The sequence below is a fragment of the Cuculus canorus genome, chromosome 9 (assembly GCF_017976375.1).
Source record: "Cuculus canorus isolate bCucCan1 chromosome 9, bCucCan1.pri, whole genome shotgun sequence".
Taxonomy (NCBI): Eukaryota; Metazoa; Chordata; class Aves; order Cuculiformes; family Cuculidae; genus Cuculus; species Cuculus canorus.
In genome coordinates this window covers 10,889,059-10,958,577 of record NC_071409.1, presented here as the reverse complement: position 1 = coordinate 10,958,577, position 69,519 = coordinate 10,889,059, and the positions used below count along the sequence as shown (strand labels likewise).

Genomic DNA, 69,519 nt, shown 5'->3' with positions numbered 1-69,519 from the left:
TTTGTCTTTTAATACCTCTAATTAAATTTGGTGAGAATATCTAGGTGACATGTAGATGATAAATATAACTTGGTATGGATCAACAGCAGAAGTTCCAACACCCAATTTTGAGAAACATATGTTCTCTTGAGCAGATATATGTCTGTTATCATTGGCATAGCTATAAATAAATATTAAATCCTCATAGGTCAGAATAAGGAGTATTCTAAGGTTTTGCTTTCATCACATAACAATAACACCTCTGGAAAAATATTAAGTCTAGATGATAGCATATTTATTATTTGACAAAAAGTATCTCAAAAAATATTTTGTTTTAATTCCCAGATGATTTACATAATAGATTATAACAGCTGCTATAACAATTCCAAAGTTGTTTTTTTTTCTGAGAACTCTTTGAATCGTCCAACACCACAAGTGTTTTTTGAGGTCTTATTTTTTTAAATTAGCATGCCATGAGAAAATACGTGCGTGTATTTTCCTAGAACCACACTAGCTATTGATCTCAGCTCGACAAAAGTGGAAGAATTCATAGGTCATTTCAAAGTAACCTGTTGAACTAAGGTTCAGGGAAGAAATCTTTCTCCTTCACCAGCCTAGAACAGAGCAGAGGGCAGTACAAAGGCTTTGCAGGGCATGTACGGTTGCGGTGCGGAGCCAGACCAGAGCCTCCTGGCAGATATCACTGTATTTCAGCATTCTAATCTGAGCCCTGAAAGAGCTGGTTCTATGCTGAGTTCCTTCTCAGGCAAAACTCCTCCTGAAGCAGTGGTGAGCCTTTTGTTTAATTCTAGCCACGTGCAAATTTATTTTGGGATGAGCGAATAATTAATCTATTAAAAGGTTCCATGGGACATTCTGAAAGTTGCCGTGAAAAATTATTGTCAGTGCAGAGCTGAGATGCTGCTTTATAGAATTAGCTCATAAAATAGTATCATGTGTAATTGCATTCCTGTTGCCACTGTGTCTTTGTAAATCTCCAGAGATTTACAGCACCACACACTGGAGCAAGACTATCTAATATTTATAATGTTTCATTATTTTCATCTACTTGGAACTAAACCTATAGACTTACAGAAAATCCAGCACGATGTGTCAGAAATAGCAGTGTCCACTTGCAGGATTTATAGCGGTACACAAAACGCAGGCAGACACAATACCACAGTAATTGCAAGCTACCAAACAGCTGCATGGCATTTACCCAAAATACTTTATGCATTTAACACACTTATTGAGCGGAACTTGAAATAGGCTCATTGTTTATTTGGGCATGTCAGAGGGTAAATTTTGTTTCTTTACTAGACCCACAGAGTATAAACAGATCCGGAGTGTAAAACCCTTTCATCGTGCTTCTACAGGTAAAAATAATATTTTAACTAATGACAGCTTTGGCTGGGGAAAAGTTAAAAGGCTTCAGAACTTTTCCTATAGTTTAACTCAAAGTCCTGCTTGGAAGAGGACAGCCAAATCGCTCCTGCTTAGCTTTCGTATCAGAAGCGAGTTGTTTACAGCTTTTTGAAACATTTAGGATTTCATCTTGAAGTTTCCTAATTTATGACCAGAAAAGCTAGGAGCATGCAGCTATTTGATTGCTACTGTCAGCCAGCAGACAAACACTGCAACAAGAGTAAAACAATTTCCTTGTAATTGGTGGGGTCTTAAAATACACATCCAAGCTTCGTAAAGAGCGCAGTACTGATGTCAATGGGAATTTTGACAGATTAAGAAAGGAAGAATTTGGCCCTTTCTCTGCAACTACTGACAACACTGCACAATTTTATGTTGTTAGGAATTTTTAATTAAATGTGTTATTCTTCAGTACACAATGGAACTTAAAAGGAGAGAGTATCTAACTAAATATGAAGCTAAGTTTGTAAAGGAGTCTCTAAGTCCTTTGCAAATGAAAGAAGAAAGTCAAAATTTCAGCAATACTCAGATATCCTATATGAATAAGTCCATATATTTTTAAGGGGTAGGTTTTTTTTAAATAGCTGTGCCTTTTGCTACAGCCACTAAGTATCATGAGAAGGAGAAATATGATATTAAGCAGGATCTGATCCTAAACTTATGGCTCCAGTGGGAACAGACTAAAATCCATTTATAGCATATCCCAACAGAAACACTCCATTTGCTGTAGCGGAGTTTTTCCTGCATCTGAATTCTGATAGAAAACAGCATTTTCACAGTCAAGTTCCAATACTAGCGGAGAATTGATTATTAAGTGGTATCCGTAGAAAAGTGCTGAAGTTGGGGCAACAGAGGGGTAGGGGGGGGATCCTCGTCGCTGTAACTCCTTGGCAAAGAAGAATACAGATTCGGTAATCTAGTCAATTTTCGACTTGTAGTCGTGTGGCTGAAAATAATGTTTTACTGGAAAGGACTTGACCAAACCTTTTAGGTACTTGCCGCACGCGCTCAAAAATACATCTTTGTCTAAAAGAACAATAGTTTAAGAAATATCCTAAAAGCAATCATTGTTCAGATAAGGTGAACCTTGCAAATCATTTCCATCGGCTCTGCAATACCAGTCCAGCCTTACACTAGCGCTTACAAGCACGGATCTCTTTATACCAGACATGAATCAATCAGTTTTCATCTACCTCAAGAATGTTATCTGTAAATAATATGTTGTAAACCAAGGCAAAACTGGAAGGAGATGAAAAGTGCTGTACCTGTACAGTCATTTAGACTGTGCCTGAAGCCTATTACAACTCAACAGGAGTCTCCCATTGATTTCAATGTGTTCGGCTCACTCCTTTATTTCAGCCCTCGTGTATTTCGCCAGTTTAATGTACTTACACTTCCTGGTAGCCTTTGTCCGTTGCTCCTTGTAGGAACATTCAACAATTTGCTATATGATTAAAAACATTTGTGGAAGCCTGAACCACATCATATATTGATCAAACATACAGACTAAACAACTCCTACAAAAATCAGCAGAAAATTAATCCAGCATTTAAGGACGTATTTTTATTTTAGTTTTTAAAAAAATATCCCAGGTGGGTTAAATAAACTAGCCAGACAACTCTAAATGCTCATATTAGCATGTTCACCTCAGTGACTGACCTGCTGCAAGCGATAATGGTAAACAAAAATAAATACCTAAATCCAAACTGATCAAAAAAAAAAGACTGAAACTAAAATTGCTATAAGCAAATAACCTGCTTCACTTACTTGTATGAAAGATAATGATTTTGATTAAAACACAGACACTCGCATTAGGTGTGCAACTGACTGTATTATAACCCCACTTCCTAGATCAAACATGCCAGAAATCAAAAGTCTAAGGGTTCGACAGCTTCCAATAAAGCATAAAGTTAAGGCAAGGAAAACCCAAACTTGAAAAATTAAAGACTTATTTGAATATTAAAAACAGGAAAAAACATCTTGAGTGTTGTGGTGCTGGCATTGCATTCAGAAATTGTACATTTATCAGTCATATGATATTTACAGTGTTTCTTTATTTGTATTGCAGAGCTGGTGGAAATATTTCTATTCACCACTCGCATTATCAAGCAGATGAATATTTTGGGGGTATTTCCCAGCTTATAGTTCTTTCATATATCAACCAGAATCTACACTTGCTCTAACGGGATTTTTTTTTTTTCCTAATGTGCAATACCTTAAAACGTAGTATTCCACTGCAATGACCCTCCGTTGGAAGGCTTCATGCTGGCTTGGGTGTAAATTTTCACCATTCAAAAAAGTTAAAGAAAGGTCAAATGTTAAGTGCAAAACAATATCTATTTGCAGGGGTAAAAAATGTTCTTTCAGAAATATTACACTTAGTCCAGGTTTGTTTCTAACACGCACACTGTTTGAGCTTGCTTGGCCTGCAAAGGTATCCTGTCGCTTTTTTTGCTATTAATTGTTAGTAAAATCTACTTGAAATAAAATGGAGAAAGGATATACGGTAACATCTGCATAGGGTTTTTATCAACTTTCTGACTGCAAAATGTGCACAGAAAATGGGCCTGAGAAAGAATTCCAAACCTTACAGCATTTGGTTTATATTTTTTTTTACTAGAAGTGAAGTGTCTGGTACATCATTCATTTCCTCGTGGAAGGTGCAGATTTGAGGACATGTTTAACCCTGATCTAAGTTTAGAAAGTTTCAGAATAAAAGGGAACTATTCCCAAAGTCCCTGCCCTCTAGGTCTGTCTTTTAGATAATGAAGTTTCTGAAGACGTTGCTCAACACAGACCAACTGAGCAGGAAAGAAAAAAAAAAAGGGGGGGAGGTGGGGGAGAAAATAATAGAAAAGCATATGTTTTTGCATTTCTTCTGAGTTTATTCAGAATTGTATCCATCTGGGTAAAACAGCGAGCGTACCAGCAAATTAATGGTATGGCGATTGAGGCTAACGTGAAGCTGGGATCTCAGTTGTAAAAAGCATGTAAATAAAGAAAGGGGAGCTTGGAGGTGGGTGTAGTTTGGCAGGACAGGCATTTTTCATAGTTTAAATATTAATTTGGAAACAGTAACTCCCTAATAAAATGCCAACGTAACAGCAGCTTTATTAAAACGTATCTTCAACTAAAGGATCAGATCCTCTCAGCCTCAGCTGCAGAGCGCTGAGGAACCTGAGCGGAGCCATCAGCTATGGGCAGAGGCGACTCCTTAGAGAGGGGGAAACCGCTGCCGGCCGGGAACGCGGCTCTTCTCCAGCTGGAAGTTTTGCCTAAGGAGCTGAGGATCGGCCCCTGGCCGTGCCCCTTCCCGGCCGCCGCGGGGAGGGAGCGGTTCTCACCTCTCCCAGTGAGGAAAAAAAGGACATTATCTTGCGCTTGGGAAACGCTCCGTTGTCTCTAAAACAGCCATCCCCTGCGTGAGCAGAGCAGCAGTGTCCGCAGATGCTCAACAAATGATCGGTTAAAACCCGAAATACCATTTCCTTCTCTTTTTTTTTTTTTTCCTCTTTTTTTTTTTTTTTTTTTTTGACAGCAACTTCTGGGGATTAAATCCCTCTCCAGAGCTTTGCCCTTCCCTCGTCATGTGAGTAACATCCTGCACAACTTAACGAGATAAAGCCCGACAAGCTATTGCGGCGGGGCTGGCATCGCTCCCCGCGGCTCGGTGCGCACCCGCGGCCCCTGCGCGGCCGCGGAGCGGGGACCGCGGGGTTCTCAGCGTGCGGTTAGCGGGCTCCTTTCTCAGTGGCTCTGCGGGAGAGGCTTCGGACAGAGGGGACGAGCCCTGAACTTGGCGGTGCCCGGCGGCTCTCCGCGCCCCTCCGCCGGGACGCGCTGCCCTGCGCCGGCTCCTTTCCGCGGGAGCCCAGCGCTGGGGATCGCTTTATCCTGAGAACTACAGGGTCTAATTTAGCCGGTTCTCATTTGCCAGCCGTCTGCTCCTAAATTATGTCGGCCAAAGGGCAGCCGGACTCAGCGGTTCTCTTCGTTCTCTTAATTTTTAAAACAAAAAAAAAAAAAAAAAAAAAAAGGAGGGGGGGGGGGGGGGGGGAGGGCGGGGGAGAGAAACCAGCAAGTTATTCAAATTCAGCCTCATCTGAATAATCGTGAATTTGATCCAGTCAGAGCGAGAGACTGTACATTAAAAATAAATGTCCAGGAGGCATTTACTGTAGTTGATTTTTTTTTTTCTTTTAAATATAGAAGTTTTAAAAATGCAACGCCTCTTCAACCCCTCCCCCCAAATATGGAGTGAGTTTTCAGGTATTGCGGAGTGGTATCAGTGTGTCTGCAACATTTAGGTCGAATGCATGACCCCCCCAATCATACTTGTATGCTCACAAAGCACATATGGCAGCTGCATTCTTTGTATAGTTTGTTATGGTCTGGTGTGTAATGTAAATATAAAGATCAGACCCAAAACACAAGCTCGCTCTCCCCCTTAAAAAAAAAAAAAAAATTCCAAACGAAGAAAAAAAAAAGAAGTTGTTTTGCAAACTTAAAAAGAATGACACTAGTGCCATGCTACTGTCTGAGCCAGCAATGATTATTTGGTCTGTTTGTTCCCATTCAGAGTTAATACACGACAATAGTTTTACTCTGCTGCTTGACGTGAAAACACTGGGGTTGGGCAATTCTGTTCCAAACAAATACAACTTCTACACCCATCCCTGGGACAGCGAGCCGAGAGCTGAGCGAGTTTTGCAATGGAGAAAAGCATCACTTACCACGGCGGGGATCTAGATCTCGGCAAAGGCTGCCAGTAGGTCTGAGAAGTGGAAAAAAAAAAAAAAAAAACCAAAAAACTGGAAGGGAAGCGCAAAAGGCAGAAAGTTGGAAAGGAGGATTTGTGTGTGTGCGCGCGCGCGCGCGTGTGTGTGTGTAAAAGCCAGAGGGAAATGCGAGCACAGCGCTCCCCGCTCTCCCTGGTCGCCACCAAAACAAAGATCCAGGAGTTAAGGGAGCAAAGCTGTGCTAGATCTACAGACACAGCTCCTCAGGGCCAAACCTCAGCTTCTCACTCACTCCAGCTAGCGACAAGGGTTAATGCTCCGGAGGGACAGGCTAGCCGGGCCCCACACCATTGGCTAGGAAAGCAATCAGGTTTAAGGTAAATTTACAGGCGCTTCGCAAGTTACAAAGGGATCATTGAAAATTGAATATAACAATAATAATAGGAACAATAACAGATCCCATCCTGGTCCAGTTGGCTAAAGAGTGAGGGCACGTCCCCCTCGCCCACCCCGCAGCAGCCCCTCCGCGTCCCGTCCAGAAGCAGGAGCCCCGTCGTGCTCCTGTCCTGCCGGGCGGAGGGCTGGGAACCTCTGGAAATACAAAATAGGACGAACCCCGGTCAAAAAAAAAAAAGGGGAAGGGACGAAGCGACGCAGCCATGAGCACTAAATGCGAAGGTTCGGTCTCACACTTGGAGGAGATCAACAGTTTTCTTGATAGTGCAGTGATGCGACGGGTTCTGGAGCGAGGGCGGGGGCGTGTGGCTCAGGTGTGCCCGGGTGTCACCGTCCCCTTGAACGCCCTCTGCGCCCCTAAATACCGGAGAGCTTCCCCTTCGGCTAATGGGGGGATGGAAGAAAAGGAAAAGCCTGGTTGGAAGGGGAAAAAAACGTACACATCTGCGTAAGGTTGGAGTAAAGGGGTGCCCACAGTGCGATCCCAAAACAAGCTTCCACTTGAGGAACTGAGGTCAGGATCTGCCCTTTCTGAAATGAACAGGCGACGTGATAGACACGGGCTTTATTGTCGCCTCTTGTAGCCGGCTGGGGCGCGCAGGGAGCCTCAGCCGGGCGGGGAGGGGGCACGGGCGCTCCAGGTGCCGGTCAGAGGGGCTGGAGCAGCCCCGGCCTCTGCGCGCACAGCGGCGGGGGCGCGTTCGTCTGCAGCGCCGGGAGAGGGGGAGAGAGGGGGCGATGGAGGGGGGTGGGCTGCCACGGAAGGGGGAGAAAGAAGGAGAGACGGGCTGCGCAGAGGGAACGGTCGCTGGGAGTTTTCCAGCCACGCAGGGCCCTTCGGGGAAGAGCCGGGGCGAAGCGCCCAGGTGTGCCCTGCGGCTCCGGCCTCCGTCCTGCCCCCTCCCCGCCGGGCTCTGGAGGGAAAGAAAAACCCACCTCATTAGCAAGATTGAGAAGCACATTTCTCATAACACGGGAGGTAATTTTGCCATTGTACAAAAAGGCTTTAAAATCACTTTGTGCCCCTGAACACTGAGTGCTGGGAATTATTACTATTTGTTTAAAAAAAAAAAAAAACACCAAAAACCTGCACCCTACAAACAGAATAAATGCCGAGACGGCGCGTTTGTTCCTCGGATCTATCGTGCGATGTCGATACATCAGCAATAAAATACGACGGGCCGTACAGCGTAATGAGATTTTACTAAGAGGAGCAAGGCGAAAAGGAATCCATTACGGAACCTTTATCCCTGTACTTTTCTGGCCACTGCGCCCGTTGCGTTTCTCCACTTAAGCCCACGAAAAGCCACTCGGCTGGAGGACACGGGAGCCGAGAATTGCTCTGTGGAGGAACCCGGTGATTTGCTAAAGTACCCGTTAAATGAAGGAGGTCGCGTTTTGCCCAACGCGCAGCGGAGAGAAGGGAAGGGGGACGGTGCCTCCCCGGGAGCACCAGTGCGCGCAAGGGGGGGGCAGCGGGGAGGAAGCGGCCCCGTTCGGGCCGGGATGGGCGGCGGGCGGGCAGCACGTGCGGCGGCGGCGCTGCGCGGGCGCGGAGGCGGGCACCGCTCCCTTGCGCGGGAGGCGGGGAAGGGCCATCAATATTCAGCGGCACGTGGAGCGGCGCGGCGGGCACGCATGCGCGGCAGAGGCCGCCGCCGGGGCGCGCAGGGGACGCGCGCTCCCAGCGCCCCCGCGCACCGCCGCGACTCCTGGAACCGGGCAGCCCCGCTGCTCCCCGGGCTTCCCCTGCAACGGGCGATATCATACACCAAACACGCGTCCCGGCGGGTGGGGGGCCGGGGGTGCTCGCTGATATAGGTTTGGGTTTTTCCCCTTCTTTTATGTTTTCTCCAGCCTTTGGCCCTCTTCCTCGCGGGATTTTTGGAAGTGAGAAAGGATCTTGAAGTCCTGACCCGTGCCAATACACAACTTTCGGGGGTTTTGCCCACGTCTCCACGTGGATCGCGGATCATGCGCCGTGCCTGGCTCCGCTGCCCCCAGACAGCAGCTCCGTGTTTGGGTCCTGAGATGTAAACACACGCACTATCACAGATGCACACACGCAGAGTTTTCTTTAACAGCAGTTTCATAGAGAGGTAGTGTGATCGTATATATCTAAAAGGTAATTAATTTGATTTATCGTACTTGAAAAATCCTGTCTGCAGTACGGGCGTCATCTGGAAACTTCATGCTATTTTACACTATCGTTCTAAAGCCGAAATAAATGTTACGAATTGATGACAGCTTCCAGCTGCATGATAAAAATAGCCCCTTCGCTTCACAGGATCGTGTTACTTGTTATCGAAGATGAACCAAATCTGACCCATAGAATTCAGCAGCGAAAAAAACCAATTTGATACAATATAAAAAACTTGGCCATTTTGAATAAACAATGCACCCTAAAACGCAGCCTCTTTGCCGTGGAACGGAGCCCACCTTAGTACCTTCAGCAAGTTGAAGGAATCTGTCCTGCACCTCGTTCAAAATTAGGATTCTCGGTTATTAATCTCTCCGGGAGTATTTGGAAAACGCACCCATTTTGTTACAAATGCTACCCATTGCATACAGATACGCATTAAACAGAAGTTACGTGAGCCTTCAAAAATATACCTCCATGTAAACACATGAATGCGTATTTTTCTGGAGACACTGCTCTTTCTTTCCGCACAAATACAGGTAGGGAGCTGTGCAGCTATTTACGGATACCTATATATTTGCAGTAAAATCAACCAGGCGAAAGGGGATTCCGGTGAGCATGTGTGCATCTGCGGCGATGGCCCCGTGTCCCGTGGATTCCACCCACGGAAGAGGCGCTCGGGACCCCCGCGGGAGCACGGCTGCGACGGAGCCGCTCGGCGGGCCCGGCCTCTTCCCGGCAGCAAAGCCCTGCGCAGGAGAGGGTCGACACGTTTTTTTGAGGAAAGCGTGCTGATTCCCCGCGGAAACGCCGCGCTGCACCGCGGGGCTCTGTCCCTTATTTCGAGAGGCGCAGCGCGCATTTCTGCGCGGACACGGGCACGCTCAGGCGTGTGCGGGTGTGAACGGGACGCGTGTGCGTGCCTGTGCACATGTATATTTTATAATGGGGACACGCAACGCGTCCAGCAAACGGAACAGCCTCCTTCGAGGGGCTTTCGCTGGCAAATTCCTCTCCCTCTCGGCTCCAGAGGGAAAACGCACACCCGCTCTGCAAAGCACCGGGTCACTTAAAATACTCTGCCCCGTGCCAGCAGGCTTTTCCAGAGGGGATCTCCTTCCCCGTCCTGCCCGCTGGAGGCTCGGGCTCCGCGGCGGGGCTCCTGCCGCCCCGGGCGCTGCGGGGCTCCTGCGCGGCCCCGGCCCCGCCGCCGGCCTCGCCGCCTGCTCCGAGCAAAAGTTGTCCCGAAAGAGGCGAGCGCTCTGGACGTGGGAAAACTTACAAAGTCGGAGCCAGCTCGGGCAGAAAAGCAGTAAATAAAAGTCCCGATGTTACGTGCATTAGTCCACGGACTGCTCCTTCCTTTACTGCTAAAACAAGGGCGAGAAGCAGTCGAGGCCAGCGCGGAGCGTGTGTCCCCATTTCAAGCAGTGTCTGCTTTAAAGAAGCGAACTTTATCTTATGAAAGCCGGACTCGCCTTTTTAAAAATTCAAGCGGTCATTCACAAGCCATTAAAGCGACCTGAAAGGCCAGTCTTTCCGAGGGGGCGGAGGGGGGGAAGGGATGGGGGGTGGGGGGGAAATGGAAGTATCCGATTATTCTTTCGCGTTTAACTTTCTGTGTGCAAACAGCAGCAGCACTGCCGGGGGCTGCTGAGTGCGCCCCGCGGGCTCATCGCCCCGAGAGAGGACACGGGTGGACCCCACGTACACCCCCTGAACAGCCTCCTGCACCCTCCCGCCGTCACTGCCGCGCTGCTGTGGGTGTCTCCGAACGGTCCTCAACTGCGGCGGAGCCTCCGCGGGCGCGGGAGGCTGCGGAGGGCGACCGTCGGGCCCCGGCTGCCCCGAAAGAAGCGGCTGCCGGCACGGCCTGCCGTGGGCTCGCAGGCAGCCCCCGCCTACTTCGAAACCTGATCACCCACGCAGGAAAAGCACCCCAGGAGCCCCTCGAGAGCCAAGCATTAGAAAGAAAACCACGGCCCCCGTCGGTGCTGGAGAGCTGGGGTTCGTGTTTCTCCTCGCCAGCCTTCGGGAGCAAATCCGCGAAGGGCGCCTTGCTAGAGGAAAGTTGGCTTGAGCGACTGAAACAGCGCAGAAACCGCCGCGAGACGCCTCACAACCTCTCTGCCTGCGAAAATACCCCTCTCCGTGCCGGGGATTTCAAAGCACTGCTCCTCTCTCCAGAGCCAAGCGAACAGCACAACCGTGGCGTGAACTTGAATTCAGCATTAGCAATCCCGGCCCCAGAGATCGTCGCTAATTCAGAACATACACGGGATGGCGATCAGCCCGGATTGCACCGTTCCCCACCACCCCGGATAAAAAAAAAAAAAACAAACAAAAAAACACAACAGCAGCACTAAAAACACTCTTTCTGCTGTAGGACGCTCACAGAAGCCTCAGACCAGAAGTTTAAAAGAATACGCGTTAACCGAACGCTCCACAACACACAAAAGTAACAGATCTGTTCTAAGCGACCACTAGGGTCTCTACACAAGTTCAAAGTAGCTCGCAATACGCATCTCTAAAATATATCAACCCCACCACGTTTCTCCGGGTTTATTTTACCGGGGGGTGGCTCAGGCTAGCTCTGCTATTCTATTTCTTTTTTTTTTTAAGCTTCACTCAGGTTGCTTTTTTAAAGCCAGATGAACGGTTAACCTGAAAGAGCCGCAGAGAGCAACATTTTCGGCGCGTGAAACACTTTTTTCCCCCGGCTTTTTCGCCCAGTGGGGCTGTATTGCCACAAGTCCCAAAACTTTCTGCCCGGGTCCCACCGGGCTCCAACTTTTCCTATCTCTCCGAACCCTGCAAGGTGGCGCTCTTTTCATTGAAAACCTGTATTAGCCTTATAATAATAACATTTTGTAGAAAGTAAAGTAAAGTTAAAGGGAAGCCTTCCCACAGGTGCTGCGGGGAGCAGGCGGCGGTGCCGAGAGGGCAGGAGCGGGGCTTTATCTCAGCAAAGCAAACTTTTCTTTTTTTTTCCTTCTTTTTTTTTTTTTTTTTTTTTTTATTTGGATAGAGTGTGCTTTGGGGCGGTGAAAAATCTCCGAGAGAGAGATCCCAAAACGTTACGGACAAAGAAAAAGACTTGCGGGGTTTTGTTGAGAGGTAGGCGGGCTGTGCTCTGGATGGGCTACAGCCAGGGCTAGGGAAAGCCTGCACGGAGGCGAGCGGAGAGCGCCTTTCCCGGCACCCCCTCCCCCCCCCGAGCGGTTAATATGGCTATTGACTCGCTGTACACATAATATTTCTTTAAAGAAGCTGTTAAAGTGTCATCTTGGTCTACTGGAAGGTCAGTTTGTGCAATTCACTCTATGACATATCACAAGCCCTCGCAGCTTTAGCCAACCTCATGATTTGTGTTGTCTGTTGATATGTTGTCTGCTTAATGGGGCGATCATGCAAGCTACAACCAGGAACAAAGCCCAACAGTTCCAACAACCGTAGCTAAGTTAGTGGAAGCAGTACAGCTTGCAAATCTATCAAACTAAACTGCAAGGAAGACAATCTGATTTAGAGAAAAGGCGTTCTGCTACAGTCATTAAGCACAAGTAATTTAGATTTTTTATATTGTCTTCTCATTTACAAATTTACTGTATCAACGCCAGCCAATGGAACGAATTTCTTAAGTAAATGAGAAATAAATAAAAGAGATAGAAAGATAATCAAATTACATAAAATAATTCTTATGCCCTAGATTTATTTTTCTAGAAAGCTATTAACACTGGCAAAATTATAGTAATAATAATAACCTAACACAAGAAGTAATTGATTTAAATTAACATCACGTTTTAAGGAATATCAGAAGAAAAGGAAAAAAAAAAGGAAGGGGAAAAAAAAAGAAAATGAAAAAAAAACCAAACCTAACCAAAAAATACACCCAACCACAACAACAACAATAACAACAGCCTTCGTGAAACAGTGCTGTACTTCTCGGAGTAAAAGGCCCAAGGAAAGTCATGAATCCACTGACTGAGAATTAGTTATGGTCATAAATGCCTTAAATTAAAACAGCAACCGAAATCTCCTCTGTTTTAAATCTCCTAATATATGTTATCTGAATTAATTTAATTTAGGGACCCAGTCTATGCAGATTCATGGGCAGTGTTGGAGTGGAGTGCAGCACTTCTCATGTAACAATTCCCCACATTAATATTTATGTAGTCTATGCAATCTATTTCTGTTATTTTTATGGTTGTTATTCTATGTCTGCAAAGGTCATTTAAATTATACTGCGGCCGAAAATTTGTTTCATAAATTTTGATATAAATACTAATTACACACTATAGTAATGCCAGCAGGGATCCTTTCATTTATCACATTTATATCACCTTCACTGCTTTAGTGATGACATAATGGAAAGCAGTGAAAAACTAGGACAGTTTTATTCTAATATCCTAAAGCTAGTTGAAGTTGCAGCAGGTTGACTTAGCGAATAAGAATTCCTACCACAATTCATGGGATTTAAGAATCTTTAATAAGGTACGAAATATTACCAAACAGTTCTGTAAACTAAATTTTACATACCAATCCTTCTAGCCATAAATATTGAATATCTTGTAACATGTATAACCGGACCTTTACATGCGGATAAATATGGAAATTAGGATTTATATACATTATGTTCTTGTATTTGCCAAAAGCAACGGACAGATATAGTTTATATCTTTTTTTTTTTTTTTAATATCACTTTACATAAACAAATGTAACAGTTTGACACGCAGATCCAGGCTTTCACTATACGAATTTCTTGACAGGACGTGTAACAACAGTTTACTGCACTACTTAGACTGGACTTTGGGACGAAATGTTGCACTTTATACAAAAAAGCACATTAATACCAATAATATTCTGTTAGATCGACGTTTAGACTGTGATAATACAAAGTAATTCACATTTTGGTACACATTTACTAGAACATTCTTGCCATTCAGTACAAATAGTTGAATTTCTACCTCTTCCCTCTGCCCCCCCCACCTTTGCCCCCCCCCGCCGCCGCGCCCCCCCCCCCCGCCCTCCCCTCCCCCCACATATATGCAAAGACCACAAATCCACATATCCCCCTTATTCAACTTGCGATATAACTATTTACAAAATCAAACAGTACATTTTTTTGTTGTTTTGTTTTTGAAGCTAATAATTCTGTATTTACAAGAGGGGATGGAGGGGAAGGCCGCTGCCCAAGCAGACATGCAGTTGGAGATGTCTAATCAGTGGTTTCCAGTAAAGCCCTACACAGTTGGCATTTGCCCTGGTAACCTTGTCTTCTTATGCATTCTACTACCCCCTTCGCCTACCAAGCCTTGGAACAGAGCAGAACATTCAAAAAAAAAAAATAATAAAAAAAAAAGGAAAGAAAAAAATGAAAGAAATAAAAATGGGGTGAAAAAGAAAAACAAAAAGAGAAATAAAAAAAGAGGGGAAAGAAAAGAAGAAAAAAAAATAAGTCTTCATTTTACTCGGTCCTGGGTCTACTGGCAGCATTTTATTTTTCTTTGCCCATTTAAATTTTGATTTCAAAGTGTTCATTATTTTTTGAGTCTTTAAATAGGGTATTTGTTTTCTCCCTTGGGCCCTTTTTTGTTTTGTTTCGGTTTGTGTGTTTTTGCTGTTTTTGTTTTAGCGTTTTAGACGTACCATTCGTTAAAATTTGATGTAAGCGTGCTGTGGCTGGACGTGTGGTGGACTGCGGAGGAGGAAGGGGATAAGGAGCTGGCGGTCTGGTTTTCTGTGGACGGAGACACGATGGTTGGAGGAGTGGAGGACTCGTAGCCCGAGCTGGCGGCGGGAGAAGGCTGGGACCCCTGCGAGGACGATTCATGGACCTGCAAGAGAAAACCCGGGCAGAAATAGAGAGCGGCAGAGGACGGGAGGCCCCGGCGGCCCTCGCCTGCGGCTGGGGATGCGCCAGACAGCGGGACCCGGCGCCGAGCCCCGGGCTCGGGCATCCCCGCCGGCCCCAGCCCCGCAGCCGCCCTCCCAGCCCCGCTCCCCGCCCGGCGGGGAAGGCCGCGCCGCTCCGGCTGCCTCCTCGCTCTGCCCCCCCTCCCCGGGTAAAAAGCACCGACAAAGGCCCGAGGGGCCGGGGCCGGGCGGTGGCAGCGCGGAGCCCCGCAGCCCCGCGGCTCCGTCCCGCGGCCAGGCCCGAGGCGGCGCCCCAGCCCCGCACCTCAGCCGCCCTCCATTTACCTTCATGTGCTTTCTGAGGGAGCTGGGGTGCGTGTAGGACTTGTCGCACATTTTGCAGAGATAGGGCTTGTCGGAAGTGTGCACATGCATGTGCTTTTTGCGGTCGCTGCTGTTTGCAAAGCGCCTGTCACAGCCCTCGAATTCACACTTAAATGGTTTTTCACCTATTGCAGAGGGAAGGGGTGGGGGGAAAACGGATCTGATTAAGCAGCACCGGCTGGATCTCTCATTGTCCCCGTCGCCCCGCAGGATGGAAGCCCAGGGCTCCATCTCAAACACTCGCAACTTTCTAACTTCAACGACGCTCAAATCCCCAAACCTTGCTTCTCCTCTCCGTCCTTTCCGCACCTCCCGCCCCTGCCCAGCGCCCATTTCGGGCGGGGGGAGGGGAGCTAAGTAACTTTCCTTTATTTTTCCCTCCCCTTTGGAGGGGTGAGTTTTCTTTGCAGCCCCATCCCTGGGCATCTCTCCCTCCTCGCAGCGCTCCAAGTGATAGACCAGGCGCAGTGGTTATTTACACAGGATCCTCAGTGCCTACTTCCCCTTTTTATAGCTCGTTCTCGTGATATTTTACTCTCCCATCCACCCCAGCCCCCTCTCCAGTATTTTCTTGCAATATTGAAAATTATCTGGCCGGGGAAGGCAACGCGAGGACAGCCCCACAGACCCGCTGGAGAAGAGCTCGGGAAAGCGGCGCTGGCTTTCGGGGCTCGGGGGTGGGAGCGGAGCGAGAGAGCTCTCCCAGCCAGGGGCTGCTGCATTTCCACCTCCCACACCGGGAAAAGTTCTCAGGGATCCCGGCGCCTGCCCTCCACACAACAATAACACACTAACGCGCCGGGCTCGGTTTATTTAAAATCGTTCCTCGGAATTAAATATTTACCAAGCCCTGAATTGCAGAGGGGAGATGGATGAGCTGCCTGAGATATTTAGTACAATTTCTCATCGTGCTGCAGTCAAAACTGCCGAACGACAATTAATTAAAACCTATAAATTTAAACAGGACAGGTTGCTGCGATTCCCCCAACTCGCCCCCGCCCCACCGATCCCGGCAGTAAACCCTTCCTTTCTCCCCCTCTGCCTCGACAGGGATAATTTTCTTTTTGTTGCTGCTGCTGGCGTGGCTATGACCGAGCTCGTTTCTCAGCGGAGCTCCGAGCCTGACACTCCCGGAAAAATCGGTGGCCCCGGACCACCACATCTTGCCCCCCCGCCCCCCCATCCCGACTCTCGGCCGAGCAGCGCCCCAGCCCCCCCATCCCTGCATCCCGCCCCGGCGCTCGGCGCTTCCACTCGCAGAGAGAAAAGCTACAGAGAAGGTTACCGTACCTGTATGAGTTCTTTTGTGTATTTTGAGATTCTCTGATCTGGCAAACACTTTGCCACAGCCTGGGAAAGGGCAGGGGAAAGGTTTTTCACCTGTGTGGACTCTGATGTGATTTACAAGTTTATATTTGGCCTTGAAAGGTTTCCCTTCTCTTGGACACTCTTCCCAGAAACATATGTGATTGGACTGCTCGGGTCCTCCAACGTGCTCCACCGTGACATGAGTCACCAGCTCGTGCATCGTGCTGAAAGTTTTGTTGCAGGACTTTTTTGGGTTTGACAATTGCTCGGGCTCAATCCACTTACAGATGAGTTCCTGTTTGATGGGCTGTCTCATGTAACGAAAGAAGGCCCCTGCCCCGTGGTGGGCTGCCATGTTCATGTTCATGTGGCCGTAGCCGTGCAGTTGGGTGGAGGCGTAGTGCTCGGAGCGGGGGCTGGTGACCTGCCCGTACTGGTCGGGTCTGCCGTACATGTCTCCGGAGAAGCCCAGGCGCATCTGCCCGTTCACCACGTTCGGTGAAGCGTGGCTGGTGGCTTGTTCGTGCAGCCCAGGGAAAAGTATATGTCCCGCGGCATCGGTGTGTCCGTGGGGTCCGGCGAAGCTGCCCGCGGCGGAGGCGAAGAGGCTGTGCTGGGCGCTGGCTGCCGCCGCCTCCCCGAAGCCGCGGTTGCGGAACAGAAAGTCCCGGGTGGAGTTGAAAGCGGCGCTGGAGTAGGAGCTGACGTGGGTCGGGTGGTGGTGGTGGCCCAGGGCCGCCGCGGCGTAGCCGGGAGCCTGCGAGGTGAAGGCGGTCTGGCCGGCCGAGGCCAGCTCGTGGGTGCTGGGGTTGATCTTGAAGGCGCCCATGCCGTCGGCGAAGGGGTTGATCCCCAGCCCCACTTCTCTGTCCGTGACATCGGCCGTGGAGTGGTGGCGAGAGGATCCGAAGGTAGTGACTCCTATGGCGGGATACTGCGGTCCAGCATCCAGAAGCATCTTCCCAGCGTCGATGCAGCAACCAAGAAAAAAACACGCGCGCACACACACAAGGCGGAGAGAAGCGGCGGCGGCAGCAGCAGCGGCGAAAACACCCTCTCTGGAAAGTCAGCGGCGATCACCACCAAAGCAACCACATCAAAAACACCCCCTTCGGCATCAGCGCAGAGGGAAGGGAAAGAGAAAAAAAAAAAAAAAAAAAGGGGGGGGGAAAGAAGGGAAAGGGGGGGAAAAAAAAAGAGGCTGGTGCGGAAGGGGGGAAGAGATCTTCGCCGTTGCAAATAATAATAAAAATGTGCCCAAAAAAATATGCACTGTCTCTCTCTGCTTTGACTTTTCAGGAAGGTTTAAAGTGGGGAGGGGTGGTGGGGGGGCTAAAAAATAAACCGGCTGCAAATAACAATAACGGAGAGAGATCAACAAGGGCAGCAAAAAAAAAAAAAAAAAAAAAGAAAAAAAAAGAAAAAATAAAAAGAAAAGAAAAAAAAACCAAACCAAAACAAAAAAGAAACTTCCTTCAGTGATTTTTTTGGCTATAGGAATGTTGCGAAGTGGCCGAGAGCTTGTTTCTCTCTTCTCTTCGAGCTTCCCCACACTCTCCCCGATTTTTTTTTTTGGGGGGGGGGGCTTTTTTTTTTTTCGCTTTGCAAAAAAAGGCGCAAATCATGCACAATATTGTCTTTTGCGGTTTATCTTCCTGGGGAGAAACTTTCACCTCCTCAGCCGGGCGGTGAACGCGAGACTGATAGCGGCAATCATTCCTGCAGATAAATGAATTGAAAAGACGACACCGTCCCCCCCCTTGATGAATGGGAGCCGGGGGCGGAGCGACGTGCGGGAAGACGTGGGCGCTCATTGGCCGCTGGCGGCTCCCCCTTCCTCGCGTAACTCCCCGCGGCCCCGCCAACGAGGGGCGCGCACGGCCGCCTCCCGCCGCTGATTGGCCCCTCCGCCTCATCCATCGCAGGTAGTGCGGGCGCCCCGACAGCCCCTCGGACGAACTGGGCTGCAGCACCAACAACTTTTTTTTTTTTTTTTTAACATATAAAACCTTCTTTTTTTTTTTTTTTTTTTCCCCCACGAAAATATTTCCAGCGCATCTTCTTGTGTGTATGTGTGCTAAGGAAAAAAAAAATATATATCTTTGCTTATCATTAGGGTTATTTTCTTCCCTGCTCTCTCACTCTCTGACCCTCTCTCTCCCCAGCACTCTGATAGTGATGGTAATGATGATTTCTTGGTGATCCAGAATTTTTAAGATCGCTGAGCAACTTCTTAGGCTTTGTAAAGAGAACTCCTGTAGGGACTCGCATCTTTTGAAGTTGCTGGCTCCTGCTTGTTTAAAACCGAAGCTCTCCGAGAGTAGGTGCTGGGTGCCTTTGGTTTTATTTTTAAATACCAGGCGTGATTTCTCTGGGTAGCTGCCTCTCTATCCCTCCATCAGGTTTCTGAAATAAATCTTGTTTTCTGCACCCATCAAAACGCAGGTGGGTGAGAACTCTTAACTTTCTACTTTTGTTGTTGTTGTTTCGCCTCTTTTTTTTTGTTATTTTCTTTCTCCTTTCTCTCTCGCTCCCCCTTTCTCTCGCTCTCTCTTTTTACGGAGTCTCTTTCATTCAGGTAAAACTGTAAATTTCCCAAACCTACATTGTCTCTCCTTCTGCTGCATGAAACTCCCGGACACTTCTCCTCCCCCACCTCCCCTTTTTTTTTCTTTTTTTTTTTTTTTCTTCCCCACTTCTTTTTGTCTTTTTTTTTTTTTTTTTTTTTTGTAAAAAATGTTTAAAATCTTCGATAGGAGCAATGTAAATTTTCTGACATTCAAACCTTTTCTAGTTCACAAATCAGTCACCCTTGTCACAGTTATTGAAATTCCTCAACTTGCCACACCAGGACGGTGGAAAAAGCAGGCGGTGTCTTTGTTGCTGACCAGGCTTTTGATCGCCAGAGAAAATTTACTTACCTTCAGATGAGTGAGCAGAAAAAGAAATAACACTCCCTTTGATTTAGTTAGAAAAATGCAGACATTTGGATTCAGTGCAAACATACAACACTTGGTTGTTTTCTAGATGCAACCCTCGATTAACCTGTCTTTCCCCAGCTCAAAGTCTATTGAAAAACTGCGGATAGGTCTTTTTTGTTCTCCTTACAAAGAGCCATTGACTATATATTAAAATGATTGTTGAAAGGTATAAGTATGTATTTAAAAGCAGAAAACCTTTGTGGCTTAATCAATTAAGCTGAGCAACATTTGTACAATATTTTAAACGATGCTTCGGCACTAGAAGAAAAAAAAAGGCATCTAGTGGAACTTTAAAATATAGAGGTCTCTGTGCGTGTATGCACTCTTGCATGTGTGCCCGTTTGTGTGTGTGCATAGATAAAACTGGCAAATTATTTATTTACTCAGTCGCCTGCATATTCATTAGCTCTAATTATTTTCTGGTAACGAAAACACCAAAAGCTCGCTAAGAATCGGACTCCTTCCGTTTCGCCTTTGTTCAAGCCTTCACTTGCCTCCTTCGCAGCTCAATCCGAGCCCCTCCAATTCCTAATGCCAAACAAAGAAACTTTAAACTCATCCCCTGTAATTAAAGGCGCTGGTAAGCAATACGCAGCGCAGGTAGTGGGGAATCAGATCAGCAGCGCTGCTGCGCGAACACCTCTCGGGTGAGAACTGCCTCTTTTCCAGAGGTAGAAAAATGGCCATTGCGCCTAGAAAACAAACAAACAAACAACAACAAATAAACTTCCATGCGCCTGGAAGGAATGTTTCGCTGCAGTTCATCTGCAGATGCAGTTTGCCTGTGCTCGGAGATCGCTTTCAAAGGAGATGTATTGTGCAATTTCCCTTGGATCTTGGGAAGCTTTACAGGGTTGGGTTTTTTTTTTCAGAATAATGCCTGGCTGAATATACACGGTTGCATTTATTCTGCCAAATCTCTTCGTAGGGATTGCAATAGTTTATAGCAACAGGTATACCCGCTCTAGGAGAGCGCCTGTGTGTGGACGTGGTCTTTAGGCTGGTGTTTCATTACTTTCTGTGTTTGGTGCTAAAATTAAGCTAGAGACAGTGTTGTCAGTGTTATTGTGGCATTAGGAGATCCAGAAAGTGAGGTAGTCCAGTGCTAGCCTGCCTCCCAGTGCAGGGGGAATCCAGTGATCATTCCAGGTCAGTGCAAAATATACGAGAAAGCAGAGGAGAAGGTATTTTTAGGAACCGTATCTAAATATACAGTGCAAGAGTGAATGTAAAAAAAAAAAAAAAAAAAAAAAAAAATGTTGTGGGTTGTAGAAGTTATCAAGTGGGATTTGCGGCGCGCTCTCTGCAGGAAACGAAAGCTGCTCCAGTTCAAAGCCACATGCACCAACGTGACATATAAGCCATTAAAATATCATCCTGACGGCTCATTTCTGCTTCATCATACATTCCCTAACTGCTTCCAGAAAGCAAGAAAAGAAGAAATGAAGGATGACCGCCTCGATGGAAGCGCCAAAGAGGTGGTGGGTTCCTGGGGGGGGGGGTATTGTTTTCTTCTTTCATTCTTTCTTTCTTTCTTTTCCCTTCCACCCCCCACCCCCACTTTTATTTTTGCCAGTTCAGAAATGAGGGGAAACCTTCAACAGGTCGCAGGGGTAAGTGCCTGGGAGCAGGGAATGCCTGGGCAGCTGCCTAGACCCCAAAGGCTGGATGGAGGCTCCCTGCCCGCGGGGGGGGGGGGGGCGGCAGGAGGAGGCTTGGCCACCCCGGGGGAGCAGAGCTGTCACCCCGCTGCGCGGGGGGCAGAGCCTCGGCTGCCCCTCTCCCACGTGGGGCCGTCCCCCGGCAGCACCTCACCATGAGGGGGAGGGCGGAGGGACGAACGCCCGGGAGCCGTCGAGGGGGGCTCGGCAGCCTCCGGGTCCGAGGGGGGTCCCGGCCCGGTGAGGCAGCGGGGGCCCCGACAGCGGCCTGGCGCCGTGGGGATGGGCAGCCGGCGTGTCCGGTGGGGTCCTGTGGCCTCCCAGGCTGGGGGGGGACACGGACCCGGGGCTGCGGGCGGAGGCTGAGGAGGGCCGACAGCGGCGAATCCCGCGGGGAGGCGTCCCGGGGCGCGCGGTCCCCGTCCAACGCCTCAGCGGCCGCCGCCTCGCCCGGTCCCGGGGGGACGCGCCGGGGGACCCAACCCCCCAGCACCGCGCGCCCTTCTTTATAGGCCGGTTCGGGAGGGACGGAGCCCGGCCAGCCCCCCTCCAACCCCGCCCGCCCCCCCGCGGGCAGGGCCGGGGGCGCTGCCAAAGGAGCCGGGTGCCTCGCCAGCTTCACGCCGAGCCCGCGGAGGGGCCGCTCCCGGGGCTGGCCGGGGACGGAGAGGCGCTCCCAAACCTCCTCCGAGGGTGATGCCCTCGAGGATGACCTCTGACCCGAGCCAGGCGCCAGGTGCCACCCCCGGGCACCGGCACAGCGCCGGCACAGACCTCTGGGTCCCCCGCCCCGCCGCTTCTTTGTCCCGCACGGTGCCCCGGGAGCCAGGGCTAGGCTAGGGGCTCGCTCCACCCGGAGGCGAGGAACTTTATATCTGCACCGAGCCCTTCCCGGCTAGCGCTCCCTTCAGCTTGCGCGGCCGCGGAAAGCACGGGCTGCGTGAGAAGCGGCCGGCGGCGAGGCGCGCACCGCTCCCGCACCCCGGGGCCGCGGGGGCTGCGGGCGGCGCTGCTCCTGGCCCCGCACCTTTGGCTGGGGGAGAAGTGAGGGTCCGGGGAAAGGGGACCCCGAGCACCAGAGTGGCACCTGGATCGGGAGGGACTGGTATCCCTTATCAGAGCCCCAAGGTTGGATTCGGCTGAGACCCGTCCAGCTCGGGCAATGGGGCATTCTCACCCTCCTGTTCCGGCAGTGGCGTTGCGTAGATAAGAAAGGAGTGCGAGGTCGAGCCAGAGTTCTAGCCAATATTTACTCTGAAATCCACAACTGTTTTGCCTTGGCTTTTCTTTTTTTTTTTTTTTTCCCTCTGTCATCTGGCAACCATTTGAAATATTAAATGCAGCGATTTTTTTCTTTTTGTCCAGTTTCGAAGTTTTGGCGAACGCTTGGGAAGTGAGCACTCCTCCAGTCTCCCATCCTAACCAATAAAGCACGGCTCCTGCAAATCTCTTGCTAGCGGGGCAGTGTTTGCTGGTCTCACTTGATAAAAGTGTGAGGATGAATGGAAGTTGACTAGAAAATACAATTCCTAAGGGTTTCCTCTAGTTCTTTTTATTTCGGCAGTAATTTTCATCTCAGCGGTGAAAATAATGAGGACATCAAATTATTTGTGATAGACTATGACTGTGATACGCTGATGAAGTTTCATAATTAATATCATCAATTATTTGTGCCAATACAGATTTTTTATTTAACAGCCCTAGAGTCCCTACAACAATAGCAGCAAGAGCAATAATAATAATAATAATGTCCTTTTAAGAGACTGATTCCAGATTCCCGTCTGCTTCTCTGTATTAGGGAAAAAAAAAATAAATCAGCCAAGCACCCTGCAAATTTCAAAGCTATATGCAAAAATTCAGACTCAGACACTACATCAAGCCCCAGATCTGTTCTCAGCGTTATCACTGCCGCTCAAAGAAAGCTGTGCAAAGTTCTGCCCGCAGTAGTGGCAGTGCTCTGCCTTGCAGAGTGCAAAGAGCAAGCTGAAAATTACAGGCAGGGAGAAGTGCCAGGGTGGTACTATACTAATCCTTCCTGAGACAACAACTTGCGCTGGAGGCTCGCAGAGAGTCCGAAATTTAATTTCTGGAGGGAAGGATCTATAAACAATACAGTCTAGTTGGTAAAAACCTGCCCTACAATAGCCTGCCAGAAGGTGAATGTCAGATCAAAGGAGAATTGAAAGGATGTCCTTTCATATTTTTTTCCCCCTAAATCAGCCATGGAAACTTCATGACTCCATAAAACATGTGCTACTTTGCTGGACGACAGCCTCCAGATTCCCCTCGGAGAAAGCCTGCCTCCCTCAACCCTCGCCCCTTAACTCTTCTGTTTTGTTTTTCTTTTTCTTTTCTTTTTGAATTCATGATGCCCGAGTCATATAGCGCCTCACTCATTCCATATCACACACAAATGGTTTTGCTCTTAACTTTCCACCTCTTTCCCCAAACAGGAACAAAGTCAGGAAACGAGGCACAAGACTCCTCTTGTAATGAGGAAAAGAAAACGACTTTACAGAAACATCCTGGAAAAGTCAAGTAAGTTGAAATACTTTTTTGGTTTTTTTTTTTTTTCAGTTCAAATGAGACTATATTTTTTTCAGCTTAGTGTTTAACATACTTGCATAAACACAAATCAGACACAAGTCCCCACCAGCAGCTGCCTAATCCTGCTCAACGCCTATTCATTTGGAGGTTCTAGAATTAATATTTGACGACTCTCTCATTGAAACAACAACCCCTGACCCCTTGTGATTGCACTGTCCCATTATTCTATGACATATTCATCTTGAATTCATTTACGGACGATTTGATTGGAATGAGGTTTGACATGTATTGGATCCTATTAAAGAAGAAGACTTTGATCTTGTTGATGGGGTTTACATGATATGTATCATCTTTACCAGGGATACCAGGCTTCCACAATGCGGTGTCTAAGTAGTTAGTGATTGACAGCTTATCTGACAGGAATACCTTAATCTTGAGGTACTGAATGAAATATTCTATTTAAAATAAACATATGATTTGCTTGTTTTCGGGTAGCTTTAGGTCACAAAAAGTGAGAGGCAAACCTAGGCACAAGCCGTTGCTCGTCTGGTAGGTGAGTTCCTGTTATCCGGAAACCCTGAAATAAAGGAGTCCCCATAAGGGGGAACGGGGCGAGGGGTTGGGAACAAAGGCAGGATGCGCTCCCAAGTCACTCCGCACCCTCTCCTCTTCTCCCGGAGGAGATGCTGGGATTACTGAAAGGCTTCTTTGAGCCACCTCTTCCCAAACAGCAATGCCTTCTGCCGGGGCAGCCAGGGAGTCGGGCTCGAGTCCTGCGCCCTGCCCGTGTCTCTCGCTCCAGCCCTCATCTCTCCCTTCTCAATGCGAGTTTGAGGGGTAAGGAGTGGTACAGGGTGACTTCTTGGTCCTCTCTGTCTCTATTCTTTGGCTCTTTTTTCCCCCTTTCTGACAGTAAATATTAGGATTTGCAGATTATTCAGTTCCCTGCCTCTCGTTCGGGAGCTGAAGCCTGAAGGTAACCCCTGGAAACCGCTGTCTGGGAAGTTCAGAGCATCCTAGCCCAGCTCAGCTCTCGGGCACTGGCTGTGAAGTTTCTAGCTGGGTCGTCGGGAAGGAAAATTGCTGCAGAGGCAGCAGTGGGAGAGCACGGGGTGGGGGTGAATGTAAGACTTTGCTCTCCCCAGTGCTTCCCGGGGCAGGAGCTGTTCCTTGCTCTGAACACGATTCTAAGGTTGAGCAGGATTTGGCCCCAAGTTAAAGAGCACAACAGGAGCAGCCTCTGATTTTCTGTGGCTTTGCACCTCAACTTCACAACAAGCCCTTTTCTCTGGCAAAGGTAGAAATACGGATGAGCGCCTTGCTCTGTAGGTAGATTCCTACCCAAAACAAGGCAACGGGGGGTGGATCTGTGAAGCCGTTCAGCAGCTGGAGCTCCCGGGCGTTGCCACAAATGGGTGTGTGGCTTCCATCCCACAGGCCCCGGCAGCCGCCCGGTGCGGGGCAGGGGTGCAGGCAGGGGCCAGAGGGTTAGGGGTGCCCTGGGCTCCGCACCCCCGAGGCGTGGGCAGGCGGAGATCTGGAGGCAGGGAGGCAGCTGTTCCCTCCCGCCCGGGGCAGAGCCTCGACGTGCCGGGCTCCTGCCTTCTCCCAGCGCTGCCTCGGCCAAATCGTGTCTTCCCCGAGAGCAGGTCTGGTCTGGGGCAGGGTCGGACGGGGAGGAGAGAGGAGGAAAAGTGCTTGTGTCTCGTCTTTGCAGGGTGTCACCTGTGCAGGGCGGCCCGCCAGCACGGGCTTTGGGGCCAGGGGCTGCAGACAGGGTCACAGAAGCAGAGCAGTCACTAGAAAATTTGTACACAAGATCAAGCTGTCCGTCCGTTCGTGTTGATCTGTCATTCGAGAGAGCACAGTGGTCCCTCTAAACTTCACTTCCCTTCTAATAAGATCCATCTTATAGATCCTATACAAATGTTATCCTATGGACCTGTCTTGATGTTTGATTTTCAGGTTCAGGTCAGCATATTTCTCTTCTGCTGCTTGAAGAATCTTGGTTTCTCCTTGGAAAGGCTCCTTCTCTCCCAGCTCATGAGTCCCGAGGCAGTTTAGAAGGGGGTGTCCTTACCGTAGCCGGGCGGATTGGAAAAGAAATAACAATAATTAACTAAAAAAATTGCCCTCCACCAGCTGACGTTGACACATTTGAGAGTTTGCCGAGAGCCCGGCTTATCTGGTCACACACGGCTCAGTCGGTGCCAAGAAGCAGGAGACCTCGGTCACCCGAGTGGCAGCCGTACGAGCTCAAGCTGCCAAAGAGCTGCACAAACAGGCATTCAAGTTTTCCAAACACCCTGGGAGATGCGCGGAGCCGGGCCGGGTCTGGCCTCGCTCTCCTCCTCTTCCCCGTTTCTCCGCCTCCCCGCAGCCGTGGCGGCCCCCGCCTGCCACCGGGTCTCACATCGGCTTCACCTAACAGGGAGGGACACCGAGGGCCAGGTTCTCCTGCGCTGCCTGGAAAGGGGGTGAGAGAGAGTCCTGAGTGAGGGGACATCTGAGAGCCATGAGTGCCTGACGAGAAACCATCACAACATTTTAAATAAGCTTAGGGCAGACCGGTTATGACATTTTTTGTAATTGATAAACTGTTCCAGATGTTTTCTCCCTTGACTGAGATTTCAAAATTGATGGATAAGAAGCATGTAGAGATGCAGTGTTTTAAGGAGGTATGAGGAAAGCAGCTTTATTTGGAATTCACACTCAGTACATTTGTAAGTAACAGATTCATGCTTCCTAACGTTTGTCTCTTCTGTGCACTCCTGTTGAGATGGTCATGAATAGGACTGTCAAATCCATTTCGCAGAGCAAGTAGACTTGAAAGTTGAGATATTGTGAGGATGATGTGTGGTTTAAAATGTCTTGGTAAACTTGTTATGTAAGGATGGAGAGCTAATTGCGTCATTTGTCACTTTCCATCATCTCTGCTCAGAAAGATGTACACAAAAATATATCTACCTAAAATGTATCCACACACAAAAAAAAATCTACCTAAATATTAGTCTCGTGTTACAAGGGGAATATGGTGAAAGCCAAGCAGAACTGCAGCCAGCCCAGGGAACACGCAGCTAAGATAAGAATGTCCTCTGCGTGATCATGTACGTTCTACACTCCAATCTTAGGGTTTCCAGTCAATGGCTGGTAGCCTCTCTTATGGGAGTAGCTGGGATGACACTGCTAAGCAGTTTCTTGGTTTACAATCTGACACAAAACATATTGATCACCGATACAGTTAATTTTTTATGGAGACACAAAACTCCACGCTGGGAGCTTTACCTGGCATGTGTGCGGTAAAGTATGCGCTGCCAAGTTAACAGCAAGTCAGCGTATTAAAATGCTGAGAGTTTGACACGATGGACGGATAATTAACTGTTACTTTATTTCATAGAACAGTACATTTATTGGTGGAGTCATTTTTATGTCAGGACCCGAGTTCCATGGTAATACCGTGGGCAGAAACTTGCAGCTGTATTTTCCTTTCTTGAAGCAGAAGCCCTGTTTCCTCCCTCTTTTCTCATGTTTCGCTTACTTTTTTCTAAGTTCACAATCTCCTTCCTAAAGACTGAAGCAGGCGCTTCGTTCTGTGCTGAAGCCGTAGGCTTTCCTAAACCGGTAAGGCCTCAGCGCGTGAAGCTGAAGCCCTAACCTACACTTTGATCACTAGCGACGCAAACCCTGCAGACCATGTTCCTTCCTCCAGGTGAGAAGCATCAGAACGGAGTCGGTTATGACCGTTTTGCATTGCTTCAAGCCAAGGATAGGGGGTTTACAAGGACCTACCCTGGAACTGTGTGTGCGAGAGAGAGGGAAAGGGAGAGAGACTCCCTCTTCTGGGTTAAACACTCAGATTCAGGCTAAACATCACGATTTCTCTCATTGCTCCGGCAGCCGGGAACCAGATAACCGCTCAAACTCGGAGAAGGGGACTCGGAGCCTTCCAGGAATCCTTTGTCAGGGCGGAGGCAGCGGAGCAGCCCCGGGCCGAGAGCCAGGCCCGGCGGGCGACCTGGCGGAGCGGGCTCAGCCCCGGCTCCCTGCGCTGCCAACAAGTGTCAGCGACCCGCAGCCCGCCCGGGGCCGCCTCGCCTCCCGCTGCACCGCCGGGGACGGCGGGGCTCTCCGGGGATGCTCTCCGCCCCGGGGCAGGGCAGCGGGGGGAGGCTCCGCGCTCCTGCCTCGGTCATAGCCCGGCGGCGAGACCGAAGACCCCGGGGGGAACCGCGCCGTGGGCTCCGCCGTGCCCGGGACGAGGGGCTCCGCGGGGCGGCGGCGGCGGCGCATGCGCGGTCCCTCCTCCGCGCACCCCCCGCCGCACGGAGCGGTCAGCGCCGGGACCTGTCATCGGTGACGTCGCGGCGGCGGCAGCCAATGGGGGGGGGGCGGCGATTGTTGGGCCGGCGGGGCCCGTTCCGTCCCGTCCCGCCGCCCGGGGCCGCCCGCCGGCTCCGAGGGAGGCAGGACCTCCCGGCGCTCGTCGAGCCTGCCCCGCTGGCAGCGCCTCCCGCCGCCGGGGCAGCGGCACCGGGAAACTTTTTGTCGGGATAAATAAACAAAATAAAAAAAAAAAAAACACAAAAAAAAAAAAAAAGAAAAAAAAAGAAAAAAAAGTTTGTTTCTGCTCCCCCTTCCCCCGCCCTTCTCCGTGTCTCTCTCCTCCCGCTGTCAGGTGACTTGGTAGCGCTAGGAGCTAAGGAGCGCGGATGCTCCGGGGATCCCGGGGATGGACCCCGCCGCTTTCTCCGGGCGGCACGCGGCACCGAGATCGGTGGGTGTGGCGGGGGCTCCTGGCCACCGGCCCCCCCCGAGCGTGACAGCCTGCCCGGGGTTCGGCGGGCACCCCCGCGCCACGGCGCCCGCACAGCCGGGGGAGCACGCCGCCGGGTCGCGCCTCGGGCCAGGACACATGGGGCACCGCCACCATCCTCATCCTCCTCCTCAGCATCACCCCGCGGCCCTTAAGCTCAGCCCTGCCCCTCATCCCCACCACCAGCTTCACCACCACCACCATCATCATCATCATCATCACATGGCAGGCCAAGCCGAGGTGGTCTCTAGTCACACGGGAGCGTTTGGCCCGGCGCAGTCACCAGCAGCCCCGTACCCCGTCTCTCACCCAGCCCAGGCGCTGGCAGCAGGTAGGGACTTCTTCATACGCAGAGACCTGCCGGCCCCGTTCATGCCAGGGCTGACCGAGCAGCACCCCGCTGCAAGTTCTCACCACGGACTGTTTGTCTCGACAACAGGTAGCTACCCCGGACATCATGGTCACCACCACCACCACCACTCAGAAGCTGGGAATCCCTCTCTGTTCACTGGACTCCATGAGCAGCCTCCTCATGCAGCTCCAGGTGGCCGTCTAAACGGACAGATAAGACTGGGGTTACCTGGAGAAATGTACGCCAGGTCTGAACATTTCACTCAAGTACCAGCCTCCAGGACAGATCCTTTTGCTGCTTCTTCGCTTCATAGCTACGGTGGCATGAATCTGAACGTGAATCTGTCTCCTCACCACGGCCCGGGTGCCTTCTTTCGTTACATGAGGCAGCCCATCAAACAGGAACTCATCTGTAAGTGGATTGAGTTGGACCAGACTCCCAAAAAATTATGCTCGAAAACTTTCAGCACGATGCACGAGCTGGTGACTCATGTCACGGTGGAGCACGTTGGAGGACCCGAGCAGTCCAATCACATATGTTTCTGGGAAGAATGTCCAAGAGAAGGGAAACCTTTCAAGGCCAAATATAAACTTGTAAATCACATCAGAGTCCACACAGGTGAAAAACCTTTCCCCTGCCCTTTCCCAGGCTGTGGCAAAGTGTTTGCCAGATCAGAGAACCTCAAAATACACAAAAGAACTCATACAGGTCAGTATGTAAAGTTCTCTTTACTCTGTGTGTGTGTTTTTCAGAATACTGTTTTGCTTTATTTTGGTTTTAATTTATTCTTTGCGTTGTTATTGAATGCACGTGAAGTACTTTTGGAAAATAAATTCTCAGATTTGTTTGCTTCTTTACCTTTTGGAGGAGGGAGGAGAAAGGGAGGGGAGGGAAAAGGGAGAGAGAGAACAAATCTCAGAATTCTCGTCCATTTTTTTTTTTCTGGTTGTGCAGAGAGGCTGCTCTAATGTTTACGCAGGTAGATCTATGTAAATATACAGTGATATAGCGACTATTTCTGCTTACAGGCGAGGATTTTTTTTTTCTTTTCAATTTAAAGTAGTTGGGGGAAAAATGAAATCATCGTGCAAGCTCACAAATTAGAAGTGAACAATAGAAGTTACAACTTGTCTAGTCAGTTTTGACTGATGTCGCTGAGATGCTGCTGCTCGAACATTGTGAGAATAACACAGCTGCGACCTTTTCGTTCAACAGTCTTGTTTTGGGCAGAGGGAGTTTCAAATGTTTGATCTGAATAACACTGACATTTTTAATGAGCATTGCCTTCCAACTACTCTCTACATTCGCAAATATGGGGAGCTGCAAGTTCTCATTCTCGGGGGGCGGGGGGGGAGAGAGGAAGAAGAAAACCCGGTATTGTTTCGGCCTGTACATTTTGAAATGTCATTTGCAGATCTGTTAAGCGAAACTGGGACATGTGTCAGAAACATCTGCTAGTTCTAGTTAACAGAAAATAAAGTAACTCGGTGGACGATCTTGCAAAACTACGTTTGAACTCTTCCGGCCAGGAAAGCATTTATAATTAATGAAATTACACGTAGAAAGTTTTCACACTTCTAGGAGCAGCTTGTGAAGTTGTATTAATTAGTTTAGCAGCCGGTGTTTGTAGTCTGCAGCACTGGCTTTTTTTTTTTTTGGGGGGGGGGGCTTTTTTTTTTTTTTTTTTCCCCTCTGAAGAAGAAGATAAGAAATAAGCCCTTTTCGGAAAATCTAATCTGTTCCAGTGTAGGGTTTTCCACCTCCCACCCCCTTCCGTACAGCCTCATGCACTGCGAGGGAAACCACATAATCCTATTGTAAGATCTGCTTACAGCCGAACGATTTTTTTCGCCTTCCAGTTCATAAAACTCCCCTTCCCCCATGCTCGGCGCAGGGCTTGGCCTTCCAGGAGTTGCATTTTCATGATACAACTCGACGTGATATTATATGCAGAAAGTATACTGATTTCGTATCGCTATCGCCTAAACAGAGCACAAAGGCTTTAAGGCGACCGTCACTATAGTCACCTAATTATTTTTCCATCGCTCTATGAATAGCTCTACTGTGTGCAGGGGGGGAGAGGCAGCAAAGTTGTGTTCCTCTCAGCCCCCTTTTTTTTGAGGAGAAAAGAGTATTCCCGGGTCACATAACTTACATCCTAGCCAGCTCTTTGTCGGATCATCACAGGTACAGCTATTAACCGGGAGAGCTCATCCCTTAATGACAGTGTTTTTCTTAAGTAAACAAACTTTTACTGCTCTTTAACGGCCTCACTGTTTGAAGTCTCTGAAGCAGAAAATGGTTAAATTCTTGGGAAAACTGACCTACATCGGAGAGGCAGGTTCAGGGCAAACCCGAGATCGGAGGTTTGCGTTTATTAAACATCATTCCACGCGTCTGTACTTTTCGCTTTAACTTTCCCGGTGATTAATTGCTGTATTGTGAAAACTCCTGCAGGGCCTTTACGGTTCCACCGCTTCTATTAAACACCCAGAAGTTGTCAAAACCGCAATGTTTCTGAAACCAACGCGATGTTTCTGAAACCCTAATAGAACTCGCTACGAATTATTCATGAAGACAGTCCTAGATTCAACAGGAAAATTATTGCCTCCTCAAATATTAATGACTTCTGATTTCTCCGAGGCTGGGGAGCGGGCAGGGGGATTTCTGGCAACGCGTGGATTTGCCAGGTTGGAGGATAAGGCCATTAAGGCAGCGGGACGGGCAGGGATCACTTCACCGCCTTCCCGGCGGGCCAGGAACAATAGTGCGAGGCTCGGACCGAGCCCCTCTCCCCGCCGGCGCCCCCCCTCCTCCCCCCCCCCGCCCCCGCGCCTCTCCCGCAGCCCGGGGGCCGCTTCCTCAACCCCCACCTCCCCCGCCCCGGCCCCACCACCCCCCCCGGAGAAGTTGGTAAATACCTTAATCCACTCCCGGAGACGGGGGATTATGCCACAATTTTTCCAAGCTGAATTTCACTGAACACTTTTGCCCAGCTACAAAAATATAGGGGTAAAATGGCGGTTGGGATCCTGCGCTTCTCCATCGGCCGGGGAACTTTCTGCGCGGCTGCACCTCCTTGTAAAATGTCCTCTCCCTGCCGGGTAGGGATTTCCACGTAAGAAAACCTGCTCTCGCGAAAGGAATACTCGCAAACGGCTCGGATGGCTCCTCTTTATCGAGGCGTTCAGAGAATGCAAACCGGGCAGCTGAGAAAATGCTGCCCTCTTCCCACTTGAAACCTGACTGTACGGAGGGACTTTTCAGTGGCTCTTTCAGGGGGGTTAAAGCCAAGTTGAACATTTTTCAACTCTCGGGGAAGCGGAATGCGCCGCAGCCCGCTTTTACCTGAATGTAACTCACTTTGCACAACCACAGTGCTTATGAGGATGGCTTTCCCTGGGGTCTCCTAACTTACTGCTTGCTTGTACTACACTAATATCCTTGATTTGTTGTCTCAACTTGGATGCTGAAGGTCAAATTGTTTCCTTACGTGAAACTGTAATTAGATTATATGCGTGCGTGTGCCTACGCGTATGCAGCGCTGTACGCCGGCGGTATTTGGTTACAGGACCCGCATCGTTTTCTGAGACCTCATTTTTAACCTCTTCCCCTCTTCCCTCTCCCGCCAGGTATTTACCCGTCCTCTGTGCAAATGTTAGCCGTGCAGGATGTGAGAGCTCCTCATTGATTATTACGGTGCAGAAGGGACACGGAAGGGACATACTTTAAAAGCGGAGCCACAAGGTTTTTTCCCACCCACCTTGCATAAAGTGCATTCATGTGAAGTATTTGGAATGCCTTCCTTTATGTGGCTCTGCTTGCAGCCGAGCACGAGGTGGGCTGCGTCCCTCCGAAATTTAACTGTGACGAACTGAGGGGAAAATAAACCCCAACAAATTCGTGGGGGGAAAAAAATCCCCAAACCTGGAAGCTTTTACAAACATTGAAAGTCCTTTCAACCACATACGCCACGATGGCGAACAGAGTGGCTTTGTTTGCACCTCACGTTTAAGGTTTGCTGTATATTTTTATGGTGTTCTCTGCGCCCTGATACTTTTTGGTTTTTGATGGATAAGGGTGTTGTTTCCATACTCGGTTGGTGCAGGACTTGGGCACTCCATGGTGAGCAGGGTTTTGCAGTTTGCTATTATCAGTGACAATAATGTAGTCATCATTACATCTCGAAGCTGTCAGTGGCGTATTTCCTTGAAAAACTCCTATATGTCGTGTATCATGCCTGGTCCACACGGTGCGAGGTTGAACTTCCACACGATTATATTTCTATTATGCTTAACGTCACTTATCACATTACCAGGCAAATTAATCCCGATTGCAATTCCTTCCATGACTGAGTAGGCTCAAATGAAAAGGGAATCCTACCCTCACGACGGTGCCGTGCACCGGCCTAGTCATCCTCCTGCTGAATCTCTATCTTTTTGTCCTCCCACAATCAATGCTTTTTGAAAGATTTCGTGCCTTAAGACACGGTATCAGCGAGCCGGGGAGAAGGGAAAGGAGGAGGGATGCCGAGCTTCCACGGGACCGTAATCAGGGCAAGAATGGGATGGACGAGATGTGATCTAGCCAGGTTATGAATGATATTTACACACGCACCTGGGGGAGTGTGAGAAACGTATTTAACGTTAAATCTTCCTAGGGAACACTGACCGTTCTTTCTGCAGGACGCCGGAGTCCGCGGGAACAACGCATGGGTTTGGTTTTTTTGCCCGGAAAGAGCACTTGGCCTCTAAGTTTTCCTTATCTCGGGGCTTCGTCTTTCGCACGAAACCCCGCAGCGACACGGAGGGCAGGAGAAGGGGGAGGAGAGGCGGCGGAGCGGGGCGGCGGCGCCGGGGGAGCGCGGCGGGGCGGAGGGGAGGCAGGGCCGGGGCCGGGGGGGGCTGCCCCGGGGAGAAGGGCCGTGGCAGGGCCCGGGGAGCCCGGGGGGCTCGGGGCCGCCGGGACGCGCTGCTAACGGCTGTGCTGGCCCGTTGCCTCCTGCAGGGGAGAAGCCGTTCAAATGCGAATTCGAGGGCTGCGACAGACGCTTCGCCAACAGCAGCGACAGGAAGAAGCACTCGCACGTCCACACCAGCGACAAGCCCTACAACTGCAAAGTGAGAGGATGCGACAAGTCCTACACCCACCCCAGCTCCCTGCGGAAACACATGAAAGTGCACTGCAAATCCCCACCTCCCAGCTCCGGCTACGAGTCCTCCACTCCCTCCCTGCTGTCCCCCTCCTCGGACTCCGGCCGGGAGCCCCCCGCCTCCTGCTCCCACGCCGAGCCCTCCGCGCCCGCCGCCAACCTGAGCGAATGGTACGTGTGTCAGGGCGCGGGGCTCCGCGGCGCCCCCGCTGCCCCCCCGCCGCGGCCCCGCTGCTAGGGCCGGGCCGGCCCCGGGAGCGCAGCTGCGGCCGCCGAGCGGGAGGGGCGGGGAGAGCCGCTCGGCCGAGCCCAGGCGATGGCCTGCGGCTCCGGCCCCGCTCTCTCCGTCCCGCACACGCACCCTCCCTCTGACCGTGTCACTCCACTCTGTTTACAAGCCCACCGAGTCGCATCCTTTTTCCTTTCCTTTCCTTTCCTTTCCTTTCCTTTCCTTTCCTTTCCTTTCCTTTCCTTTCCTTTCCTTTCCTTTCCTTTCCTTTCCTTTCCTTTCCTTTCCTTTCCTTTCCTTTCCTTTCCTTTCCTTTCCTTTCCTTTCCTTTCCTTTCCTTTCCTTTCCTTTCCTTTCCTTTCCTTTCCTTTCCTTTCCTTTCCTTTCCTTTCCTTTCCTTTCCTTTCCTTTCCTTTCCTTTCCTTTCCTTTCCTTTCCTTTCCTTTCCTTTCCTTTCCTTTCCTTTCCTTTCCTTTCCTTTCCTTTCCTTTCCTTTCCTTTCCTTTCCTTTCCTTTCCTTTCCTTTCCTTTCCCTTTTCCTCTTTCCCCTTTTCCCCTTTTCCCCTTCCTCCTTTCCACTTTCCTTTACCCTTTCCCTTTTTTCCTGTTTCCTTTTCCCATTTTCCCTTTTTCACTTTTCCTTTGCCCTTCCTCCCTTCCCCTTCTCTTCCCTTCCTCTTCCTTTTTCCTTCCCTTCCCCTCCCACCCCAAAGGACCAAAGTGGTTTCACGCAGATCTTGCCTGTACAGATTTTCTCTTGTTACCGTGTGCTGCAGTGTTCTTTTCGCCCACGATTTTCTGCGAGAGTGTGGTTTTTTTTTTTTTTAAGAAATATATATTTATAAACTATTCTTTGTTACGGAGTTGTACAAAAAGGATCCATTAAATTCTTTGATTAATTAACCCATTCGATGGACGTTTCTGTAAAGAATCTCCTCGCTTTTCCCTCTAGCTGTTTATCAATGCGTGTCTGTATTGCCCTCCCCCGCAGTCGTTAATAAAGGCAGGCCCGGGGGGATGGGATGATTGACTGTCCATTTTAGCTCCCACTGGTAATGACTTCTAATACCCAAACACGCCCGTCCCCACCCAGAGTGGGCGCTGGGGCTCCCGGGGAGGCGGGGGGGGGGGGGGGGGGGGGGGGGGGGGGGGGGGGGCAGATCCCGCTCGGTGACGTCACGCAAAGGTCGGGGCTGTGCCGCCCCCCCCCCCCGCCGGGATCCGGGTCTGCTGCTCCAAGGCCTCTGCCCTGCGAATGGTCCCGATCATAAACCTTTGGATTGGTCCAGCAACGCGGCTTTAGCATCTCCATCCCGACCCAGAGCCTCGAATCAGGCACCGCACAAACACACAGAGTTCACTGCTGCCACTCAGGGAAAGAAAGAAGGGGGAAAACACAGAACAAATAAACAAACCCTTGCACTGGGGTAGCTTGAAACTGCCGAATCGTGCCAGTTTAATTACTTTAATGATGTTTAAGAATACCAGATAGTATAGGCAAATAAATAGCACGGGCTGCTGGAAGAGGTTTCCGCGGCTTGCTGAGCACAGACAGAAGGCTGCGGTAACCGCATCCTCTCGTCTCTGATCCATCACCTCCGCACCCAGGTGGCTGTGTCCCGTGTGTGTGTACAGATGCACGCACACGCACGAACACACGGACACGTAAATGTGTGTAAATATAAAAGCTGCAGGAAAAAGCATAGCTGGTAGGTGACTAAAACCACCCCCATGTCCAGGGCCTCCTCTACTGATGCACCTTTATTTTCCTCCCAGGGCATCAAGTCGGGGTTCCCCTGCTTCACCCCCCTGAACTAGATAACTTTTGTATTTAAACCCTCGAATGGTGACAACGGCACGTCGCTACCGGGAGTTGCACGTAGGGAGTTACCTAGGCGAGGTAAATGTGCAGGAGAGGAGCCTAAACCAGGGGAGAATTGTGCCCTTCTGCAGCCCCCAAAACTTGTGTGAAGGAAATCTAGAGGTATAGAAGCCAGCTGCGGGCAGGGAGGATGCTTCTGTCTTGTCCTGAGATCTGTTTATTTCTCTATTTACAGAAATGTTTGGATGTGCAGGCTAATCACCTTTAATTTTTCATTTGCTTGTTACAGATGTCTGCCCCGTTGCTCTCAAGGTAATCTAGACAGACGCAGCTGAAAGCCTGAATCTTATGCCTTAGACATCAAAGCAAGCTCGCACAAAGAAGTATTCCTTCACAACGGTGAATCTTCATGGTAAGTTAGGATTTCTATGGCAATAGGCAAGTCATACTTAAATAGTGAAAGGCGAAGTCTGGAGCCCGTCCAGTCTTTTCATTAAGGACATAATATTTACGTCTAACAGGCCCTTTTTCTTGTGTATACAAGTATATATTTTTGTTTGACGCGAACTAAATCATTTTCATTTAATTTCCGGTAAACAAAACCCACGCGAACAGGGCACTTGTTCCAGACCATAATAAAAATGGATAAGACTGTCAGGAAGAAAAGGCCCGCTTGAACCGTCGCCTCAGCTCACTTTTGTTTCTGCTTTCTGCCGGGATCAGAGAATGCGTTTGGGATTTGAGAGCGAGTTTCTAAAGGCAAGGAAATGGTTTTTAAGGGGGAAAAGAAAAAGAGAAAGGTCTAATCAAGCTCGGGTTGTTCAAAGGGCCTGATTTTGGGGTTGAAAGTGTGAGTTTTATGGTGCATCAGCATGCCACGTTAGGATCGCTATGGTAATGAGGAGAGCAATAGCAAGAGGCCTTCAAAGGAGGCACACTCCATTTGAGACAGTCTATTAAGATACATTTGCACTGACCTTTGGTTTCATGCTAGCTTAATACACTCGGTCTGCTCCCCGCTAGAGAGATACTTCCTCCACCTCATGCGCTCGGGCGGAGTTGGGGTTTGCCAGGCTTCGCTCTCCACCCTAGCAGGCTCCTCTCTAGCTTCATACCCCCAAGGTTCGGGGGTGCCAGCCAGGCTCGGGGGGACCTCCCGCCCCCCGCTCTCTCTCTGACCGCCGGCAGCAAAACCCGGACACAAAGCCCGAGAAGTCCTTCCCTCTCCTGTCCCCCACCCCTCGCGAGGGACGGTAGGATGGGGACCGAAGGACACTCCCCGAGGGCTGCCTCCGTCCCAGGGTGTAGGTGTGCCGGTCGAAGGCTCCCTCGGGACCCGGGGAAGCGCGGAGGGAGAGCCGCGGCGCCCCCCAACCCGGCCCGGCGGTGCGGGGGAACTTGACACCCGCGCGGCCGGGGCCATGGGCGCTGGGCCGTGGGCCCGGGAAAGTTAGAAGTCCATGTTCCAGTAATTGTCTTGTTGTTTATTTTATCCAAGTACCCTGGTGAATAGGGGAAAAATAAACACGATGAAAAAAAATTCAAACAGTTGAGTCGTCTTTAGTGCCAGTCCTTGTGGTTGAATAAAAAGGATGGTCCAATTTCTATTGAGCTGAGAAATCTTTGAAGTGGGAGTTATTATCTGAGAAATTCCTGCTCGTCGTCCTAACAACGCTGATGAAACGTAAAAGGTTCTTTGTCAGCGATTTGTTCTCCTCTCTGTCAAACTCACCCTGCCCGTTAGCTTTAAACCGTTTCTAAAGAGATAAAATCAAACTTTTAAAGATAACTTTAGGGGCCCAGAGGGTGCAGAAAATACCAAACTATCGAATCGTGTGTATAGACATACATCAGGTTATATGTGGCTGTGGCTGTGTGAAACTGTCTGTGTACAGATCTCCATAGATGTCTGTATGACCTTACTGTTGGAAAGTTGAAATGATGTCCACTTTTTTTTTTTTTTTCATTTTATCCTCTGAACTTTTCCTCTAATAAATTATTCCCACACATATGCTGCACAGAATGCGATTCTTGGGAGAAAGCAGAAGTGTTGAGTTTCATTAACACCAATATGTGACCAACAAATGTTTTATTTCCAGTAGAGTGAAAGCAAGAACGTAGATCTAAGAGGAAAGGCTTTGATCGTTTTAACAGTCCGAATACCTATTAAGCATGTATATATTGCAATGTATCGAAGTTGTTAACGCGTTCAGAGCGATGGCTTCCATATGCTTTCATGTTTTATTATCTGTAAGTGTAAAGATATTCAAACTGCACCCCTTTTGTATCTTCGTTTTATAAACATCGCGGTATAAACTGAAATTATTCCCTTATCAAGGAGATTTATTTAGTAGTTTTTCATTGGAGATCATGAAATGCTCTGTTCGTAACACGAATTCCATAAAGTAACTCATCAGTGTACTTCTGTTCTAGTTGCTACAGAGTGATCTGAGCCCAATCCTGCCATTCTAAGCAACCCCTTTAATTTCATGGGTCTTTTCCTCAGTAAAGACTGAGTCAAAATGCAGTGGAGTGGGTATTATTATTATTGTTATAATTATCATTATTGTTATAATTAATCCTAAATCTTGTTCTATTTATGGAAAAATCTGCCATGTGCCCTGTGAACTGTACAGAGAAGAAACTCGTCTGCAAAACGTAGCTCGCAAAAAAAATTTGCAATATTGATATACTGTATCTCTTTCCAGACTTCTATTCCTTATTTTCCTTCAGCACATGCTTGGTAATGAAGAGGTGTTCTGTTGTGTGTTTGAACATACTATTTATTTTTAATATTTGGATTTTTTTACAATAAATATTTATAAACGTTTCAATTCTATGGTTATTTTTACAAATGTGCACTTTTAAAATATGTGTTTGTACTGATGATACAAAGCCACTCCTAAAACACTGTATAGTAAACCTTTCTTCTTTCCGTTGGGTTTTATATTAGTTGAAAAGAGATTTCCTCAAAGCGGTGTACTGTTAGTGTGGTGTACAATCAAGTACTAATGCGTGGTTTTTGTTGGTCTTTAACCTCTTTTAATGTTAATCGTTTTAGGTTGGCATTTGCATTAAAAGAACAAAACCAAATCCATTTCTTTGGCTTCATTTCTGAGACAACAGTTTTCAGATCGAAGACTTCAATCGTTCTTTAAACAGCGGCCGAGGTGCAGAGGGAGAAAACAGAGCCGGTGTCCCCCAGTTGAGCCCTGTCCCTTTGTCATCCCCCCCGGCTTCCTCGGCAGTGGCACCCTGACTCCTGCACGGGCGGTCCTGGCCTCAGAAATGCTCTGGTATGGGCGAGAATTCCCAGCCGGAGCCGGCCCTGCAGGGCTGCTCCCGAGGGGTTATTGTTATGGCAGGGCTGGCGGGGGATGAAAATGTTTGTCTGAAGAATTCCACACACACATACACACACACACACTCAAAAAATGAGTCCCTGACACAGTGATACATTTTATAAGGTTCTTAGGGGTATTTAGAGCGCTTTATTTCTCTTTAAGGGATGAAATTCAGCTAAAATAATCTGAAGATAGGCCTTCTCCACCTTGAATATTCCCCTGCCCGATCTGAACCCGTTGCGGGCTCTCGCATTCCCCAGCATGCTCAGAGTTTTCTTCGCACGGCTTTTTCAACATCAGCTTTGCGATTTGGAGGGATGCAGCGGAGCAGCCCCGGGCACAGAGCTGTCCTAACCCTGGCGGGCGCCGTGCGCATGCGCGGGCTCCTTTTTAGACCAAGAAAACTTGAAAGAAGTTGCCTAACATAGAGACATGACAAGAAGTTGGCTTTGGCTGGTAGGAATATTGTCAACAAAGAATACATTTGACTAAAGAACGAGAGAGAAAGAAAATAATTAAAGAAAAAAAAAAAGTATTCAAGAAAAAGAACCGAAGGAAAACATTTTGCTGGTCTATAAAAGACAAAAAAATGGCCCATGAAGGCAAAGAGGGCTAACAGTACACGCTAATTAAAGAATACAATTCTATGGTCTATAATGATTGAGCGAAGACATGTACTTATTACACTTGACTGTCAACAAGGAAAGGAATGTCCCCTTAGACAACATGGTGAGAGACGTGTGGGCATTATTAGTGGTCCTTTTATAGACACTGCCTTTTCTTTCTCAATGCTGACAAACCATTTTGGAGGGAACCATCCCCTGTTGCTTCCTATCATCGATCCCCATGCAAGCCCCTGCATTGTGCAAGTGCATTAATTAAAGACCATTCATTTAACAAAAGAACATTGTATGTTCAGGAAAGGAAGATTAGAAATATGAATCAGTGACCGGGACCCGTTTCCGCCGCCTTATCGGGAGAAGCGGAGGGGCAGGAGGTTCTGCGGGCGGTTAAACGCGCTGAGCGGGGGCTCGGACACCGTTTAGGCTCTTTGGGGCAGAAACCCTGAATTAGCTTGCAGTTGGAAACAAACAAACAAGCAAAGTTGCTGTCAAGTGTCTCTGTGTTCAGCCTTGCCCTCTCCCCGCTGGCCCGTCCGCAGAGCCCCGCACCGCCGCTTCCCGGGAGCGACCGCATCCAGGCCCGCCGTGGGTCTCCACGCACATCCCCACGCACGGCTCTTATGTCAAAGGGTTTTTTTTTCCCCCAGCTGTTGGTACAGGCACAGACAGGCAGGGTCCATCCCTCCCCATCCCTTTGCTGCCTCGATCCTTCCATTCCGAAGGAAAAAGCAGCCGGTCGCGACAGGAGCGTGAATTGTGAAGGTAGAAGGAGAGAGCAGGGAAGCGGAGGTGGTGCGAGAGCCGGGGTAGGAACGAAGTCGGATTCCCAGTATCACCCACATGACTTGCTAAGCGGCTCCAGCTTCTCTAAAACCTCTGGGCCATATGTTAGTTTATTTACACCCTTTGTCTTTTCGTGTGTCTCCTGGTGGAAGAATATTCCTGGGATATAAATGAAAGTAATCTAGAGTAAACAAACAAGGGAAGCCCCTGCTTAAGGGATATGTAACATTTCTGAGATCCCAACAGAGCACGTCGTTCCCATGGTTATAATTGGACCAGAATAACAATTAAAGCTTTTAGTTTAAACCCTCAGATTTGTAATGCTGAATGACATGTTGACTCCATTTTCTCATAGATGATTTAGAGTTTTGCAGGATTGCACTAAGAGAGGAGAAGGGGGGGAAGACGACGACAAAAATTAGGGCAAAACAACTCTTTAACAGTAACATTTAAAAAAAAAAAAAAAAAAGAAAAAAAAAAGGCGGCACAATAGATTGAGGTGTTCCAAATAATGGCAGCAGCCCAGAGAAACCTCTGCAGCTTTCCCGTGAGGCTGAATTTGGTCTCAGCTTCTGCAGTTGGAGGTTCCCCGCTCCGAGGCGAGGTCCGCGCTGGCTCGCCTGGATTAGGCGACGAGACACCACCTCCAGCGCTTGGAAATCCGCGCATCAGCTTCGTTTTCTTCTTTTTTCCACCGCGGCAGTTAACTACGTGGCCGGGCTGGAGCACGCTGGGCTACGAGAGAACCTTTTCCCTAAAATGAACAGGTCACCCTAAGAAATCGGCTGATTTTTACTTTTTTTTCCCCCTTTACCCTCAAGTCAATGCCACTCAGAGGATCGGTTCAATACTGCTGCAAAACCAGTCTCTGGGTCAGGGTGCTGGTGTGCAGGGGCTGGGGAACCCACCCCGGGGCACCGGGCTGAGCACTCGGGGAGGCTCTGGGCTGGAGGACCCCCGGGGTTGCTCTGCCTGCGGCTCTCTCCTGCCCTCAGGATACCTACTCCAGCCCGCCCTGAAAGCCAGACAAAAGCGCAGATCCTCCCCCGCCCTCCCTTCCCTTTCCCCCCCCACCCAGTTGTTTCGAGAAGACACGCACATAAAAATTTATTCTCCAACTTTTGACCAGTCACTGCTGGCTTAAATTATCCTCTGCCCTGGGGGGGATCAATAGTGAAGCAATGGGAGCTCCTTGCTCCACCGCCTGTTCCTGCTAGCGGCTGTGAAACCGAGTGCATCTGAACTTGGGCAAATCTGGGCTGCCCTCACGCAGCCCTCTCCTTTCCTTCCCCCGGGGCCGGGGGTGGCCGGGCTGGGAGTCCCGGAGTGGGGAGTCAAAGGGAGATTTCAAAGGGGGAGGTTTTGTTCTCCCTACCTGAGGACAGATTAATCCTTGCATGTAATTGGTAAAGATGAAGATCTTGCTGAGAGGAAAGGGGGGAAAAAATGAGTAGGAAAAGAAAGAAGGAGTCACTGGATTGTTATTGCCTAGAAAACAGGCCACCTTTAAAAACCTGTTGTAGAAATACAGAGACTCCTTTAAGTGTGAAATATCATTTCATTGTAAATAGTCCAAAAAGAGTCGGTAATCCAACTTCCGGAAACTGTTCTGAATTATTTCAGCAGACTCTTTTAAAAGGGGATTAGCAGGGCTTTAGGGCAAAATCCTTCTGTTTTATTCAATCTCTGATTTTATGTTATAATTACTAGATGTAAAGACTCGCGCATTAGTATGCAGGCGTCGTCCAGACATTATGCAGGTGCTATTCTAATCATTCAGCTTTTTAATTAAGGAACGAGGTAAGAAAACAGAATCATAAAAACACTTTTGTGAGAGCTGAGAAAATCGTGAGAGACTGCATGAATAAAGCCTTTATACCTTATCCTGACAGGTCAGACACCAATTGCCTGACTTACGACCTTTTCTTGCTGAAACAATGGTTAACAGCTTTCTCACCTTGTTCCCATTATAGCCTTTATCTAGCGAAGAATTTACGGAAATGGCCCTAAAATGCTTACACTAAAGAGGGATGGAAAAAGGTATTGCAATTTTAATTGGTGCGTGTCCCGTACAAAGATACTTTCATTCGGGTCGTTCGAGAATGGAGGGCCTCAGCCCGGCACGAGGATTTGGGTAGATCGAAACGGTTTGAAGCATAAAATTCTCCTCCAGGAGAGGAGGGGACACAAACAAACAACAATAAAAAAAAACCAAAAAGCGCCACCCCAAGCTGCTGGAATGCCCCGGGCAGCCGCCGCGGCTGGGACGGCGCCGGGTCCCCTTTTGTTCAGTGCATCAGAAGGCATCGTGGTCCTTGATCCCGCGATGCAAACTTAAAGCCTTTGTGGGGCTTTGTTATTATTATTTAATTTCTTTCCCTCGCCTTCCTCCTCTCCCCTCCTCTCCTCCCTCCCCACGCCTGGCACTACTGCATCACGTGTATTAACATATGAATGAAACAACCACAGCCAATGCACTTAAGGTAATACCTATGCTCCCTTCTCGCCTGATTATCTTTTTATAGAAAGTTACATTAACTAATGACATTTACATAAATATGAATAATTAGTTAGGTAAGTAATTCTGCTCAGACGGGGGAAGGCGGAGTGCAGAAGTGCCTGAGACCTGAGCCCAGGTTTTGGCTCCTCAGACCTGGGCGCTGCTTGGCCCTGGCACCGGGCAGGAGGCGCGGAAGACCTCTGCGGGGAGGACGGGAACTATCCCATTTGTATTGTTTTCTCTCTCTCTCTTTCCACCCCCCCCCCCCTAACCCGACCCCCTCAATGTGAAACTTTTCTATTGTGCCCCTCTTTTATCTCCCCTCCGGACCTCCAGTTCTGAGCAGAGTTCAGTGGCTGTAAATGATAGGTTCCCAAAAGCATCAATCCGCGCTCCTCTAGTACTTGGCCGAGAACAATGCAAGTATTAGGATATCAGCAGCACTCGAAATGATCACGCGTTAAATTATTTTGCTTTCACGGATGAGGGGGCTTTTTTCCAATGTAAATCAAGCGCTTTAGTTATTAAGTCTGAACACTAATCTCCAACAACCTTTACATAATGTGGCAGAATGTGCCACACCACTTCGCACCTGCACTCTGAATAGAGCCGCCTTTTCAATGTAAGACACGCTTGTTGCCCCTGGGCTCCAAAGGAGTTGTGTGAATAAGTCAAGCTTTTTGAATACCCCTACTCGCTTTCTCTTCCTCCTTTGATCACAGAAAATGTCTTCTAATTTGTCCTTTTTCATTGTAACAACGTTTTCAAGTCTCTTTTTATTTTCCAAACCACATATTTATAAAGAACATAAATCGCCCTAGAAAACAAAAGTTCTCCCCTCGCCAACTGGCCGAGTAGCCTATGATCATTTTGTTATTCAGAAGGAGAAGAAGGGGAAAACAAGGTTCTCGCAAAGAATGTTGCTTCTCGAGTTTGTCCTAAACAAACGTTTAACTTTGGGACGGGACGCGGGGGGAGAAACATGTTTGTTCCGTTCAAAAACAAGGGCAGATCCATTTGATTTGGGGATCCGCACTCTGCTCTCTCCGGGCTGGTGGCCAGCTGCGCTTCGACCTTTTAGGTAACGGCGATAAATGGCGTGGAGGAGGGCAGGAGGGACGGGCATCTCCCCTTGCCCACTGGAAGGGCTGTAGCCTTCGCCTGCTCTCTGAGCCCACCAGACAGCTCAGGGGGAAGCCAGCTGTAGCGAGGGGGTTTGCACGCATTAATTCTTAGCTGAACTGCCTACTTAAACGACCTGCGAGGATAATGAACTCTAATTTATAAATCCGTGAGAGACGTCTAAGGTAATAGAGAGAGGAACCGCTGCAAAAGAAAAATAAACAACCCAAACCCACCGAGCTCTTCTCCCAGCCCCCAGCCGGTCCTGTTTGTCCGACGAGGAGCGGTGCCCGGCCCGGCTGCCCCGGGCTGCCCTGCCCTCCCCGCAGCCCTGCATCAGCTGCAGGGACACAAGCGAGAGCCCAGCGGGGATGCCACCTCCTGCCTCCGCCTCGGCCTCGTCTCAGACATTTCCGAGGTGTTTTGCCCGAGTGTCTCCTAAAGAGCAGTAGGTTAATGGCATTTTAGTTCAGTCCGTCTCTCCCCAGGCTAAGCCCAACCTAGTGGTTTCCTACTCCTCCTTCTCGCAGACGGGTTTCCGGACGGCTCTTAAACATCCCTATTCATTAGCACGTTAATCAAGGCTGTAATCCCAGCGAAGAGGTGCCCGCGAATCCCTGCTGCAGCTAAAACTGCCTCTCGAACACGCACCTATGCGCCGCGCAGCGCCCGCTCCCCCCTCCGACGGGTGCCTGCGCCGAGAGGCTGCTTCCTTTACATTACCGTAGGCTCCGGGTAAGAAAACTAACAAACCCTTCTAATACAGTTTAAAACACTTTGATGTCTTGCCAAGAAACACACTTCCTTCAAGAGACAAGTCAACATTTGTTTTTCACATTAAATGGCGTTTAGTTGCCACTGAAAAAATGATGCTGAAGGACCACTTTTTAATTCGATGTATAACAACAGCGGGGGTCTAAGAGAAAATAACGGCGAAAGCTATAGACACAAATAACTAAATTACCAAAACGTTAGTATATCTCCTAGGTTCATTAATATGGAACAGACTCCCCAGTTAATCTCCAAAAGCCAGTGTTCCCCCTCTAAAATAGCACTCTGGGACGAATTGTACAGGAGATCAATCACTGCTAATGCAGTAAGGTTTACTGCAAGGGGGGAAAAAGCTATTTACACCTTCAAATAGAAGCTTTTGAGATTTAAGAGTAAGGGTCATACATCACCAAGAATAAATGATTATGAATTGGTAAACGCGCCCTCCAGCCATTAGCTATGCGACGCGATTTATCATTTCTGTGTTTTTCTTTTTAAAATCATCTGGCTGTTTGAAAATAAAAGCATGACAGAGAAAAAAAAAAAACCACCGCGGGAAAGTTTGTTTTTGCATATACTATAAGTCACCAAAACATAGCTAATCAGAAATAAACGGGGTCACTTATAAAGAGCTTAAAGAGAGGCAATAAAGCCCTTCCATTGTACACTTTTATGACTAAGGGATCGGTGGTCTTCCCCAAGCCCAGCCTCCGGCCGCCTCTGCCTATTCGCCTCCTTTCGTTGGAGGTTACAGAACCGCGAGTATTGTACGAAACCATTTACGCCCTGAAAATAAGTTGCCAGTGTCTTTCCGTCGCCTGCCATATACTGAACTTAAATTGCAGAGGACGTTTTGTCGGTTTTCAACAATTGCCATTTGTTAACCAAGGCGGTCACCAACAGCCGTGTGAGGACTGGACAGGGAGGACCTGCCCTGGCAGCAGATGTGGGGTGATAGGACAGGACACCTCTTGTTCCTTGTCTCCATGAGAGAAAAGACATGAGGGCTCCTTTGGGCGGAAAACCTCGCAACTCAGGTCGGTGGAAACTGGCTCACCCCCTCTGGAGATATTTGGAAAGCCTTTTTGCTTGTGTATGTGTCGTTGGCTTCTTTTTATTTTTAATTAATATTAATGAAATTGCTTTGGAATGACAAGTAAACCTTTTTCCACTTAGACTGTGCTCAGGGCGGTGGGAATGTTGCTCATCTAATTAAATAATCTACAATAAAACACATACTTCAGAGCTGGGAAAGAATGACAGCGTGTTGTCTCAGGGCCGGGGGAGGATGGCTGGCGGCACCCTCCAGGGTGGCGATTCCCAGCGCCAGGCGTGGGGCTGGCACCTGGGACCTTCCGTCGGGGGACACAGCCGGGACAGACCACGGGGAGGACATACACAGGAAAAAAAACAGGGTCTGTGGGAAATCACCTGCCATCTCGTCGAAATCTCCTTCGTCCCATAACTAGCCGAGGGCCAGGCCAGAGGCAGGGTGCAGGCGGTGGGTGGGGAATCGGGGGAGGGGCATCTCTCTGGACTTGGCCTTCAGAAACCCTGAGGCCAGGACAGACCCTTCAGGCGTCGGGGGAGGCGTGTTAGGGGCCTCTGCTCGGAAAGGCATCCCGGGGGGGGGTGGTGGAAATAGAGTTCCCTAAACTGTTACATCCCTCTGCCCCGATACGTCGGGTTTCAATTGTGACAAGTGAGCGTTTTCTTAGGGTAAGAGATGTCTGGTGAAAGGGTCTGTGGCGGCGAGGCTCACAGCAGGTAACCAGCTCTGCCAGGGGGCTTTTCAGTCCCACTTCTAACACTCCTAACATATTTGCAAGATTTGGGAATAAAGCGACTTGCTTGCAGACTCGAGGAAAAGCTGAGATTTCTGGTTTGTTTTACAAGCTCGTTACAGGCGCATTTGGCCAAGGGGCACAGTTTTATGTAAAGACAAAGACACACAGCCCTTTCTGGGGAATGCGGGGCTTCCACAAAACTCTGCTCCTTGGCTTATTGTGTAGTGGGTGGCTTGTGGGGAAGGGGAGGAGGAAGGGGGAAGCCAGGCAGTTGCACGCGATGGGTTTGCTGAACCTCCTGCGTGCCAATACCTTGTTGGAGGGCACCTGGAGACATTTTTCAGGCGATAGTGTCCCCTCTCGGGGTCTGGAAGTCTCCCTGCTCTCCACGGTAAGCAGCGAAGGGGGTGGGCAGAGGGGTCGTGGGACCCCTCGGGGGAGCCACCCCGCACCCCTCGCCCTCCAGAACGGTGTCAATCTCGCCATGGGCTTCGCAAGGGCGAAGGGTTTCTGTGGAAACCTCTGGGTCTTGCCTGGAGTGGTGCAAAGAGGGCAGGCAGGTGGCCTGCCCGCATCCCCACATCCCCGCATCCCCACATCCCCGCATCCCTTCATCCCCACATCCCCGCATCCCTTCATCCCCGCATCCCCTCATCCCCGCATCCCCGGCCCCGCAGCCGATTCCGCACGCGCAAAGCAGCGCCTCCCGCCCCGCTCTCCCCCAGAAGAAAAGTGAGGATAAACTCGTAATTCCCCTTTGTCACAGGAGAGGGAAAGGAGGCTGACGCTGCTCCTTGCCTCCCTGCGATCCCCACTGGAAGGTCCACTTCTTGCTCCTTAGCAAAACGTTTTCCTCAGAAATCCTCTTTTCTTTAAGAAGCTAATTTCACAACGCAGAGGAAGGGGGGTGAAAAAATATTCTGAGGCGATATAGTTCTTTGGAATAGATGAGTTTGTTTCCTTGAATATCTAATGTTCAGTTAGACAATTCCAGCTCGAAGTATACCCATTTCCTCTTTATTACATCATTCTGCATTTTATTTCTATGATTTTATGTTTTACTGCTGTTCCTGCTAAAGTCTATATTTTCAGCGTTATAGAAAGTCTCTGAAGATCCATAAGATTATTATTTATCTGACTTTCTGTGTCTGCGAGTGCTGTATACATTATATAATTGCTTTAAGATGTTTTCATAAATTACGTTCAGAAATGTGTCATAGTAAATTACCTTTGTAATAAAATGTAAAAAATGCAAATGGCTGTTGTCTTTATTACGTTTTAAACCATTGGTTTATCTGCACTATTTCACTTGTCAGTTGCACAATATGTTGTATAAAGGGAAAGCACAGTTTGATAACAGATAGATGGAACCTCGTGTGTAATCTAGCAGGCACGTACAGTTTGGGTCATTTCCTTATCTCCCGCAGAAAAGACATTATCCCCCTCATATTTACATACTTTTCAATATTTGTCAAACAATCATAAATTATAAATTAATGAAATGTTCGACAGTCTTCAGAGATCAGACTAATGAAGACATTTACCTTTTTGGTGATTTGGAGTATCATCTTTGTAAGTTTAATGACATTTAGACTCTCACGGTTTATTAGGCTTTATTAGATTTGTCCTTCACTCCTGCTGTCATTCAGATGTCTCTGCATAAACATCACCTGCTTCAGGTACAAGAACAAATCGACTTCTCTCAGGCAGGCTGGGAGGCGGCAGCGCCACAGCGCCCGGGCTCGGAGGGGCCATCCTGGCAGCCGCTCCGCACCCGTCCCGGGCGGATGGAGTTGCTCAATGCCCTCCCCGGCCGAGCCGCCCATGTGCGTTCCATTACCGCAGCCCCGGCAGGCAGGCGCACCCACCCGCCCCGCCACCCCCGGCCCCCTGGGCCCACTCCTCGCCCTGCCCGGGACCACCAGAGCTTTTATTACACTGCTTTTTCTTCTTTTCTTTCTTTTGACGGAGCGGGTTGGGCGCTGCCGAGGCCGGGCCGGGCGGTGCCCGGCGGGGCGGGCAGCCTGTCCCCGCTTGGGGCCGTGCAGGGAACTCGCTCTGATGGATGGTACCTGCCTCCCCAACGCGATTAGGCTGCAGAAATTAAGTTGCCCCTAGAAAGGTCGACGCTCGTCCCCCTCCACCTTTGCCTGGAGAGGAGCAATGCTAAATCCCGCTGGCCAGACCCTGGAGCCATCTTCCTGGGAACAAAGACCCGGGGCTCCTCCAGACTCTTCGCCGCCCTGTAATCGAGTTTCCTAATTGCATTACTCCGCTGGCAAATGTCGGGAGCATGTGTTGGGGCACATCCCCCCTCCGTCCCCGGGGACCGGCCCGACGGCGTGCCTCGACGCCCGGCTCCGCTCCCCTCCGCTTCGTCAAATATAGACACGGCTCTAGACCTCGTGCCACGGAACTCCAGCGTTGTTTGCAGAGGCTTCCAAATATTTCCAAACAACGCTTTTTAAAAATACAATGGAGAGTTATTAGAGCCCTTGTTGGTAAAGTGAGCATGTGTTCTGCAATCATCAAAAATTGATATGTACCGCCAGTAAAGTAATTATGCACCATCCTGAGGATACGAGAACAGTACATTGTTAATCCACTTGCACACCCGTTGACTTGCAGCATCAGGCTGCAAATAGCTTAATTAAGTCATACACGTGGAATATAACCATATTGTTACATTACATTATGCACACTATATCTCAATTTATTGGGACAATTAATGCTAGTGATAGACCTCGGGCAAAAAATATTAACCGCAAAGCACTAAAGTTGCATTCTGGTGAGAGTTGCAGTACGAGTGGTAAACATTGGACCAAGGGACAGCCTTCCGAGAACTGCGAGGACTTCAGAGATGCCTCCTGTCCCCAAACCCATCCTTTTCAGGCGTATTGCCCATCCGGAGGCAAAGATCTCCGCAATTCCTTAGCTGTGTCCTGACTTGCACAAACACTCCGAGCTCCAAACCCACTCGCTCCTCTCGACTCCAGGGAAGTTCGGGCTGGATGGGAGGTCCGAGATCGGTCTTCGAAGGGTGTGAAGTCCAGTGTAAGGGGACCCAGAGCCAGAGCAAGATTCTCCGTAGGGGTGAGAAAGGGTGACATACCGGAGTGCTGGTGTTCAATCACCAGCACTCCACGGGAAGCCTGAGGCTGGGAGGACACACCAGACGGTCCGGCTGTTTGCACACCCGTGCAGGTGACCACACTCCCGTGTATCGCACAGGGGAGCGGCGAGGCTGCACACCCTGGGGCGTTTCGGACCCTCCGGGCCCCGAATGGAGCAAAGCCGTTCTGGCACTCCCGGAACCCCCGGGGCACAGCGGGGAGCGTCCGCAGAGCCCAGCCGGTGGCCCGGGAGAGGACACCCATCTCGACTGGCAGCGCAGAGCCCCCGCCAGCCTGCTCCGCTCGCAGCCCCGGCTGCAGTGCCTCCATCCCCCGGGCTCGACCTCCCTAGGGAGATCCGAGGGCGAAACTAACGCCGTCAGTTCCCACAGCATCCCGTTTCCCCGGAGGATTCCCAAGCATCCTGCACAGGCTACAGAGCTGGGGATGAGCCGGCACTGGGAGAGGCGGTGGGACCTGCCCGACTAGGGGGTATCTCCGAGGGGGCATCTCTGGAGGGGGAACAGGGCTCTGCCCTGCCAGGCTGTTGCCCGCGTCACTTGTATAATAGGGCTCAGGTATGCTTCTAGGAGCATGCGGCTGGGACGCACCCTTTCAGAGTCCAATTTGCCTCCTTTTCTGCAAACCTGCTCAGAATCGATGCTATTTTCTGGGGAACAAAATATACCCAAACCAAAACCTCTTTGTTTGACCGGTTTACCAGCCTCCTCCAAATTTTCTAAGCGCCCCTCGATGGTGCGCTGTCATACCCATCGGGATGAAGCCTCTTCAAGTTTCTCCACCCCGTTCTCTTTCGGGATGCAAAGGGCAATTTCCAGCCTCTCGAGGTCTTTGATTTTAACGGATTTCTCAAGCGTTTTGGGGAACAGGCGTCCAGAAGGTAACCAGTAATCCCCTAGCCGTCTCTCCAGCCCCCGCCGGGGTGACCCGTTAGGGGCAGCCCCGGGCACAGGCAGGAAGGCGTGAGCCGGGCAGCAGCGGGGGCTGCAGCAGGGCAGGGGGTGCCAAGCCGGACATACGTATCCTCTCCCATCCCGGTGGCCATGACTGCTCAGCCCCGTACACACACGAGTGGGGGGGGAGGGGGGTGCTCCAGAGATGAGTTTTTTTTTTCTGTAGTTTTCCTCGCCAGCGACTTTTTGCTCTTATTCTCGCAAGCTGCTGTACCAGCGGGGAAAAGGACTCCAAACCGGTTTCTGCTCCTGACCACTGGTGTGGTTGGTGACGTGGTCATCCCGGCAGCGCCTCTGGGGAATTAGCTCCGGGCACGGAGGTCATTAGGCTTTAGGAAACTGCATATTAAATTTGCTCTTGGAAAGGTGACTGCACCCACTGTGCGACTCGCACACTCGTATAGACACGAAACCACGCGCACGTTCCTCTGTTCCATGTCCGGCTTTTAGCAGTGTTGCACGTTTTTCTCCTTCCATTTCGTTTAATAGTCTGCGAATTGAGCCCGATATTAAATCTTAAACGCCCACCACCCGCGGGAAACAGCCAGCTCACGGGGATCCCCTCGGCTCCCAGGGGCTCCTCCAGCCTCCCCCGCCCGCAGGCTGGACCACGGGGGCGCGGGCATCACCTGCCGCTCCGTGTCCCCCCGCAGAGGGGCGCGGGGGCTGCCCGGGCCGGCAGGGCTCCCGGGGCACAGGTGGAGCCGGGCACCGGGACGGCTCTGGCCTCGCCGGGGCCGCAGTGCTCCCGCCCCAGCCCGGGGCAGGATGCGGCCCGGCGGCTCTCGGTCCCGCGGGGCGAGGGGCAGGGGTGAAGCCGAGGAGATTCTTCTCGGCGTTAGGCACTTGCGGGCTGGCTGCATCCCCCCTCCCGCGGGGCGGCGCGGATACTTGTTTTGCAGGATGGGAAAACTATGGAATAAGGGGCAAGAGGCGAGGGGAGCCCGGGTAGGACGGGCAGAGCGGGCGGGGAACCTTCAGCCCGTACTTCTTTAGCAAATTTGTTCTCCCGTCTGCACAGCCAGCACTGACATCTCCCCCGAACCAAAGGCACTGAAACCTCCGTCCTGTTATCCCAGCAGGTGGACACAGCCTCAGAGTCAGGCTAAGGCACCAGATCTCTGCCCTCGCCTACAGCCAGGACAACTCTCTGGAAGCCAATGGCAGCCTCTGAATGCCACTGAAATCACAAGAACTGCAAAGGTTTTCACACCAGGAGAGAACCGAGTTTACAAGTGGTTTTGGTGCTGTTTAATGGATGTTGCCTAACAACAAACAAAACTCACACCAAATTCAACTCCCTGACCCATAGTCCTTAGTCTGGGGTATTTATTGTTATTATTATAATTATTATTCGCTCTTATTATTTAGATCTATTTGTTTATCAGGAGAAAGACACAGCATAACCTGCAGCTGCAATCTGTGCAGTCCTTCGACTTGTCCTTCCTGGTAATGGCCGGGAAGACCTCCCTGGGAATATGGGATGAGGTGCTAGTAAATTAAAAAGTAACACCTTGCCTCGGGGCTTTAAGATGTCGTATCTTTTTAATCCCCTCCCTCCAAAAAAGATTCTTGCGTTGTCCGTGTTCCAGAGATGTAAAGAAAACCGGTTCGTGACACATGAATCGTAGAAGTTCACTTTTGTTTATTTGTTTGTTGGGATACTTTGATTGGGGGCAAAACAAAGCACGATAAACATGAACAAAAAAAGCTAAAATCTTGTAGGATTCTAACTTCAGTGGATGGGTTTGAAGCAGGCAGACTCTGGCTACCACTGGCCATCTGGCTGGTTTAAGCTTTTGCCCCCATTCTGTATGATTTTAGCTTAAAATCTCTTCCGTTGCAGTGCCGCTTGTATTGAATTCATCAAAAGCAAACTTTCCCTGAGGTTTTTTTTTTTTTTGCTTTTTTTTTTTTTTTTTTTTTAAGAAGGGCTAAAATAATAAGTCGACCACTGTGACATTCTCTGGGCTTAGGCCATTTTTCATAACGCAGCTGATACGCTTTTGTGCAGCTAAGGCGACCAAACAGATGAATAACAAGAAAAGTCTCTAGAAAACTAAAGCTTCCAGCTTTTCCCATCTTTAAAAAGTTAAGTAAAATGAGATGTTCCTGTAAAAAAAAAAACACCCTCCCAAATCCAAAAAATCTAAACCCCATCACGCCAAAGATCAGGGCAATACTTTTATACCTCTGATTGTTAACGATGCCTTTTAAACAACTTACTGCACACACGCACGCACACACACACACGCGCACACACACACACTCACGCAAAACTTTAAAGCTTGTGAAACTGCCCAGGTGGTGTTTATAGGACCGTAGCCAGTGGGTTGTAAAGAAATCTGAGACATTTGAAGGAGATTAGACCATTTAGAAATATATGACAAACATTTAGAAAAATATTATTCCTATTTCACTGTATCCACCGTGTTTAATGCAGGGCTTGAAGGATCAAGTTGTCTGCAGCACTTAAGAAGAGTCTCACAAATTGTTATGGTTTGGCAGGCGGGGGTAAGTCTATTCGTTTATTTATTTATTTACATATTATTTATTTATTTATTTTTTAAAAGTATTTGGTCGTGTGTGTGTGTTCTTGCGTTTAAAGTCTGCGCTGCAAAGAAAATATTCCCTCCTAATTTTAATGTCATTTTAGCCATAAACCAGATTTGTGCTTAGAATCACGTCTCTAACGTTGTTGGTGCTCTTCCTGGAATTTTGTCAAAAACAACCCAAACCCAAACCCACAAAAGAACCCCATCATCCCGCTTCTCACAGCAGCAGAGGCAGGCGGCGGCCAGACCCCACGGTGCGGGGCTGGGGGGCGAGTGCCTCTCTAACACCAGGCAACAAGTAAGAGTTTCACGAGCTTTCGCCTGGGTTCAGAACCATCGTTTTTATTTGGCGGTTTGTTGCGGGGGTGTGTGCATGTTTTGTTGATTTTTTTTTTCTTTTTTTTTTTTTAATTCTCACTGCCTTTTATTTATTTATTTTGCACGTGCAGCCCCCAAACCCGAGCGCTTTAAGACCACAACTGTGAAACTCGGGTTTATTATGAAAACTACTGTACGTACAGCCTGGATGGAAGCACAGCCATTGGTTCAGACAAAATGACTATTGATTCAAAGTGGGAGCCCTCCAGGCTGAACGGAGAAGGAAGGAATGGGTCGCTGGGTTTGTTTTTTTCCTTTTTTTTTTTTTTTCTTTTTTTTTTCCCCCTTAAAAGAGAGAGAGAGACTTCTAAGCTGCGAATGTGACAACCACCACCCAGTCCTTTGATTCTTCTCTATTTTTTTGGATGCCAAGAAGAATTTCCCTATGAGAAATAATGAGGTTTACTTGGAAAATTCTGCAGGCAGATCACCCTCAGAGATAAATTCCAGCCTTTCCTATTCAAAACATGGCTTTAGTTTATTGCGACGACGTGGGGAGGAATGAGGATAATAAAGTATCTCGGTTTCTCCTCCCCCCTCCTCCTCATGTACTTTCAATGAGGAGTCAAACTGCACTTCCCTGCCGCTGGTCTCCGCTCGCCCAATTTCTCTGGATCTGCTGATATCGCCCTGCTCTGGGGCTCCAGGCTCTCCCTGCACTGAGCCACCCGGCCGTGGGCAGCCCGGCTTCGTTTGTTCAGGGAATGGGGAGGGAGAGGAAGAAAATGCAGGGGAAGAAAATAATAACAAGGAGAGGAAAAAAAAAACAACCCAAAAACAAAGGCGCGGGGGGGTTGGGGGGGGAAGAGCCGAACAGTACAGAAAACACCAGCTTGTTGGAAGGCTCTTGTTAGCCAAGGGAGGTGGCGGTGCAGGAGCTGCACCCCAGGCACCCTCGGAGCCTCCAGCCCTTCCACCCGGGAGCTGTCTGGAAGCGATCACAGCCGGCTCACAGCTAATAATGCCCTTCGCAGAGGTTTGGTCTGCGGTGCTCGCAGAAAATGCAACTTTTGCCCCATTGGTTAGCTAGGTGAATTAGCACACACTGCAACTGAACAGTACTTGACCTTTGCCTTTATGTTTGCTCAAATGTTTGCCTAAAACACAATCACCCTTGACAAGAGAGCATGCTACCGTGTGACACTGCCTATTCAATAGATAGATGTTCCCTGCCACACACAACCCAGTTCAGCATTTTAAATAGCTTAGGTATTTGTAAAAGCCGTATAAATTAATGTCTGATGATTGCTAGTTGCTGGTTAAAGAGCCGGCCGTTTAACACGTAGTCGGCTTAAAAACACCCGAACCAGACCAAACCCGACAACCGGTCGGAGTAGGGTACCAGCTCCGAAATTGCGGCCAGGGCGAGCAACAGATTCTTATTCTGCCCCGTTGACAGCGTGGTTTGTCGAGCTGCGCTAACAGATTAGCTTTGAGACCGGCTATGGAAAAGACTGAGCTCAGGCACTGTCCGGGGACTGCTGCTGGCAGAGGTGTGCGGGGCGAGGTGCAACCGCACACCTGAGACATTCATAAGCGACACAGGCGAAAGGATGGAGGCGGGCGGCTCACCCTGATATAAATCCGACCTGTGCTTCGTCCCACTAACATCGGTTGCCGAAATCGGGCAAAAATCGCAAAACTTTGGGGGGAGTTGGCATTTGCCGGGTGCTTTTCATAAGTGAATTTAATCTCTGGAGTCCGGGGTCCCAGGCACCCCTTAAAGCCTACGAGGAAGAGCCCGGCGCTGGGCTAGAGCCAGCCGAGGCGGCGGGACGGGACGGGACGGGTGGCGGCGAGTGAAACGGAGGGCAAAGCACTCACCCTTCGTATTTATCAGGCAGATCATCATTCATTAATAAAATGCCACCTGATGTGTGGCTTTTGTTTGAAAGGCTACCTTATTATTTTGAAGCATGTGATAAAGCAGTTCTCTCAACAGAATATTTATACCAACTGTAGTTTATAACGTAAGCTGATACCTGCACATCTTGCTAGTAGTCCCACTCGGTAAAATACGGCTCAGCCCAATAGGAAAAGTACAAGTGATATTGCAAACAGTTGGTCTGCTTTGATTTACCTTTACTGTCTTCATCTGGAGATATTTTTTTGGATGACCAATTTTTTACTGTCTTTCAGTTTTGGGAAATACAACTTCCCCTCTTTCTCTCCCTCTGTGTTTTATTTTCACGGCATGATTTAGTTAGACTCATTTGGGAAAAGTTGATTCATATTTATACGAACATCCTGCTTTAAATCTAAAGTTAGCTTGGCATTAAAACCAAAGAAGTAGGCAGAAGCCAGCGATGTAGCTTAGAGAACACGGTTGTTACAGGAACGGAATTGCAAAGCACCGAGTGAAATAGTCAGCTGTGAGTGGTTGCCAATTATATAGAGAATTTATTACTCGCAATCATTTCAATTTTTTAGTCAACAATTATATTATCTCGTTTACAACGATGTACTAAGCCGTGTTTAGAAAGACAGGAATCGGACTTCACAAATAAGATATTTGTAAATGAAAGGAATCCAAATCTAATTTATGTGGAACCTGGCTGCTCCCCGATTAATTTATTTCTAATCACACAGACACGCTTGAGGTGCGTGCCCAGCTCTGCACACTCCGTGCTCTGCTCCCGCCCGGCGTGGATGCTAAAGCCAGACCCACCTCAAAAGCCAGAGCCCCGAGGAGCATCTCTCCCCTGGCACTGCACTGCCGTCCTGTTCAGGGTGAGCAGCCCTGGCTTTGGCAGTTCTCGGCTCCGCTCTGCTCAGGTTTTTTGTGAGAGCAAAACTTGACCTGGTAGAAACAATCTTCCCTGTAGGCTGAAATGATACCTTGGATCATTTACTTTCGTGTGGCAGTTTATTTTTGATGTGGACACATGTTCACTTAGGCTTATAGGTCACTAGTAACCTAGAATAACATAGCACGTACCCCTAGAGGCAAAACAACCGAAGTGAACTTTAAGGCCAGATGATATTTAAAGCGAAGTTGTGTGGAAACCGCTGGGGCTCGTTCCAGCCAGGGATAACGACGATCAGACCCGCGGGGACAGGCACTGCCCGGCTTCACCCCCGCACAGCTGCACATGCCGGGCACCGCCTCGGACGAGGAACTCGTTGGAAAACTTTACCTGAAACAAACGGGAATCGAGGAAGCCCTCGAGTGTATGGGCATCCACACCAGGAGAGTTTTTAAGCGTGTTTTCCCTCATTTTGTTGGGAGGTAGAGTCTGATGGGAGGAGGAATTACCGACTAAAGGAGAAGGAGATGAGTCTGCACAGGGAGGGTGAATAATGCTTTTAAAACAAAAGCATTTGTTAAAAAAAGGAACAACCGTTCTATCAGAAATACATATTTACATTCCTTTAGGAGTAGAAAAACAAGATTGCCTCTTTCCCCCCCTTAAGTAAATTAAAAAAAAAAATTAAATATAAAATAAGGGCTTGTTGTATTTCTGAAGTGATTGCTGTTTTCCGTTAGTTTTGGCCGGGCGCTCTTTTATAGTTATTAGCTCTCTCTGTGTAAAAAGGTAATTCTGGGCACCTTGAGAAAAGTTTATTTATTTATTTATTTATTTATTTAGCCAGCAATCCCGTTGCGGTCAGAAATCCCCCCAAACGAAGTGTACTCGTTCTGCCCAGTAAAGCGCTCTTTCCAGAGGCAGAGTGCACAGCTCAGCATCATCGCCTGTTTCAGGAATACCCACATGGCTTGCTTTGCCTTTGTATCTTTAATTTTTTAAAGGATGAATTTTGCTGGCAGGAAGATCAAGGATGTGTCTCTTTCCTATATTTGTTATGCTGCGCAGGTATCTCTAATTAGAATAAGACACCCGGCACAATGAGCAGCTATTGTCTGAGAGTTTGAAGCACGACAGTTCCTCTTCTGGTTCAGGATCGCTGCTTACAGTTATTCTCCGATTTCCGATGCCTATTATGTATACAATCGAGCCTATAATTACCTGCTGATCTCTTTGTGGCAGTTAAAGAAAGTTTGTACTGTTCGGGCAATATTGTCCAGTCGTTATGTTTCCAGAATCTGTCACGAAAGCCTGAATATACTCTGCACAATCTGCAAGTAATCAATGAAATTTACGATCTCTAACCCCCTTCCACGCACATTTCCTGTCCAAGGAAGAAAAACGGAGATATGAAGGTGTCCTTTTCTCCCTCAAGGCACCTCTCACACGGAGAATTAGAAGGAAAATGGGTGCCAGGCTCTGTGGTTTCACACGGGAGCGAGAGCAGGGTGGGAGTTTCCCGCGGGACAGAGCCCCGAGAGCGGCGTGGCCGGTGACAGCCCGGGGGCTCTCCTGGCTCCAGCTGCCGGCGGGACCCGACGGGGCTGCCGCTGCCCCGTGGCCTCCGCTCTCCGTGCGGTTGCCAACAGCGGGGTGAAAGGGCCAGGCGCTGGGGGGCGGCGGCAGGAGGCTGGGTGGACAGCACGGCATCCCTCTGCCCCCCCCGGGCTGGGTGGACAGCACGGCATCCCTCTGCCCCCCCCGGGCTAGGTGGACAGCACGGCATCCCTCTGCCCACCCGGGCTGGACGGATAGCACGGCATCCCTCTGCCCCCATGGGCTGGATGGATAGCACGGCATCCCTCTGCCCCCCCGGGCTGGACGGATAGCACGGCATCCCTCTGCCCCCCGGGCTGGATGGATAGCACGGCATCCCTCTGCCCCCATGGGCTGGATGGATAGCACGGCATCCCTCTGCCCCCCCGGGCTGGATGAATGGCACGGCATCCCTTTGCCACCGGGCTGGATGGATAGCACGGCATCCCTTTGCCCGCAGCCCCCGGGCTGAGCGGCTCTTCCCAGCTGAGGGGAGGTGACCCGAGAGCCGGGCGATGCCTCCAGCCCCGCCGGCCCCAGTGACGCCGCGTGGTCCTGTCACCTGGGCTAAGTCAGCGGGGAGATACCGCCTCCTCGCGCCCTCGGCTCCGTTCTCCTGCTGCCCGAGGGGACCCGGGGCTTCCCAGGGGGTTGGGGGTCGCCTCATGTAGGTGCATTTTCACCGTTCCTCCCGCAAAGCTGCCCGGTGTGCGTGTGTGTGTGCGTGAGGGAGAGAGCGAGCTGCTGCAGGCACCGCACTGCTTTTCTAAACACCAACCCGCTGCGGCTTTTTTCCAAACGCTGTTATTAAAACAACATTTAGGGAGTGTGCATAATTGTACAGTTAAAAGGCATGGCTGATGCCTCTCAGCCCAGAAGGTCGGATCAGGGTAGCAGCCCCCCGCCCTACAAGGTGGGGGAGGAGGGAAAAGAGGGGGAGCTGAAGTTTGACTGAGGCTCTCAAAAAAAAAAAAAAAAAGAAAAAAGAAAAAAAAAGGAAAGAAGAGAAAGGCACTCGCAGGCTGACACAATGGTGAATCCGCCCTGACCCAACAATTAATCTTGGAAAGAGAATGTGACCAGATAGGGTGGGAAGGCAGTTCCCCGGGGAATCAGGGAGGGGAGGAGCGGGGCGGGACGGGACGCGACAACACAGGAGGAGGAGGAGGGAAGGGGGATTGGTCTCGGGCCCCAGGCCTGCTACATCTTCTTCCAGTGGTTATCTTTCAGACAGGTGAAATACAGCCCTCCCCCATCCCTTCCAATGCCCAGATACTGCCTGCAAGTGGATGCTGTGGTCCCCAAGTCCTCCCGGTGTCATGTAAATCTGCTGCCTCAGTAACCATTTTTATGACAGGCTCACCTCTGCAGGCCCTGGGCACGAACCCTGAAGCACGGAATACCCCAGATGTTAAAGGGTCAGGTCCTGGGCACTGAGCTGAGGCCTTTTGTGGGTTTGGCATGGAACCAGTGTCCAACAATTCCATGCAGGTCACAGGTTATTGCTAGGAGACCCTTGTAAGGGTGAGGTCATGCCAGGCAGATGCAACAGGAAGGACTTTTTTTGTCTTTAGGTACTGGGTGGTGCATCCAGAGCATCCCAGTTGTCATCTACAGCCAGACTTGAAACCGCCACAGCATGCTGCTAGACATGCCCTTGCACTCCCTGATGCCCACCCACGAGACTTCCAAGCTGGGAAAAGGCCGAGTGCCACCCCTGTTTCATGTCTGATATAAGCAGCAAGGACCCTGAACCCCGTGAAGCCACCCCAGTTGCAGCCCTGGCTCACAGCCCTCCAGTGAGGGATGCCCCCAGCTCCGTTTGCAGCCCATAGTAAATGTTCCCCAGCAGCATAAACCAAGGCAAGGCCCTCGTCTAAATTAATTGACTTTAACTAGGCATTTTGAAACTGGTGAATTTCTTTCAAAAATAACTAAGAAATATGGCCTGAGACAGAACAAGCTCTCACCAAGCATGTCTGAGTTTCTTTAAGAAGCCTTCTTCTAATTGCCACTCTCTCCCCAACCTACAGCATGCTCAGAACTCAACTCCTTCAAAGTAGGAAATCAGTCTCTCATGGAGTTAATCACTGAATCATGCAGGAGCATATTTTAGCCAGGGCACCAAAGTTGGTGTAACTGATACAGCAAAGACCAGTCATTTCTGTATTTCCTTTTGCTGTAATTTTAATGAAAAGGAAGTAGCTGTAATGCAATCCGTTTGGAGAAATCAACACTTCCAGCTATCCGAAGTGAGGCAAGGAACCAAGCTGATCTTGAGTGATTGGGTTAATTCCACAAGGGTTGCATGTATAGAGTCACATGTGAACCCAATCAGTCACTTGTCCTCATGGAAAGAACCAGAACTAGACCCAGTTTTCCATCTATGATTATTTATAGCCTGTCAGGCACATACATGACAATGCCTGTTGCCACTTACAAACAAAGAAGTCAAACTCACGCTTGCATACTTGCATGGACACTTCAGTTTCTTTTCTTTGTTGGCACGTAAAGCCAAGAATTCAGCATCTCAGGGCCTCATGCTATCCAGATTTATCTGATTTCTAAGAAAAGGGTGTTAGCCTCACGTTTGTTCCTCTAACATTTACATAATATCATGACTTGGAAAACAGCATCATTTTACATCACGTGCTAAAATACACTGTGATGAGCACGCTGCTATTCGCACACACCTCTGTTACTAACATCAGCATAAATTAGTAGGCTTGAATGATCCTGTCTTGGCCCTGGGCAAGAGTCAGTGTCACCCCAGCCGTGGCCTGGGCTCAGCAGGTGGGAAAGTCCCAGCCTACGGGAGAGGTCTCAAGGTCAAGGATGGGGAGTGGGGGTCACCCAGGCTGGGCAGCACCCATCCTTATTCCTGGCTGCTTTGGGAAGGAGGAGACGAAAGGGAGGGGTGCCTTTGGCACACGCCGTGCTCAGGGTCGGCAGGGCTGGAGGGAGCCCAACGCACAGATACACCACCCTCCCTCCCTGTCCCTGCAATCCTCAGGCACAAAAGTAGACCCAAATTATAAAAGCCTGTTCTGTGCATCAACAACAACAAAAAAAGCCCCCTATTCTCCCCTGACTTTGTTCTTTTGATTTTTTATAGATCAAAGGCAGGATAGAGAAAAAAAAATTGGCAGGCGAAGATAGACATTGTTCTAGTGACAAGATGAGGGTCCCGAAAGGAGAATGCTTGCTCCATCGGAAGTGGCTGCGTGGCAAAGGGAGAAACCTCACTTTTCAAGCCTCTTTGCGAGGCATTGTCTTTGGGGCTGGCGCTGCTGCCATACAGTAGAGTCCCCATGGCAACGCAACCTGCTGCTGCTGCTGCCCCTCTTCCAGAGTTGAAGGCACTGAAAGGCAGCTGAAGTGACTGGGTTTAAAGAGCAACAGAATAAACAATATTTTGATTCATTGGGAGAAGAGAGAGAGGCTCCCGCCCCCCCACCCCCGCCCCCCGACCCATGAATGCTGGCATTGTCCATGCTTTTCTGAATCTGATTTACCATATCATAACCCCTAGGAAGAAGAAAACATCAATATCCCGAAGGAATGGAGATGTTTCTATGGAAAACCTAGGAATTTTAGTCCATAACAGACCTGGTGTAAAAATCAAAGAGATCAAAGGCGGCACTCCCAGGAGTATAGATACGTCTCTGAATTAAAGATGGACGATGCAGACTACAAAGTACTTTTTTTTCCACCCTTCATTATTCAGGCCTCTGTTTCCATTTCAAGGGAGGCGCTGTCCCAACATCATATCTGAGCCTAGACAGTCACCGTGAACAATGCTCGTGAAGGGGGAGAAATGCTAAAGAAAGCAAATCATAACAACCATCCGGCCTCGCAGGATTGTTTCCATTACAGACCCGAGCGCAACAATTAATTACAAAAAAAAAAAAAAACCCCAAAAACAAAGGGGAGGGGGAAAGGCTCAAGGGAAGCTATTGATATAGGTGGTAGAGACCATGTGGGTTGGTGCTCGGGGATTTGAGGGCAGGTTGGACCCCCATGTGCTCAGAGGGGCAGGGGGGGCACCGGATCAGGGGCTCTGTGCGGGGCGGAGATGAGGGTCTCTGGAGTAGCTCCATTGGTGGTGCCGGGTCTTCTCGGGCTGGCACCAGTCCACCGAGTGCCATAAACCAAAGCGAACCCAAACCATGACAGGGACAGCCAGCTTGCCTGTGGCCCAGCAGCCGCTCCATCACAACACGGCTGTCCCCACGAAGTGCGGGTCACCCCTGCATCCTCGTCTCCCTGCACAGCCAATCCTTTCCGAAAGGTGAAGCTCTCTCCAGGCATTACACCCCTGAGCCTTTTTTTTCCCGGGCGCTGGGAAGTGTGTGTGTGGGAGAAACCCGTTGTTGAGAGCCCAAGAACATGAATATTAGAAAAGTCAATTAAGTTGTTTGGAAACACACGTAGGGAAAAAAAGCCCTGGGACTAATGTTATGAAGAAAGCCAATTAAAATGGGTTGATAAGCATATGTATTAGCAACAAGTGTAGCACAGAGGTCAGAAACAACACTAAGTAAACAGAGTTGACAGGAGAGTGAATCTTTTGTGGCGGGTGCGCAGCTGTCCGGCCTCCCTTTGTCCGGGCTGAGGCTGGGTGCACGCTCCCTGCTGCCCTCTCCCCAACTCAATGCACAAAAACAGATTGGGATGTTCTGCATGCATAGGCAACACTGCAGCTCCAGTCCTCCCTTTTCTGTTCCTTCTTTAGGAGACAGGGCTCTCCAGACATTTTTTCCTGACAGTAACAAAGCGGAGCTGTAAAACAGTTCAGAATAGGAGGGGAGAAAGAAGAGAAAGGAGTCCCCGAGGGGGAAAAAAGCGCCATGTCACGGGACAAAAGAAAAGGAAGTTGAAAACAGAAATAAAACTGAAAGCAAGAATTATCTTGTTAAACAGAGGTGCTTTTTGTCCAGAGTCGTCTTTGTGGAAGTTTTTAAAGTATCACGACGTGGAACAAGTGTGTAAGTCCCCACACATACTTCAGTCAAAGATTCATGAGCTTCCGAGAGCCTTGATGGCTTATTTATGTGTCAGCAAATTCTGCAGCTTAAATACGTTTTAAAAAACACATCTAGGGTTGGTCGGAGTCCCGCAGACATGGCTTAAAACGTGCAGGGAGGGCAGGGGGATTCCTCCCAGGCCAGGGAAAGGAAATGAAAAGACCAAGAAGCAACGAGCCGGTTTGTTTTCATTTCAAGTTTCGAGAATAAACACAGGCCGGGCTTTTTCCTGCCGGCTCGGTTCCCCCTGCGCCTACGGGCACTCGGTGCTGGGTGCGAGCGCTTCAGGATGGAGCCGGGAACACCCCTCTCCTGAAAGAAAACAAACTTTTCTGGCAGGCGAAAGTGAGGTGCCAGGGCTGAGGGTGTCATCTGGGCTGGGGGCTCGGGGTGGTCATCGAGGTATCGGATACCGTCCTATGAAAAACCATCACTGTCTTCTGCCATCTCTTTCTAAGGAAAGGGAGCGATGCAGCACCCCTTATTCGGGCAAAGCCCTGGCACCGCCACCTTCATCTCGCCCTTAGTTCCGCACTTGTCCTTCTCGGTTTAACGTCACTGGAGGAAAAAAAACCCCAACAGTTAAAAAACGGGAGAAACAATGTCAAGCCGGGAAGAGCAACAAAGCCCCAAGCAAGCAAACACACCTGCTCCCTAACTCTGCTTATGCTCTCTGTCCAATATCGAGCCTTGCTTGCCTTTCCCGAGAAACCTTCTTGGAGCACACCTTTCTTTTTTTTTTAAACCAGAGATGACAGAGAAGCCTCAGAAAACACAACACAGCTCGGTTCCCAGGGACAACACGTGTTGCCCAATGTTGCCCAAGTCGCATGGAATATTGCCAGAGTAACTCTGCGGCAAGTGGCTTTTGCAGTTCCTTGAGAAATTGATAGCTCTTGCGCGCTTTTGATCCTGGACTCTGGTTTAGTCAAGTTTTGGTTTCGAAAAGACAAATGCGAAAGTCTAAATTTAATGACTTCGGGATTTGAATAGGAATCTTCGTTCTGGGCACAAGTACACACCAACCCACTGCAAATCATAGGAGGAAAATCATTATAGGCTGTCATTGGAGTTTTTGTGCTGTCTTTGAAGCAGAGTCCAAGTGCAAACTTTTCTGATGAATCGAAGTCGTTAAATTTTAGTGTAGATGAGTTGTGGCTTAGCTTCCAAAATAGTACAAATGTTTAATAAAAATCGTCTCATCTGCGGCCTTTTAGAATTGTCTGGTTTCACCAGCGAAAATTAAATTTGGGCAATCTCACCCTTTTCTAAATGCCATCTTCCCAGTAAACCCCATTTGTTAACATTATCGATTTTCTCTTTCAAGCCTGCCATTCTCACGCTTTAAGGAGACTTTGTCTTAAAGCAAAGATTTCACAATCGGACAAAGCCGACTCGAGTCACAGCGCTGCGTGATTTTGGAAGCGGGGACAGGCGGAGCCGGGGGCGCGCGGGCACCGCACGGGGAGCGCCTCGCTGGGACGCGCGGGGCCGTCAGGGCGGCTCTGCCCGGCCGGCAGCGGGTCCGGCGGGGACTGCCGGGTGGCTGTGTGTCTGCGTGGGCTCAGTTCCCCCCGGGAGCTCGCTCCGAGCGGGGCGAGGCACCTTCCCCGGCGCTTCGCCCTCTCCCCGCCCGGGGGAAGCCGGCAACGCGCGTTCGATGTGAATCTCAGGGAAACCAGATGCCAGTGTCTAAATTGATACTAGTGTTTTGCAGATTCTATAACCATTAAAGCATCGAATTAATTAAGTTCTGCGGCTTTCTTTAAGCCGAGCGCTATCGCTTTATTCCCATGGATAGGAGGCGGGTCAGCGCACTCGGGCACAGTCATCAGATACTTTCCAGAAGTTTATCTGTACATCAGAACACGTTCTGAACCCATTCCAGGAACACTCTGCTTCTTATCCATGAAGCCTGCGAGCTTTGGAGAGTACGGTATAAATAGCGCGGACAATCCTGTAATTGCAGCAGGGCAGACCCCAGCCCGCCCAACCTGGCCATTTGAAGGAGCACTTGGAGTAGTTTAGGGTGGTTTTTTTTGGAGGGGGTGGGGAGGTTTGGAGATTTTTTAGCTTTTTTTTTTTAATTACCCTTTTTTTTTTTTTTTTTTTTTTTGAGGCACTTTCCCGTGCCGCCGCCCCGGCACAGTTAGGTAAAGTCAACAGGCAGGAGCTAACTTACACTTTTTAAGAGGAAAGAGACTGGTTGGGGACCTCTCTCCTTCACCCACTCTCAAACAAAAATGAAAAAGTTCCCTAGAGCGCAGGAAAGCCCCGGTGACCCTTACAATTCACCCCGCTCTCTAGAACAGTGGCCGCACGGCTGCCTGAGAAGAAAAAGCAATAGACTTCAGAGGAAATTGAAACAAGGACATTTCTGCTTAGATCGGAGTTGGTCTGGTACATCTTTTGGATCAGATCAAGGCAACTGGGTTTGATTTTCCTCGGCTTTACAGGGAACACCGGAAAAAGAAAACCGCATCAAGGTGGGGCCCAGGGCTTCAGAAGTGCTGATGAGCCCTGCTCTCCACACCAGAGCTGCGCCTTACGCTAAGCAGGAAAGCCAGGTACAGCTCCTGGCTTTTGCACCACATGCCAATCCCGGAGGAGGAGGAGGTCCTCGGAGGGGCCGCGGATCGCTGTGCTGAGAGACGCGCTCTCACCGCCCCATCTCGGCGGGGCAGGAGGGGACCCGTGTCCCGACCCCCCTTCCGCCCCTCCCACAGAGCTTCAAAGGGTGTCCTTCTGCGGGGGTTTCCGCCGGCCCTGGTCACTGCCTGCTCGCCCTGAAATAGCAATCCCATCTGGCGCAGGGGCTCTGGCCGCGAGGTTTCCTCCTCCGAGAGGAGCGGCGCTCAGCGAAGTGTCTCTGAGAGGGGAGAGCGAAACGGGAAACTTTGGCAAAGCCCTTGAGGCGAGAAATGGCAGGCGAGGGGTTGAGGCAGGGTGTGTCTGGCTGCGGGGGATCACAAGGACAGGGCTGCCTTTTTAACACGCTTTCAGACTAACCACAGGTCCCGTCCGCAGCGGGCAGCTCCCTGCAGCAACGCGGCAGCTCACGCTGCTTCTCCCGGGCTTGATCCCACGTTACCGTCACTCCTGAACGCCTGCGTGTCCTCGTTCGGTTAACACGAGGAAAAAAAACCAAACTGTATCGGAGGCCTCTGGAAAGTTGAGCGCACCCCGGGGCAGGCGTTGGGCACATCGCTTCGCCTCGTTGCCTCCCACCTCCACCCCGCTATCGTGTCTGTCGCGATACTCGGCAAGCGGGGAGGCTGCTCCGGTTCAGGGCGATTTCCTCGGCATACTCGGAAGTGGGAATGTTTTTCTGGCTTCACTTGGCCAGATCTGGGGTTGGGACTCTGCCGAGCTCGCCAAGACCCTATCGGGAACGTAAACGTTTCAGTCTTTCCTATAAGAAAAAGTCCTCGTTCGGGGTAAATCCCTGCGAGGGAGTTTCCTGACTACTTCCAGTCCCTCCCTGTAACCGCATCCCCTCGTTAAGGGACATCGGCGGGCTCTGATGGTAGAAGAAGAAATGACTTCATTGCCAAGGGTCATATTTCTGGTAGTAAAGTACTGTTAATATTTTAATTACACTAAAAAATAACTCGATTAAAGGATGCAGTTTATTAGAATAATGCGAGCGTATTTCAAAGAAATCAAATACCGGGAGTTAATCAATATTCCGACACTGGAGGCTACAAAGCTAGGTGAAAACAAAGCCTTTTTCAGCAGACTAGCAGTAACGTGCGGCACCTGAAGTAAGTCACTGCTGGGGAGCTCTGTCAGGCACTACTAATTAACCTACTTTTCAACTGAGTTGATGTTAACTTTTCGTAAGCGAGGAGAGGGATGCTCTTTCACTCTGATCCCGCTGCCCTTCCCCGCACGGCCCCCGGCGGGGCTCGGGGCGGTGGAACCCTCCGTGTGCCCCCGGGGATGGGCAGCACCCCCCGGGCAACCCACGCCCTTTCGCCCTTCTTATTCGTAATGGCTTTTGGAGCTTTCTAGCGCAGCACCGGCTGCAGTTGCTTTTTTTCCCCTCTGCCTCCCACGCGTTCCAGGGCAGTGACCGGCCGGGGCAGCCCCCCTGCAGCCCTCGGTGAAGAAGCTGCTCTCTGCGTTGCAGAGCAGCTCCTTTCCTGGGGGGCACGGAACGTGGTGCTGTTTGTTTTACTTCAAGAAACTCATCAGAGCAGGATGACAGTTCTAAATTGTCCTCTGCACACACACAGGAACGACTCTCAGGGATTCTGTAATTCAACAACACTAAAGTCTCCTAAGTCTCGCCTCCACCCTCCCAACAAACCCCAAGCTTCTCATACAGAAAGAAAGGAAAGGGAAGACAGTCTTTCTTTCTACCACATTTTCCTAAAGCAACAACAAAGAAAGCGACCCCACCTCGTCTGAATTTACCCCTTAATTAGGTACAGCCGTGCCAATTTATATCACCTGTGGCTGCATGTAATAGAGCACATTATGTCTGGCCCATGGCTGCATGTAAGAGAGCACAACTTTTTCCTCTGGAACGTTCCTGGGACAGGAGAGAGGAGAGCTGGAATGTTACTGGTAGGTGGTTGAGACCTGGCTTATAAATGAAATTTAGGATAATTGTATAAGAAATCAGCAAATTTGATCACAGCTGTAGGGGATGATCTGTGAGGAAAGGTAGCACCAAGAAGTTTTAGTGGAGAAAAGACAAAGCTTGGAAGAACTTCTGAATATAGAAAAGGTTGTTGGTAAGGGAAAGGTCTGGACCCTTTCTCTGCAGTAGACGCAGAAGAGAGAGTGGGCTTAGATTGCAGCAAAGGATTTTGGGGTAAAGGCAGATCAAGTTCCCTAACTGTAAGGAGAACTGACCTAGGGAGCTTTTGTGGTCTCCATCCATGGCAGAGAAGCCAGACAAGCCTCTGCCAACGATAGTGTGTGTGTATATCCTGACTTGAGGCAGAAGAATCGTTCTTCAGTCTCTCTAGCTATATCCCATATATTTTAGGTAAGAGCCATGTCAGGTTTGGCACTAAAGAAAAATGAAGTCAAAGAACTCAACCTTGTAGTATCAATATGCTGAAGTGTAAAAGGCTCGAACTGCGTACAGTTCCTCTGACATTGCTCCTAGAAAGTGGGACAAGCTTTAAGGATACTAAGGCAGGCTTTGGACACAGAGGGAGTATTTTAAATACTTAATTATGTACTTACCATATTAAGCAATAAAGGGCGAGCAAAGTTAAAGGGTGAACTTTGCAAGATGGGAGGACTGCGTACTGCAACTCTGCCTGGGAGTTGTGAGATCCCTAAATAATGTGTTTATCACAGAGTTTGTTTCGGACCATGTCCTGAAGTGCAGGGACACTCCTAACTTAAGAAATCCTTAAGAAACTGCTTTTCCAAAACAAGTAAGGGTCTAACTTTTGAAATATGCATGGGTACTAACGGGTCTGAATGTTGACATGAGTATTTTAATTTGGAATTTTTAGGCTTCTTAATTTTAATTGTGTTTACTCACCATACCACCAGGAACAAGATTCAGCACATGACCAAAGGCTGACAATTCAATTGATTTTACACCTGCATGTCTCTGAAATAAAACAAATATCTCTTCCTTAGTTGAGGGCTGAGGGGAAAAAAATGTATTTTGTCTTGGAGGTTGATTTCCCAATGTACTTGAGGAAGTGTGCAAAGGTGGTGAGAAATATGGAGGGAGCTGTATCTAGTGGAAATCGGAGCATACCTCTACAGTGCTTATCCCTGAAATTTAGTTGTCATCCAAGTGTTTCCCATGAGCAATAACGTTCCAGATATATCCACCTGGTAGCACTGGCTACAGCTTTAGAGTTTAAAATGATTTTTTGCTTATAGGAACCTGAAAACATTCTTTCCACTGGGAGACAAGCTGTTTGGTGAAGAACTCCCACTCTTTCCTCTGCTTTGATTTAAGCTGCTTTTTTTTTTCCCCCCATTTACTAACATACTTATGGAAATAATTTGCAAGCATATTGTATCTTTTAAAGTTTGAGATATTGTGCCATTTGTTCTTATGCAGACGCTTAAGTGAAGTCATTGTGGGGGTTCTGTTTAAACAGGGGATGTGAAGAAAGCTTCATGTATTTTGCAGGTTGGTGGGTTTGGATTTTGCTACAGCATTTCCCCTCCTGTTTGCTGCATAGTTGTGCATTAACTTTTCAATTTTCATTTAAAAGAAATAACAAAAGTTGAGGCGAGCAGTCTCAATCACAGAGATTACTATAGGAAAATAACCCCCAAACCTGAACCAGTGCACTATTGTCACTTTGGGTTTGAGGGAAGATGAAAGAAGCTGTAGGTGTGAACAAGTCCATGTATTTTAACAGATTGC

At 49.4% G+C, this 69,519-nt stretch overlaps 3 protein-coding genes across 6 annotated transcripts; 1 reads left to right on the top strand and 2 right to left on the bottom strand.

The window, feature by feature from the left end:
- Nucleotides 1–13,781: 13,781 nt before the first annotated feature.
- On the bottom strand, nt 13,782–17,401 carry LOC104065100 (zinc finger protein ZIC 1). Its single transcript, XM_009567528.2, has 3 exons — nt 16,267–17,401; nt 14,938–15,101; nt 13,782–14,573 (listed from the first exon to the last, which is right to left on the bottom strand). The coding sequence occupies exons 1-3, from the start codon at nt 17,240–17,242 to the stop codon at nt 14,376–14,378; spliced, it is 1,338 nt and encodes a 445-aa protein (XP_009565823.1). The 5' UTR covers nt 17,243–17,401; the 3' UTR covers nt 13,782–14,375.
- Nucleotides 17,402–20,676: 3,275 nt separating this feature from the next.
- ZIC4 (Zic family member 4) lies at nt 20,677–38,746 on the top strand. 3 transcript variants are annotated; one of them, XM_054074972.1, is made up of 4 exons: nt 20,677–20,746; nt 23,380–23,464; nt 28,726–29,346; nt 33,646–34,193. In XM_054074972.1, exons 1-4 carry the CDS (start codon nt 20,708–20,710, stop codon nt 34,026–34,028), a joined length of 1,128 nt encoding a protein of 375 aa, XP_053930947.1. In that variant the 5' UTR covers nt 20,677–20,707; the 3' UTR covers nt 34,029–34,193. The 3 variants fall into 3 exon arrangements, with proteins under 3 accessions (XP_053930947.1, XP_053930946.1, XP_009565825.2); XM_054074971.1 differs by lacking the exons at nt 20,677–20,746; nt 23,380–23,464 and adding an exon at nt 36,131–38,746 and having other exon boundaries at nt 28,128–29,346; nt 33,646–33,961; XM_009567530.2 differs by lacking the exons at nt 20,677–20,746; nt 23,380–23,464 and having other exon boundaries at nt 28,128–29,346.
- Nucleotides 26,174–33,446, bottom strand: LOC128853083 (splicing factor 3B subunit 4-like). Of its 2 annotated transcripts, XR_008451323.1 has the most exons (3): nt 31,560–33,446; nt 28,596–28,838; nt 26,174–28,011 (listed from the first exon to the last, which is right to left on the bottom strand). XR_008451323.1 is itself a non-coding variant. In XM_054074973.1 (2 exons), the coding sequence occupies exons 1-2, from the start codon at nt 28,893–28,895 to the stop codon at nt 27,663–27,665; spliced, it is 378 nt and encodes a 125-aa protein (XP_053930948.1). In that variant the 5' UTR covers nt 28,896–28,929; the 3' UTR covers nt 26,174–27,662. The 2 variants fall into 2 exon arrangements, 1 of the variants encoding a protein (XP_053930948.1); XM_054074973.1 differs by lacking the exons at nt 28,596–28,838; nt 31,560–33,446 and adding an exon at nt 28,867–28,929.
- Nucleotides 38,747–69,519: the final 30,773 nt, after the last annotated feature.

Bases quoted from the DNA above. Each gene is read 5' to 3' on its own strand.
- ZIC4 (XM_009567530.2), top strand. From the start codon at position 28,203: ATGGACCCCGCCGCTTTCTCCGGGCGGCACGCGGCACCGAGATCGGTG. The intron at 29,347-33,645 runs GTCAGTATGTAA...TGCCTCCTGCAG, and splicing joins ACACAAAAGAACTCATACAG to GGGAGAAGCCGTTCAAATGC.
- LOC128853083 (XM_054074973.1), bottom strand. From the start codon at position 28,895: ATGTTCAGACCTGGCGTACATTTCTCCAG. The intron at 28,012-28,866 runs GTAACCCCAGTC...CCCGACAAAAAG, and splicing joins CCTGGCGTACATTTCTCCAG to TTTCCCGGTGCCGCTGCCCC.
- LOC104065100 (XM_009567528.2), bottom strand. From the start codon at position 17,242: ATGCTTCTGGATGCTGGACCGCAGTATCCCGCCATAGGAGTCACTACC. The intron at 15,102-16,266 runs GTACGGTAACCT...CCTCTGCAATAG, and splicing joins ACACAAAAGAACTCATACAG to GTGAAAAACCATTTAAGTGT. The intron at 14,574-14,937 runs GTAAATGGAGGG...TTTCTCTTGCAG, and splicing joins CCCTCAGAAAGCACATGAAG to GTCCATGAATCGTCCTCGCA.